Source organism: Propithecus coquereli, unplaced genomic scaffold (genome assembly GCF_000956105.1).
Source record: "Propithecus coquereli isolate 6110/MARCELLA unplaced genomic scaffold, Pcoq_1.0 Scaffold280, whole genome shotgun sequence".
Lineage (NCBI taxonomy): Eukaryota > Metazoa > Chordata > Mammalia > Primates > Indriidae > Propithecus > Propithecus coquereli.
The window spans coordinates 4,518,231-4,585,402 of record NW_012148397.1 but is presented as its reverse complement, the minus strand read 5'-3'; the positions used below and the strand labels follow the sequence as shown (position 1 = coordinate 4,585,402).

Genomic DNA, 67,172 nt, shown 5'->3' with positions numbered 1-67,172 from the left:
TTGCTGTGAGCTAGGCTGACGTCATGGCACTCACTCTAGCCCAGGCAACAAAGCGAGACTCTGTCTCAACAACAACAACAAAAAAGCAGACTCTTCCAGCGCTCCAGCACTCACTCACGAGTGTGGGGACCATTCTGTTTTCACTTCCTGTTGTCATAAACATATTGTTACAGAAAGGCTGGGAAACAGAAGGGGGAGAAACCCCTAGTTCCACCATGCCCACATCATCACCATCTTACTTTTGAGTGTTCCCTTCTAGAAGGCCTTTGTCAACAGGCAAGTATTTTTTACCATCTCAAAGCCGAAAGAAATCTGAACCTTTATCTCGTCTCTGGCTAGTGGCTGTCTCTCTCGTGGCCTCTGCAAACACGTATGACCCCACTGGAATAAGAGCCTTCCCCGGTCGGTCGCCTAAATAGTGCTTTGCTTTAGCCTGGTCTCCACGTGGGTCTGGGCTTCGATGCAGGAATCAGGTGAAGCGAACCCCTGGCTTGGATTTCTGGTCTCCATGGCTGTCTTGAGATAAGCGCGCTTGATCAATTATTAGATTACTGTAATCTGTTTTTGTTCAGCTATTAAACGGACATAAACGGTTTCCAGGAAAATGGTGCCTCACTGAAACAGCTAGAGGAGAGGGAGGAGAACGCAGGACATCCAAAGAGAACCAGTATCTTGCTTCCTTAAGCGCAGTGCCAAATGCAATCCGTCCATAAGGAGACACGCCACTGTGAACAGGACCATGATGATGCCAATCATCGAGCTCCACGGAAGGCCTGGCACCGTGCCCTGTGCACCAGGGTCAGCACTGGCGGAGCCTCAGAGTCTCACGGTGTAGGTGGGGGGCAGGGGGCACTTCCACACCCCCAGCCTGCTGTCACAGCCTCAGCGGTGCAGCGGCTCCTATAGGCACCTGCTGAACACACTCCACCCTTCCTGACTTGCGGTAAGAACCACAGTGGACTGGCTTCGGCCCGGGCTGTGAGTACACGTGTCCCATGAAGTCCCTGGAGCCCGGCCACGTGGCAGCCACCGGCCGAGGTACATAAAAGTAGGCCCCCTGAGGCTCAGAACCTGCCTCTCACACCAGGAGACACAACAAAGACCTTCACCTGCCTGTGCTGGAAGCTGACTAGCTCAGCACTCGTGTTCCTGGCAAACAGATCTGCTCGTCACTTTGGGCTGGGTGATGAGTGACCTTACCTGGAAATCAGGAAGGGATTTTTGGCTGTTTTAGTGCTATGAAACAATAGTTGTTCCAACGCATGAAAACATGTCAAGTAATAGGAAATATCACTGATGTCTTTTTAGATGTTGGTGTGTTCAGGTAGCTGTTCAGACATAGATTTACACCCATTTAACATGGATCTAGAGCAATGTACAGGCCAGTGGAATCAAATAAACCTATTACTGTATTTGGCAATGAATTTAGTTGAGTTTCCTGGCAGCCAGAGCAAAAAAGGAAAGCATCCTGGGTCATAAAATTCTTTTGATTTTGACAAATTCATCTGCTGAGTAATGCTTTTTCCAGATACCGAATTTACTAATGCATTTGTCTAGAAGGTCCTCACATGCAAAGATGCTGTTCATTGTAATGACAGGGTCTCTAACAAAGTTCTATAAAAGATACAAAGATGTTGAAACAGACATTTCTTTAAATGACTCTCCAAACATCTGAAGGCACACATTATATCAATCTGGTACAGGTATGTGGTTGGAGCTTGCTACCAGGTGAAGACAAGCTCTCCCTGATACATGGGACGTGACAGTTAATACGCCCGTGGGGGTGCCTCTCCCTCAAATGCTAGGTGTCTCAAGAGGACTTTTGACAAGAGCCGGGTCACAGACCACTCGTGCTTACGCTTGAATTCTCTGAAGAGGGCCTGAAGTGCCGACATTCTGATTTAATGACCAAAGTAGGCTCCACCAGCTGCAGTTACCAGGGGAGAATTGTCCCTCTGCCGTACACACTCAAGAGCCTGGCTTTACTCCCTCGGGCACAGAGAGCAGCAGCGGCTTAGCCATACGCAGGGGCTACTCCTGTGGGGCGTACTGCCCAGTGAGACTAAACTGTTAGGTCACAGATGAGGAGGGCAGCGTGGGCAGCTCCGGCCCACCCCCCATGCCGTGTGCAGACACAGCAGGCAGCACTGCCGCTGGCTCCAATGAGGCAGTGTCTATAAGGGAGAGCTTCGGAACCGGGCACGTGGCAGGAACGTTCTGGTTTCTAAATGTCTGGGCTGCTCTTGCTGACTGTACTGCTTTGTGGCCTGGCGCTGGTGATCTGAGGACAACACCCCACCGACGTCAAGTTCCCTGTGAGTCCAGAGTCTCATCTGTTGTCCTCGCTGTGGGACTCCCAGGGCTAGAACAGGGCCAGGCCCAGGAGAGATGCTCAGGGAATACTTGTTGTTGAAAACTGACAGTTCAGGGCTGAGGATGAGCTCCGCCCGCACAGGCTGCCTTCGAATTGCTCCTCCCTCCACGCCTGCCTGCAGCAGTTTGCCCGTCAGCCGCCGCACCTGCCCGCCCATCCGGGTCCCAGTCAGGCCCACCCTTCCTCCCACTGCCCTGTGCGCTCAGTGAAGGGAGCAAAGCAGTTTAAGGAAGACTGTCAGAAAAATTACCTGCTGCTGATTTATTTTGTAACTGTAAGGAGAAAAAGCTATAGGATCATTTACTGGTCTTTTGATCAAAAAAAATGTACAAGCCTGACTCTAAGCTGGGCAGCACCAGAGCGGAGACAGCACAATTCCTGACCACAGTGGCTTGCCGCATAACCCCGAGGCAAAGAAAAACCCACTCGACGATTCAGCTAACTCACACACAAACATGCTTTCTGTGCAGGAGCTTTGTGCAGAGAACGATGCAAACAAGAGCAATTCACAGACTCGGTCCTGAAAACTGTACGCCAGGGGAAAGATCGAGACAAGTGTCTAATCAACGAGGCAGCCAGGCAGCGGGGCCGGCTCCACGCCCGGCAAAGGTCCTCAGGACAGGGCGAGAGCACACTCACCTTGGGGACCTGCGTCTCAGAAGGCTGGGCCAATTTCTGGCAGGTAGGGAGGGGAAGGGAGGCTTCCCTGGAGGGGATCAGCGTCGGGAAAGCGGTGGCAGCCCCGCGGGGCGTGGGGGCTGTGAAGCACCGTGGTCTTCCATACTAAGCTGTGTGGACCGTACCGCGCTACCACTGCAGTCAGGCCTCGGGAGTGACTTCGTTACATCTTGTCCTGAAACCAGTGGCTTCCGAGGCGTTGGAAAGCCTTCTGATGGGCAGAGCGTGGAGGGCGCGTGAGGTGGGCTTCTCTCACACAGGGCTGCTCGGACGGAGCAAAGGGTGGGAGCCGCAGGGACGGCGGGGGCGCCTGTGGCAGTGTGGGATCCTGCATGCCACCGCCCACCCTCAGGCCACCCGTGCAGCACAACCCCAGCTGCCTTGGGTCCGAGTCCGAGGTGCCTGCTGGGACGTGCCTGCGGCATGGACGGGAGAAACTGTGGCCACAGCTCTGGGAGTCTGGGCTGGAAACCCATTCGGGACCAGGAAGCAGACACACAGCACAGAGCCATCTGAGTGCAGGCAAGGGCCGAGCTGCGTGCCGACAAGGCCAGAGAGGTCCAGGAGGGGACGCAGGTAGGTACGGGGGGAAGAGAAAAAGCACGATCGCCCCGCAGCCCCGCCAAGCACCAGCTCGGAGGTCTGAGGGGGCCTGAGCCCCGCGGGTTAGGAGGCCGGCTCCCGGCACCGGCGGCTGGAGAATCACAGCTCACGGCCTCACAGACGATTTCTGAATCGCCACTGGAGGCACGAGAAGGAACTTGTCTAACAATACGTACCAACGCACGAGTTAGGAAAACGTTTCTCTTTTCTAGCTATTAAGCGAACTTGAATATCTGGCTCTGTTATACAAACGGAGGCACACCTGTCAGGTGATGAATTATCGTCTGCTTGCTTTAAGTGACCTGTAGAGTCTGACGAGCGAAAGCCATTACATTGTGACCTGACTCACCTGCTGGAAAAACGTGGGTTTTTGTGATTGGTAGCCACAAGGCCTAGCTGAGTGTCTGGGTCTAAGACACCGATGAAGCACACTTGTCAGAGGATGCGCCGTGATCTCCTTGCTCCTGGTGAGGTGGCGTGTGAGATGAAGAAATACCCTCACCTTGGGAGCTAACCTGCTTGCTGTGGAAAACAGGATTCTTTGGCTATTGGAAGGCACGAGGCCAAGCGGAACACCTGGCTCTGAGACACACTCGGCAGCACACTTGTCAAGAGACGCAGCAGCCTCTGATTTCTTCTAGTGAATGGAAGCATTTGAGGACGTTTTTTAACACTATGAAGTAACATCTGTTAGGAAAACATTCTTCTTTGCCTGTTTTTAGCTATTTGGTGAACTTGAGTGTCTGCTCCTCAGTACCTGTCGAAAGTCCCATCATCATCTGATTTCTTTCAGTCAATTGAAGTGTTTGACAAGGAAACACCACGACATTATGACCTAACCCACTTGCTGTGAAAACTTGATTTTTTTCCCCCATTGGTAGCTATAAGGTCAAGTCGAATATCTCTGAGAAAACCAAGACAACGGGCGGGCAGAGAGGTGAGGAGAGCAGACGCAGACCTCATTTTCAAAAGGGGCGGCGGGGGATTCTGTGAAGCAGATCGAGATGGCCAAGCCAGGCAGTACCTAGAGAGCTGTGACGGACACGACGGCCTTGCGAGTACCGAGAAAGGAAGTGGTGAGGGCTGAGGTTGGAAGGCGGTGCTGACCGAGCTCCGGAGCTGTGTTTGTGTGGGTTACAGACTCGGAGATCAAAGTATAATCAACAGTCTGAGCTGCAGAAAGAGAACACTGGGTTCTAGCAAGGTACCTAAACTCACTGTCTTTGAGGACGAGACAGAAAAATGTGGCCTAAATATTGTGTCATTAAGTGCATTTATAAATACCGTATTTCATTATCCTAAAATGCACTTTTTTTTTTTTTTTTGCATTTTAAGGTCTGTGAAATCAGATATGTCTTACTGCTGCTTTCAACAAGCCCCATCATGACACAGCTGTCACTGGAGACAACAGTGGGCCCTCATTTTCTTCTTTAAAGCAATTTAAAAAATAAATACATAAAGTGCAAAATCATTATCATACCACTCAATGCATCATCACAAAGTGAATATGCCCATGTAACCACCACCTGCCCCAGGACACAGAACGTCACCAGTCCCCTGTGCCCTCCGGAGCACTCTGGAAAGAGCATGTTGCAGGCTAACACGGCACAGAAACCCACGACTTCCACAGTGCTGCGGCAGCTTCAGAAACAAGGGCCTCTGGCTGTGAAGAAGCTTTAGAAGTATTCCGACCCATTTATTTTGCTTATATTTTCTTCTTTATTATGGAGAAGAGTGACATGCGATAATAATCTATGTCTAATTAATTCTAGAGGATATTCCTTCAGTAAGGATTAAATAAAAGTTCTAAGTGATAAGAAAACATGCGTGATACTTTAAGGGGCAGTGCTTACTCTTTCCTAGTGGTGCATAAAATAATGGCGAATCTTACAACCAATGAGGTCTTACGTTTGATGAATTAGGGTGGCCGAGCCGCCTTGCCCAGAGTCAACGTGGAAAGATGTTTCCACCTCTCACGGGGCAAACATCAGTGCAGGCTCTAGCCTATGTCTTCATTAATTACTCAGATTTGAATGCACATAACACGTTGATGGAGAACACAGGAAACATCAGCTGAGAGGGATAGTTAGAGAATGACACAACTGGGACCCAGAAGGATGCTGGCAGACCGTGGCAGTGGGCCGGGTCTAAAAGATGCCTCTTGCTAAGAAATTTGTCCATTCGCTGGGCATTGGCCGAGCGCTTTCTGCGTGCCTGGCATGATGTGGAAACAACATGGTTTCTGCTCACAAATGACTAGCGAGGTCGTCTGACATTTTCATCCAAAGTTACACAAGTACAATACCGAGAGGCAGCTCATTAGTTGATGGTCGGCTTGCTATGAGTCAACATGACGCCAACAAAAACAACAAACTCTAAGCTGACCTTCAGATGCACTCACAAAAGTACCTGACCCAAAACCACGGAGACAATGTCACTAAACCCCGGTTCCGCTGGTCAGACTGCTCCTAGAACAGTCTGACCTCCACACCCTGGAAGGAATGATCGACTTCCCTTCCCAGAGCACCACTGTGGGTGACCACGTCCAAGAATCAATACTCCTTGTCTTCCGCAATCCTGAGTCCACAGCGACCTGTCAGGATTCATCGCTTTAGAGAAAATAACAAACTTGCAAAGGCACGTTCATTTAGTAAATGCTTGTCAGACTTTAAAAAAAGATGAAAAGAAAAGGGAAGAACTGCTCAGAGCCTGGAAAGCATCCAAAAAACCAAACCAAAACCCCGCCGGCATCGCCAGGGAGTCTGACAATCGCACCACCAGAGCAGGTGAGAAAGTCGAGGAAATTTACTGGGGAGGGGGTTGGAGGAAGACAACACGGTGGTCTTCAAACGTGAGAGGGCCATGATTGAGGGGGAGTGGATTGTCTGTGCGGCTCAGAGGGAAAGCTGAGCCTGCCGGTGCAGTTCCAGCGAGGTGGCAGCCGCCACCAACCGGAACGGTCCTGTGGCATCTCCTTTCTAAAGAAGCCAGAGTGGAAGGGGACTTGTTAACTTGTTAACAGGATATTAACGGGGGAGGCCTTTGGCCCTCTAGGGTGTCTTGCCATTTCCCTTCCGAGAAACAGTCCATGAGGCTTAATGCAGTTTTTCTCCACTGCAACTGTCGTAATGGTTATACTCGAAGATAGGTCCTATTTTGTGACCTCCGGGGAAGAAGGAAACACCTAAATTAGTTCACAGTTCACAGGAAAAAGAGATAAGGGACCATCTTCTGTTCCCCAACTCAGTGGGAGAATAGGACGGGTTAAGTTCTCCACGAAGATGACCTCACAAAACTGTGGCTTCCTTGGGTCTATTTCTGAACCACTGTGTCAGGCCAGGCTCTTGCTAAGAGCTGGGGCACAGCAGCAGAAGAGACAGGCTCCGCCGCATGGAGCACAGGCTAGTGTCTCTGCTGCCCTTGACTCAGCAACGATGCAGAAGGCTCCAGAACAAATCCCCCTCTAGCACACTGCCGAGAAACAGGAGGACCCAGGAGTTCAGTCAGCCCCAAGCGGACCAGGATGGGAGAGAAAGAACAACCATGGCTGTAAATCAACAGCCCCTCCGAGGCAAAGTCCTCGAATTTCTTACGTTTTTCAAGTTGTCCTAAGTCCCAACTCAAAAGTCACCTCGCGCAAGCACCTAGGGGCTGCGTATTGCACTTTACTAAGTTTAATTTATCATGGGTAATTCCTGATCATTTCCTGGGCCCTCGAGTTTAAGGCACCGAGATGGAATGTGCCGACAGGTGTCTTCCCTCAGTTTCCAACGTTAACTGACTAAGCGGGCTCCACTGTAACCCAACGCTAGGACCCACTGCAAGGCACGCCCGCCCTGGGCGAGCAGCTGCACTTCTCCAACGACAGGATGCAACTGGCCATTCGAGCAGCTGCATTCGGTTTGGACAGAGACGGACGTGGCCTTCCATCCTTTCAGGTTATTTGGCAAAATAAATGGATATTGCCCCAACCCTTGGTATGAGACAGCAGCACTGAATTACTGGATTGGGACAGGCTCCCTAGCAGATTTAGCACCTGGGCCTTCTCCAGAGACCTGAACCAACCACCACTCTCTTTGGGCTCAACGGTCGGCTCCCACTGGCCCAACGAAGGGCCAGAGCAAGCAGCTGTGCGCAGAGGACACTTGTGTCTCTGTGGGAGAAGAGGCAACAAATCCTCCTGGGCCTAGGGATCAACCTGCAGGCCGCACTGAGCCTTCTGCTTAAAAGCCACTCATGTCCGTCCCCGCCTACCGTGACACCTGTCATCTCTGGCTGGTGGTCAAGGCACTCCGCAGTCTGGAGCTGGTCAAAGCTGCCCACGCAGCTCTCCAGTGGCCAAATGCAGAGGGGATGCTGCCGCTATCCAAAAGCAAGCTCTAAGCTGGGCACTGCCGGATCTAATGACAGCATCAGTAAGATTACACAGTGGTCTGAGACGTGAAATGAGAGGTCTTTTTTATCAAATATTTTAAAGATGTTTGTACTACCCATTATAGAAGTTACATACAATCACATTTTTCTAAGAATTTTCTCTCCTTTAGAAACTCGTATTTGAATAAAAGGATGGCATTTTCAGACGTTTCAAAAAAGTCACTGTTCCTACCTGTCAACGTGACCTTATGAACCATTCTGCCACACCTTGGAATGCCGCTGCGACGCCTCGGATCAGATGCTCTGTGGAACGTCAAAGACAGCTGCTTGCTGTTGCTGCTTCAGCGAACGGCAATGTGAGAGAGAGCCAAGCGGGTTTGGACTGTTCTTTCCCATAATGCTAAGTATTATTATTGTTTAATACTTTTAAATAATTAGATAATAATTACAACTCACATTTATTGTCTGCTCACTACACACCAGGCACTAAGCCAATGCTCTATAGTAATAATCTATTTCTCAGTAACGTGTGAGCTAAGTCTATTATTATTCCCATTTTATGAATGAAGACACTTTAAAGCTTGGAAAGATTAAACAGTTGCCTGAGGCCAGGGAGCTAAAATGAAGATTTTTGGATAACCCCAAGCAGGGCCTGAGGCCACAGCCTTGCCATGCTGGGGGTTTGGAATAGGACCTTCCCCCTTGTCTGCTAATTTGGGGGATGGATAAAGACCCTCAAAATAGCTGCAGTAGACCTGTGTGGACCAACACTCCCTATACCATTGTTGTGGAAAAATACCCAGTCTATAGGTCTTCCCACTCGGAAGCAACACGGGCAACATCTGATTTAGCTCTTTGATATTTCATCCAAAGCACCTCAAGATTTCTAATCCCTACTTTAGCAGAGACTGGCAAATAAGGAGGGCTCAGCCCTTTTCCCCACGAATGCTGGGCTTTCCCAGAAGTTATTCAGTGCCTAGCGAAATAAGTTGAATGATTCTGAAATAATAATAAGAGAATGAAGGATCCTTGCAAAGGAGTGGGAACAAAACAGCCATGCGCTAGTGCTGGACTTTGTTTTACTCTAACAGAAACCGAGATACTAGATGAGACTTTCGGCTTCTGGAAAATGGGTAGGGGGTTGGCAGACAGGTAAGAAAGGGACAGGGAGTTGGAGGTGGAGGGGAAGAGGTACAGACTCATGGGAATAGTTTCAAGAGGGGGACATCAAGACCCAGGGAGTGAAGTGAAAGGGTGACATCACGTCCACAAAGTCATGTGGTGGTTGGCTCTTCTCGGGTGGAGGCAGTGCCCGAGGAGACGGATGAAAGGTGCTACTTTGTAGGGTTTAGGTCATTGGTTTGGCGACATTTATGAAGCCAGGTACCCAGAACTGTGATGAGTCCTGGGGAGACAAAGATGAACAGGATGTGGCCCTTCCTTTCCCAAACGCAGTCTAGAGAGAGACACAAACCCAGGCGATCACAGCAGCGTGACGAGTGCTGCAATTCCGGGATGCAGATGCTCACGGGAGCACAGGAGGAGCGCTCGGTTCTGCCTGGGGAGGCTGAAAAGCCTGCATTCTTTCAACGCCTGAGCCTGCCAGGCAGACAACGGAAGATATTTCGGACAGAGAAAACAGTTGGCGCAAAGCCGCAGGCGTGAGGTGGTTTGATATCCCCCACATGGCTAATTCAGACTTATTCAGACCTAGTTGGAGAGTCGGGAAGGATAAAAAATACCGCCTCATCTAGCACAACTTCAGTTTATATTCGGAAGTATTCCACCAAACGTTAAAACTGAAACATATATAATCAATCACTTTTCTACCCATAATAAAATGGGAGCCGAATTCTCCTTTTGGGGGACCTTAATATATAACAGGAATTAAAATACCTATAATTCTGCATTTTGATCCTGATTTGGTATATGAAAGCGTGTTTTTTAGGAGCCCGGAAACGGTGGCGTTGGCAGATGTTTACTTGCACGTGAGGGAGAAGAAAGAGGTTTTGCTTGGCCGGTATCTCAACGGCTGGAGATGCTCGAGGGCTGCCACAAGTATATCGAGCCACAGTTCTCAAGGTCCGGGCTTCTCTAGACGTCCTCTCTGCAGAATCCTAATTCACGGCTTAAACCTGGGGCCAGTTTTCTTTCATGTCAAATGCTTTAGCTGGAGGCAGCTCCCATTTCGGTCTGTCCTTTTAGGAAGGGAGTTGCTAGGCTGGGGAGGTTTAACCTGAACAGAGAGAAGAGAACGAAAAGACCAGGGCTGCACGGAGCCTGTCAAGTGTCCAGAGACCAATAACCTTCCTCACGTTACCAGAGGCAACTCTGAGACAGCAACGAACGTGCCTGCTGATCGTCCGGGCTTCTTGACATGGCAGTGTCTTCGTCTGGGCCGTGGTGGGGGCTGTCCTGTCCAATACGGATGCTTCGGGCTATCCCTGGCCTGTCCCTACTAGATGCCAGAAGCATCTCCCGGTTGTGACAACCAAAAATTTCTCTAGGTGTTGTCCCAGCTGAAAATTCCTGACCTCTATTAACTCCAGGCAGCAATGGCTCTAAAGACCCTCAGTCCTTTGAATTGCTTCCTGTAGCAAACCCTTCTCTCTTTAGTAGCGCCGCCGTGCAAAAAATAAAACCAACAAGGAGTAATCATAACAGACCTTGGAAGATACACAAATCCCTACATAAAGCAGCATTTTGTTACATCACATTGGCCCGGTTAGAACAGGCTCCCAATGGCACGCACTCAGATGCCTCGGAACGGCAGAGGGAGTCGGTGGACGTCACATTAGGCCCTGCAGCTGTTCAATTATCCGACGAATGTCACTGAGCATTTACAGTGTCCCAGACGTTGTTCCAGGTGAACAAAAGCCCAGCCCTCGGGGAGCTTATGTTCCAGTCAGAGCAAAGAAGTAAACAAAGAAATCATTAGAGTCCGTCATCAGTGCTATGGATTAAAAAAAAGGAAATTTCAGGTGCTATCTGGTCAGCAATCAATCAATCAAAGTATGTAAGAGGTTAGAGCTGCACTGTCCACTACGTAGCCACTGGCCACACGGAGCTATGAAGCCCACGGAATGTGACTTATTCAAGTTGAGATATGCTGACCACACCCGATTGCAGACTTCATATAAAAAAAGAGAATGTAAAATGTCAACTGTCTAATTTTTATGTTGATTATGTGTGGAAATGGGTTAAATGAAATCTGTGATAACAAAATTAATTTTGCTGGTTTCCCTGACTTGTTGAATGTGGCTGCTAGAAGATTTGCAATGACACACACGGCTCACCCTGTGTTTCTGTCGGGCTGCGCTGGTCAGGGGAACTGGCGGGAGGCAGGCGCTCCTTCAGCCGGAGAAAGAGCTCCCTCATGACCATGGGGCCCGAGGGTCCCCGCCCAGGGACGCACAACATCAGTGCTCTGCCATGGGAAGGGACTGGCCCATTCCACAAACAGCGAGGTGATGTGGCTCTGGGGGCGCACAAAGGGAGCAGGAAGGAGCTGAGGCTGAAAGGGCTGCAGGGACTGGTCCATGGAGGCAGGGACCTGGTGGCCAAGTCAAGGACTTGGGATTGCCCAGGAGCAATGGGACAGTAGTCGAGGGTTTGAATCCAGGGAACACCATGACCTGAGCTCGATTTTGGCAAGATGCCTCACTCTGGCTGCCATGTTGGGGGTGGACTGGCATGCCAGCAGGAACAGAAGCAGGCCCACTGTGTGGGTGGCAGCAGCCCTGTGGGACCCCTGTGCCATGGGCTGCTCCAGCTCACTGGGCAGGTTCCTTGGGAGAGGGTAGAAGGTGACGTCAGAGATGCTACTCTTCTCATGGCATATGTGAGTTTGTTAATTCTACTTACTTAAATGTCCTGATTATGTAGAAAACCTTTTCTCCGCAAAAGCAGACAAGTATTTTTTATTATCCAAATTGGGCCTTGGGCTTCTAAGCGTGGTCTTGTTTTGTAATGAAGTTCAACATAATCTGCCTCTCACAGAGCAGAGAGGGTATTACACTAGTTTCACTTTATTAACTGGTTTTCTATTTCCTTTGAATCACCACAAATTAAGTTTAAAAACATTTGGGAGGGCTGGGCACAGTGGCTCACACCTGTAATCCTAGCACTCTGGGAGGCCGACGTGGGAGGATCGCTTGAGCTCAGGAGTTCGAGACCAGCCTGAGCAAGAGTGAGATTCCATCTCTACTGAAAATAGAAAAATTAGCCAGGCGTCGTGGCGCATGCCTGTAGCCCCAGCTACTCGGGAGGCTGAGGCAGGAGGATCACTTGAGCCCAGGAGTTTGAGGTTGCTGTGAGCTAGGCTGACGCCACGGCACTCTACTCAGGGAAACAGAGTGAGACTCTGTCTCAAAGAAAAAAACCAAAACCAAAACAAAAAAAAACATTTGGGAGGAGGGGGTCATAGGTTTGACATTGTTTTGACCTCATTTAATTCTGTTACTTCATTCTGGACGGTGACTAACTCAGAATTTGGCTCTCCTCTCTCACCAGGCTTTCGCCCCTCGTTCCTGGCCCCATTTTCCATCCCAGCTCCCCAGGTTCACCACACCCCTACCCAGAGGATGTCGGCTGCACGGCAGCCACTCGGGCGCACTTGCTCTGGCATTTTCCAATTGTTCCCCTGTCTCCAGATTCCTACTCCTTCCGCAGCTCGCTGGTCATCTTTGCCACAGTGAGTCATCTGCTCTGAGTCATGCCTGGCTGTGATGCACAGGCCAGAAAATGTCCCAGAACGCACCTGGTGCCGAAAAGGATGTCACTGAAGAAGAGGGTCTGCGCCAGGCACGTGCTTTCTTAAGTGGATTCAGTAATTAAGAGAAAAAAATAACCCCTTCTCTCTCCTGTTTTTCTCTAATTTACCATCTCAGCCTTTGTTGGGAATTATTCCCACAGTGCAATGGGTCTTGGCTGTTCATTTCTGACTGTTAAGAGGCAGGCGAATGTTTCTAGAATAAGGCCAGAAAGCCCCTGAGGACAAAAGGAGGTTTTTCTTACGAGAGGTTCTTCCTCCGCTGTGCGACACTGACCTCACGCACGCTGCCCTTCCATCGCTTTCCTCTGGAGAGCTACAGAAACACCGTGTTACACGGGGACTGCCAAACCACGTGTGAGACAAGGAGAGGTGGGAACTGTCCCAGGGCAGAGGGGACTGGGCAGATGTGACAACTACGAGCAATGTGGTCCCCTGGATTGGGTCCTGGACAGGAAGAGGACAGTCACGCAAAACCGCGGTCTAGTACACAAGACGCTCAGTAGCGCTATCACTCGCTTGTCCACCCCACAGCCAAAGGCACGTCTGCGAGAGGACACATGGAGTCCGAGAGGCAGAGTGGCCAGGAGACACTGCTACTCTCTCCCAGGACAAAGAATAACAAAAACACCTACCATAAAAAGGACAAAGCACTGATGCAAGCTACAACAGGAATGAACTAAAAATGAATCTGGTTACAAAGGCCACATATTGTATGATTCTATTTATGTGAAATGTCCAGAACAGGCGAATCCATAGAGGCAGAAAGTGGATTAGTGGCTGTCAGGGGCTGGGGCGTTGGACAGAGTGACTGCTAATGGGGATGGGGTTTCTTTTATGGGATGATGGAAATGTTCTAAAATTAGATTATGGTGATGGTCGCCCCACTCAGTAAAGTTACTAAAAAATCACTGAATTGTTCACTTGAAATGGTGAATTGTATACTATGCAAAACATACCTCAATAAGCTGTTAAAAGAAAGAAGGCTGTTTAAACACTCTAAGCAGAGTGAGGGAGAGGAGGTCAGAGCCTCCTCTCATGGCTTGGGAGGCCGGAGCCCAGGAGATGAGGGTCTCCACGGAGCCAGGCAGCACACGCCAGCAGCAAGGCCAGGATGGGGACGGGGTCCCAAGCACCAGCCGCCTTTAACACTCAAGCGTTTCTTCGTCACCTGCTCTGAGCGGGCACCGGGCTTGGCCACAGGAAAGGAGGCATGAGCAAGACATGACTGAGGCCCTGCGGGAGCAGCTTCTGGACTACCCGGGGAGAACAGCGGTGAAGACAGCAAGAGACAGGCGCCTGCGCTGGGACGGCGGGCAGAACAAGCACCGCTGTGCGTGTTGGAGGGCTGGGGGGAGGGGGGAGGCAGCAAAGTGGAAAGGCAAAGGACCTGGGCCGCGCACTGGCACTGCCCTTGCATGCTGGGTGGTGGGAGCAAACTACTGCTCTCCACGCCTTGGTGTTCCCACCTGAGAAACGGACGTTGTGACAGTGGCCACCTCGTACTGCTTTTGCAAGGGCTACAGTGACAACCCCATAAGGCACTTGGCACATTGCTGGGCGTGGTGCAGGGTAAACCCAGTAAATACCAGCCACACCGCAGCAGCCTGGCATGAACTGCCCCTCTCGCTTTTTCCCCGTGAGTCCTCTGCGCTTGCCCCCGGTCAGGGCCAACCCTACCTAGCGAAGTTGAAGGACGTGCCTGCAAAAACCACCCACAAATGCAAGCACATTCCCCACACTCTTGCTTCAAATTTTACCATTACAGATTCACTTCTAAGCATCTTCCTTCCCAAGGTAACACTCCTGGGCAGGAGTATTGTCATCAGCTCTAACACGGGGGACAATTCAGCTGTCAGGTAGCAGCAGAAGGGGGTTCTGAAAAGGCGGGAGGGAGGAAGGACTGAAAGTAGGCATGGCAAGCACAGCCTGGGGCTAAGGGGTGATGACAACCGGGGACATGAAAAGGACATTCGGTGCTCTAGAAGGAGACACAAGAAACTGGCAGAACGCACAGGGGAGGGGACTTGGGGGGCAGAGAAAGGAGGGGCAGGAACTACACTCAACATCTTTCTGCATCATTTGAATTTGGTACCATCTGCATGAATTACCAAACATGAAAATAAATACAATAACATAAGAGGGGGGCATATTGGGTATCTGGGTGGGACAGAGCCAGCAACAGAGGGTCTCTGAAGGTGCAGGTACAAGTCACCAGGTCCGTCAGCTGGCGGCCTGCCCTGCTCTGACCCACCCCCACCTCCAAAGAAGAACTGTGACATCCCAGATGGCTCATTCTTGGTCAAAACCTGAGACTCTGGAACCCAGAACTCTCAACGCCTTAGCAAACCGCCCTTCAGAATCACGGCAAGGGAGGACACGGCTTCTGCCAGCGCTGGCAGCGAGAGGGCCAACGCCGGGGCATCCTATCCAGTGTCGCCACTTATTTCCCTGCTGGATGTCAGTGAGCTCTTCCTCCACGACAGGGACAAGGTAAGCAAAACGCCAAGGAAGGGGATCATCTCTCTGGGGCCCCTGCGGAGGCCATTAGAGAAATCCTGCATCCTAGCCTCAAGCAGCTGCGACGTCCCTGCCAGCAGGCACAGGGCTGGGTGGGGAGACCGCAGGCCTGGCAATCAAACGACCACCTTGGCACCGCCAGCTGCACAGCCCTGAGCAAGTCACTCGACTGCTCCGACCCTCCCTCTTCTCACCTGCGAAGCATGTAGATCGCCACTTTCTAAGGATCATGGATGCTTTCCATAAAAACATCTAAATCCCTGTCATCATCCCTAAAAATAACCCAGCACCTCCTGCCAATGTTTCCCTCTAAAATGTCAGTGCATCTTCAAGTTTGAAGGTGTTATGGGTTGAATTGTGTCCCCTCTGCCAAAAAGATATGTTGAGTCCTAAGCCCTGGAAATTGTGAGTGAACTTATTTGGAAATAGGGTCTATATGGATATAATTAGTTAGGATGAAGTCATAATGGAGTAGGGTGGCCCCTGAATCCAATCTGACTGGTGTCACTATAAGAAGAGGAGATCCAGAGACACAGGCACAGAGGAGAGATCATGTGAAAACAGGCACAGGGGAAGGCCGTGTGACCGACCGCAGAGGCAGAGGCTGGAGTTACGCAGCTGCGAGCAAGGGATACCACGGATCGCCAGCAACCATGAGAAGCCAGGAAGAGAGGCACAGTCTCCCTCTGAGTCCCCAAGAGGGAACCAATCCTGTGGACACCTTGATTTTGGACTTTGGGTCTCCAGAACCGTGAGAGAATAAGTTTCTGTTGTTGTAAGCCACCTTGTTTGTGGTACTTTGTCACAGCAGCTCTAGGAAATAAATACAGGTTACCTGGTTCTACTATCCATCTAGTGCTTGAATTCTCTTGCCCAGCGGTCAGCTTGCCAGCCTGTTCGTCTGTAGCAAAAGAAAACTAACTTAATATCTGCCAAAGCAGCAATTCCTCCCATCTTTGAAAAGGCCTGTCATAAACATCATTCATTCAGCAAACATTTATGGAGTACCTACTACATGGGAGACACTTGTTTTGTGCCCTGTTGATACAGTGGCAAATGGGAAACAGATAACAATAGTGTTCTCAAACAAATAAGGTCATTTGTGACATTGTAATGAAGAAAACAAAACACTGTAATATGACAGAGTGAGAGGAAAAAGGTACGTTACTTTGATTACTAGGGAAGGTCTCACGAAGGATGTGGTATTGGAGCAGTGACCTGAATGACAGGGAGCTGGCCGTGGGGAACTGTGGCAGGAGGAATAGCCAGTGCAAAGGCCCTGAGGCAGAGTGATCTCTGCATGCTCAAGGCATAGAAAGAAGGCGGCCTTTGTGAGTGAGAAAGCAGTAGCTGATGGAGCTAGAGAAGCAGGCCGGGCCAGCCAGCACCTGCACGGCCACCAGAGGAGCCCAGGGTAAGGAGTCTGAGCTTCATCCTGAGAGCACTGGGAAGCTGCTGGGGGGAGACATGACTTGATTCACAGTTTTTAAATGGTCACTGTGGCGTGATCAAGTTCTTAAAACTAAAGTCTTTATAACCTGTCCTTTGGTTCTTGGGCTGTACAGAGTGAGTTTAACGAGTGACAGCCCTGAACTTTCTGTCACCAGAGCTCCCAGGATTCTCTAGGCTCAACCAGGTCTAATTCTTTCGCCACTGTAACAGTTTCCAATGGATGTGCTTGATGTTTCCCTATGCCCTTCATTAAATGCGATGTCCAGAAAGGAACACAATGTTCTAAGCACGGAGTATACTGCAGCTTTCACCTTTTTCATTCCAGACCCTCGCTTCTGATGTGCCCCAGGTGGCTCTGGGTTTCAGTTCTGTTTTATGCCACTGACCTGCTGAAACATCTATCAGGCAACTTCCCCCTGGAAGTCCTTTTTGTGGTGCCCAGATCTAGAGAATGGGACGAAAGCCTGTTCTTCCCTAATGAGAACATCTATGCCCTGTTCAGGAAAAAAAAAAAAAGTGTCGCCATAACCCACACAATGCCACATATAAAAAAACGATTAGAATAAACAAAACTACTGGGTCACCTCCTTAGGTTTCACAACCACGGCATTTCTCTTCTGGGCGGGGGACAAGGAAAACTATGATAGCAAGTTTCCCTTGCCCTCTTGCATCACACATCTGAAGACACCTAGACTATTTGGAAACACAGAACGCTTGAGCAAAAGACGCTCTTTGCAATCATACTTCCTACTAGATTTCTCCAGGACCCGTAAACAAATCTGAGTCGACGAAGACTACTGCAAGCTTGGAGTGGGGGAAGCGGTGAGGGCGCAGCTGCGGGCAAGCCAGGATGACTCAGTGAGCCCTCGCGTCGGGGAGAGAAGGATGCTCTTCAAGGCACTGGGAAAGCCCCGGGGCCCTTGTGTGCAGGATAATCCGCTGGGACCCATCCGCATCCCGTTCTGCAGGGCAGTGTGGGCTAGCACACCCAGTGTCAGACAGCTGGGCTTAACCCTTCGCTTTGTCCCCCGTGGCTAAGTGCCCTGTGCAAGTCTCTCGGCCTCAGTTTCCTCACCTGTGACATGGGAATGATAACACCACCTATTACTCCCAGGTTTATCCTGAGGGTCAATTAAGAGTCTATGTGTGAACACACTTTGTATTCTTAGAACAGGATTTTTACTCCTCCCTTTGCAAATCTTTCCTGTTGCTGGTTGACTTTTCATGACTTCTTTTTTTTTTAAATCTCCCCAAGATGCTTTTGTGTTTCTTTTAACCTGATTATTTTCAATTTTCAGGAGAAGCCAGGGAGAAGGGGGGCAGGGAAGCATGCAGCATGATTCACTCCACCCTAAACCCTACCAGGGACTGTCCTCAAAGAAGCCCCCTCAGAGCCATTTGGGGTAACCATAAATCATTTTGCCTTTGAAGAAACAAAGTTATTGTGATCAAAAAGAGAACCACATCTAGGATCTGTGGATATTCTCCCTTTCTGGAATTCTGTAGCAAATTATTTAAGGTTTGTGATTTACTCACATCACTGAGTCTCTCCTCATTGCCCTTAGTTGTTACATCCCGGAAAATTAATAACCCAACCAAGCTTCGCATTAGCTGACACATCCCACACACAAGACAGACACTGCAGGAAACATCGGAATGTGACATGGGGAGGCTTAAAGATAAACCTGCCACCAAGAGTGCCTATGTACCAGTCCAAAGCCATCCCCATTTTTTTAATGGGAAAGGAAAATCTCATGAGTCAACTTTGTCATTGTGAGCCAATCTCAATACCCTTTCGTCACGCGCCTCAAAGGCAACCCTATTTCTGAACAAAGTGGAAATAAAAACAAGTGACAGCCAAAGGGAGACACTCTGAACAATGGGCGAGCATACACTTCCCGGCGGAAACGAGGGAAAGCTAGGTGCAATACAATCCTACAACCCGAGCCTTTTTCTTTTTCCTTTGCGCGACAGAGTTAGACGTCTGGGCTGCCCGGGGCTGCCTTGATCACATGAATCCGAAACATGGCATCAGGTCGCAGCCTGGCTAAAGCAGCCTGGCCCTGACAGCTGTCAGCCTGCCTCTGACACTGACTCACCGCAGCCACCACCTCCACGTCAGGGCGCCTCACCTGTGCCAGCTGGGAGGCCAGGCCCTGCTCACTCCGCAGGTTGGCACTCCTGCGAGCACTTGCCCAGGGAGGAGGAGCCGGCCCGTGCCCACTGCAAAGTCTTTTTCCTCTTCCCCTTTCCTCTCCCCAAACCCCATCGACCTGCAACCCTGGGAAGGGGGACCGTGCACGCAGCTGCGGGAAGACTATATCCTGTCCTGTCCAAGATCCTGGAAACCGCTTCAATCCCGCCGACCCAGCTGCCCGGACCTCAGCTCCTGAGGCTGCCTTCACGCCGCCGTCCCTCCCCAGCCTCCCGCGCCCGGGCCCTCCCGAGCAGGGGCGCCGGTGACAGCCCGGGGGACCTGAGGGGGCCGCCCGGCAGGGGGCCCTTCCCTCCCCGCACGCGCACCGACACGCGTCTCCCACCCGCCCCCTGCGCCCCTCCCCGCGTGCCTTTCCCAGCCTGGGGCTTCTCTGGAGAAGCCAGCTCCATCCCAAAGCCACCTGGGGACAGCATCTGGCGACATCTGCCACCCGGGACACCTCCCGCGGGCAGCGGCCCCCGGTTCCCCCCGCGCCGCGTCCCCGTCCCCTCGGCTCCGGGCAGGCGCGGACGCCGTGGACCCGCGTCCTGTCACCCCCAGCCCTCCCCGCCGCCCCCCGGCGCTCCCACCTGTCACCCCTGCGGACCCCCGAGCGCCCCGTCCAGGTCTCTCCCGGGCCCGCTCTCCCCTCGCGAGCCCGGCGAGCGAGCCCGAGGCCGCCCCACGGCCCCTCTCACCGCGGCGGCCGGGCAGCGGGCTGGAGCCGTCGGGCTCGGCGGCTGAGGCGTCTGCGCCGCTCGGGAGCAGCCGGGTCCTTCCGAGGCGCCGCGGCACGAGCTGTCAGTCAGCCGGACGCGCCCGCCCCCGGCCCCATCTGCGCAGGCGCGGCGCGGGCCCCGCCCCCTGGCCGAGGGCGTCACGTGACGAGGCGGTGCTTGCTCGCGGGAGGCTGCTCTGCCGGGTGCGAGTACACGGACGCTGCTGAGCTCCGGGTGTTCCCGCGCTTCGGGGGAGTCGGGGGGAGGGGGGCGAGGCAGGCTTTTCTACACAAGACGGGGTGGGCTACTTGATGATGGGGGACGGTGCGCACGCAGCCGGGAAACACGGTCTGGTCCCGGTTACCTCGCGGTCCTGGGTGTCCCACCTTTAAAGCAGGCGAGCCCCTTCCCGCCCGCAGTGTCCCAGAGCCACGGCGAAGTCGGTTCTGCGAGGGTACACAGACGGGCACGCTGAGCTCGGTTTATGTTTTGAAAGCGGGCGACTTAAAGCCTGGTAGGTGGCACTTCAGCGGCTCCAAAGTTCTAGGCCTGTCTGCATCTTTTCTGCAAACACAATAAACGCAATGTTCGGGCCATTTGTTTCTCCTACATCTCTTCAATTAAAAAAAAAAAGTAAAAAATAGAAGAGCCGCCTATGGAAGCTTTTTCAGTTCCAGAGGAAGTGTAGAGACATAAACTGACAGCCCCTCTCCAGTAATTTTGGAGTTTATGTCAAACTGGGTTCCAGTACCTAGGAAAGTGGGGGATCTGATTCAGGAGTGTGGGCTCTGACATTGCGCATCTTCTAAAGGCATTTGCACAGCTACATCGCAGCGCTTGGTGCTCCTGGTGGCTGCTTAAATGAAATATTAAAGCTTTGTCTTTAAAGAAATGCAGTGATATTTGAAGTAGGGCTGAATGTTGATTTTAGAAAACTGGGTTTTCTGAAGTCTTGAGATTTATGCAGGAGGAACTGGAGTTCTGCCACTTGAGAGAAAAACTGACATACGGAGTGATGATCACGTATCTGATCACAAGCAGAGCTGCTGGTCCCTGGAAAGATGACCTATTGAACTTACTTGACTTATTTGGAAAAGTTTAAGGGAACACTTGAAGAAAAAAGCTGGAGCTGCAGTTCCATGAGGATTATGGGGCCTTCAGTCCCATAGCTGCTTCTGGTCCTTTCCAGGTTTTCTTGACCAACTGGGTATGGCCATGATGTCTGAGAAGCTGGAACTCAGGGTGTTTCAGCTTGGTGTGACTTCAGGAAGGGGAGGCAGGTCCGGTAGCCTTCATTCCCTTATGTGGATGCTACATAAAATGCTGCTGGTCTCGGCAGGGTTCTGTTCTGAGTGCAGCAGAATACAAGTGCTGTCTTGCAGAATTTACGGGATGGAGCAGGATGGACGCTGCGGCTGGAGGAAATCCTCCCTTTGGCGAGTGAGCCTGTCACAATGCGCTGACTTGTGCAGTCCTGACCTGACCTTGGCAGCACCAACTGTTCAGGAAAGTTGAAAAAAATGTGAGCTTATTCAGAGTCAGATTCCGTTTTGAGGAAATGTCATTTCTCCCAAGCACTCATGCAGACCCTCTACCCACCTCATAAAAGGTCTGCTGGCCTTGCCAGAAGGTTGGAGAGAGGCAGAGGACATGGCCATTTTGAAAAAAGGGAAGAACGTGAGTTCTGCAAACCACAGACCAGTGAACTTGACATTGGGCCTGGAAAATATTCAGGACAGATGACTCACGAAAAAATATTTGTGGCCCCTCAGAAGAGGAAACACCAGTGACAAGGATCAAGCCATGCTAGGTTAACCTTATTTTCTGCTGTGGAATGTACAGACTGGTAAATCAAGGAAATATGGTGGAAATCGCGTGTTTGGACCTGCAAAATACGTTTACCAGGATTCTTTTCAGTTATAAGTGACAGAAACTCAATTCAAGCTGTTTTTTTTAAAACAAGGGAATATGTTGGCTTACATAAGTTTTGGGGTTGGCACAGCAGGATCCAGGGGTGCAAATGGTGTCATCAGAACTTGATCTCTCTCCCCCTCTGCGTTGGCTTCGTTCTCAGACTAGATTCTTTTTATAGGGTGGCCTCCAACGGCTCCAGGCTTATATTGTCTCAGTTTAGCAGCCCTGGTGGAAAAAAGGATTCTCTCTTTCAATACTTCTAACAAAGTTTCGGATTTGGTCTGAATGGACCAATGCTTCTCATGTGCTCATCCCCGTGAAGCAATCTCTGAGGCCAGGTTGTTGGAATAACTGTTTTGGCCAGATCTAGACAGGATGGAGGGTCAGCCCCACCCACACCACTTGGGTGGAGAGCAAGAGAAGGGTGGTTCCCCCAGGAAACTAAGGTGCTTTTGCCAGGAATGGGGGTTAGATTCTGGGCAGGCAAAGAAAAGCAACCGATATCTAGGACAAAGCACTCACTAACATGTCTCATAATATTGTATTATTATAAGTGGCATGAAAGGAAGGTGGGAGAAGTGATAAATTTATTGGATGACTAAATAAATATTAAAAAATACGTTGACCAGCCTAGGCAACATAGTGAGACTGTGTCTCTACAAAAAAATTAAAAAATTAGGCTGGGCATGGTGGCTTATCCTGTAACCCTAGCACTCTGGGTGGCCAAGGTGGGAGGATCACTTGAGCTCAGGAGTTCAAGACCAGGCTGAGCAAGAGTGAGACCCGGTGTCTACAAAAAATAGAAAAATTAGCTGGTGTGCACCTGTAATTCCACCTACTTGGGAGGCTGAGGCAGGAGAATTGCTTGAGCCCAGGAGTTTGAGGTTGCAGTGAGCTATGATGACACCACTGCACTCTAGCCCAGGCAACAGAGTGAGAACCTATCTCGAAAACAAAAAAACCCACAAATTTATTATCTTACAATTCTGGAGGTCAAGTTCCAAAATTGAGGTGTCAGCAGGGCTGTGTTCCTTCTAGTGGCTCTAGAGAATTGTTTCCTTGCCTCCATTCCCTGGCTGGTGGCCCCTTCCTTCCCCTCCACCCCATCCCATCTTCAAAGTGATTCTCTTTTACTCTGGAATAGTTCTTCAGCTTGTCCTTTAAGACATTGCTATTTACTTAGAGTACAGGCCGCTTGTTTTGTAGGATGTCTCTCAATTTAGATGTTTCTGATTGTTCCTTTATTATTAGAGTCACATTTTGGCAGCAGTGCTCCATGTGTCCTCGGTGCATCATAGCAGGCACGTTGTCAGTTTGTCTCGTCACTGGTGACCTTATGTTTGATGGTGATACAGTTCTTCATTGTAAAGGTACCTTTTCCCCCTTTGCATCCTCAAGATACTTTGAAACTATTTAAATAGCCTATGTCCCAGTGAACTTTCACCCGATGGTCTAGCATCGGTTACTGATGATGCTCTGGTGGTTGCCAAATGTTGAGTTTTCTAATTCTGTTGCTCCACGTACATTTATTAGCTGACACTCCCCCGTATGTATCCTGGCCTTTCTCCAGTCTGTTCTCCACCAAGCAGCTAGAGTGACCTTTAAAAACCAAAAATGTGATCCAGCCCTTCAGTGGCTTCCCTGTGCCCCTCGGATGAGGCCAGCACCCTTCACCTGGTCACAAGGACCCTGCATGACCTGTCTCCTTCCAACCTCTTGTGGTTTAAGTTTGCATTTCCCTGATAACTAAGGAAAATGAGCACTTTTTCATGTTTTGGATATCGTCTTTTGTAAAGTATGTTCGAGTGTTTTTCCAGTTGTTCTATTGGGTTGCCTTACTTATTTTAAATTACATTTTTATGTACTTAAAAACTTTTTTATGTACTTAAAGATGAATACATGCTCATGGCTAAAAAATTTAACAAGTTACAGACCTATTTCTTGCATATTTTCCCAGGGATATTCTATGCACATATAAACATAGATATCCCTCATCTGTTCTTTCTTATACAAATACACAGTTTTATATAACAGACTTAATATACCTTGAAAACCGTTTGTAATCAATTCATAAAAATCTGTCTCATTCTCTTTTTACAATTGCACAGCTCAGTATTCCATTTGTGAGTACAGAATACATGACTGTATTTCACACATTGATGGGCATAAAGGGTGATGCCAGTCTTTTGTTTCTACAAACTTGCCACTGCAAATGCTCAGATACAAACATCTTTGTGCACATGGGTGAGTCTCTACACAGGGCTGGGTCAAAGGGTATGTGCACTTGAATATTTGTGATTCGTCTTCTAACTGGGTCTGCAGAGAGCTGAACAAATCTACAGTCGTACCAACCTGGTTTGCCTTGCCAGCACAGGGTACCTGTATCACCAAAATTGTGATCTTTGCCAGTCTACTAGGCAAAAAATGGTATCTCCTTCAACTTTAAATTTGCACTCACTCCTTTTACTTTGAATGAGGCTGAGCATCTTTTCATATATTTGAATGGAGTCTCCACTTTAAATGGGCTATTTCCTGGGATGAGTGCTTAGCTGGAAACTAGCTCCTGAAGGTTTGGTTTTTGTGTGAGGGGGAAACAAAATCAACCCGGGAGATGCGTGTTCTGTGTGCCTGCACGAGCGTGAAACGTTAGAGCTTTTCTGCTCTTCAGCCCTCAGCGAAATCAGGGAGAGGCAAAAAACTCTGTGTTGAACCACAGTCTTAAAACAGGAAGAAACCTTAAAATCAAGTCTAATCTCATATTTTAGAGATTTTTTTTTTTTTAAAGCTGAGGCTCAGCGAGGGAAATGACTTACAGAAGACCACATATCAGTTCTGTTGAGAAAGAGATGGAGATTCTTGATAAGAGTTGAACTGTTTTTGTCAACTGCTACCATCCCCGTGAAATATTTTAAAGAATGATTTTACTGTGCGGTTTCCTTTAGCAAAGGTGTATATTTTTAAAGTTACAGCAAACAAGCTATACTAGCAACTAAAAACATAGACAACATAAACAAGTGTAAAAGAAAATAAAATTTCAGGACCCTCTAAATTTATTATGCTAAGGGGAAGTTAAGCCCGAGAGACTGAGTCATGTAGCATGTTTGCAACTTCTGCCTCTTAGACTGTAGATTAACTTTCTTCCTCATTATTTTTGTTCCATAGGAGAGACTAGACCTCCTCGCCTTCCAATTACTGATCTTTGTCATAGATTAACTGCCTCCTTTATTGTCCTGTACCTAACTCACTCAAACCAGATGGTGCAAAAGACCCCTCCGCTGTTACATCAGTGTGGAATGTTAAATATACCTTTCTCGAAAGAAAAAGACCGCCTCGACTAATTAGATCGTTGTAACTATGCATTAAGCCTTATATAGAAAGATGTTGAAATTCTGTTAAACTGCCCTAAACTTTGCATGAACAATCCCAAACTTCTACACTTGGGAACACTGACTTCCATTCTTTGGACTCTCTGCTTCCCAGGTGGCTGTCCTCAAACTTTGCATTCCAAGAAACTCTCTTTAAACTAGATTCTGACCCTTTTGATTATCTTAGGTTGACACAAGTGTAGGGAATGAGGAGATTTAAGGGGTAAGGATCCCTCCACTCTTCATGTTTTAGAATGGAGGTAGTGCCACTTGCAGACTTTGAAGTGGGTCAAAAACAATATTGGGGCCGGGCGCAGTGGCTCACGCCTGTAATCCTAGCACTCTGGGAGGCCGAGGTGGGCGGATTGTTTCAGCTCAGGAGTTCGAAACCAGCCTGAGCAAGAGCGAGACCCCGTCTCTACTAAAAATAGAAAGAAATTAATCGGACAACTGAAAATATATAGAAAAAATTAGCCGGGCATGGTGGCGTATGCCTGTAGTCCCAGCTACTCGGGAGGCTGAGGGAGGAGGATTGCTTGAGCCCAGGAGTTTGAGGTTGCTGTGAGCTAGGCTGACGCCACGGCACTCTACTCCGGGCAACACAGTGAGACTTTGTTTCGAAAACAAACAAACAAACAAAAAAAACCAATATTGGGTGTGTAGCGGAAGAAAAAATATCCCTTTCCCCCTACATGTTTTAAGTTCTTGGCTGGAACCCCTGTAACAGAGACAGATTAACAAGAAGAAAACAAACAGAAGTTTATTAACATGTACATCTCACATATGAGTGGGAGAAACTCAGGGAAGAGTAACTGAAAAAGGTGCCTTAGAATTCAGGTTTACATAGTGTTTCCCACAAAGAACAACAAATTTGTAGAGAAATGACAGGACAAAGGAAAGCAGAGAAGGTTTATAAATGGAGGGAAACTTAATAGAGTAAGGTGGTTTGCAGATTCCTCTGGGCTAATAAGAGCCTAGCTTCTCCACAAAAGGAGAATCTATACCCTGCCTTTAGGCAGAAAAGGGGGAGGGTAAAGACAGCGTTTCCTACATTTGCTTCTTAATTGCCTTCAGCTCAAAATAATTTTTATGTCGAAGAGGTGTATTTTGGGGTAACGCTTTCTGGTTTCCTTTAGGTGTCTTCAGTGAACAAGTAGGCATTATCTAGCATACACTTCTGGGTTATCTGGTTTAGTGGGGTCCTCTTTTGTCTTTGAGCTATCTATATCTCTAGAGGTTGTAGAGGATTGATACCAATGCAAATGATTTTTGCCTACAGGCATTAGACATACAAATGCATCTTCTCTGGTAGAAGTTCAATTAACTTTCCCCTTCCCACTGTGGAGAAAGGCAGTTTTGCATTTATTAAGCAAATTCATCTCAGCATTCCAGACTGCCTGTATGTATTTGCCTTTTGGATTCATCTCTGAACCAACTGTGGCATCACACATACGCCCTCGTTAATTAAGTTAAATCTTTGACACATGTTCCTTTTATATTTGTATGACACTCGTGATTTTACCTTTTTACAAAAAGATATGCTTTTAACATTGCTCATAGCAAGTGCACCCCAAGTATAGTGGCCACTGGCAGTCTCGGTGTTATCCAGAGACAACCATCCTTTCTTTGAGCATATGCGAAAAGAATTGACGGTTGACTGGGGGCCTAGCTCCTTAAGGAATTGAAGATTCCAGGAGATAGGAGGCCCAACGTGGGTTGACTCAATGCACAGCACCAATCTGAATATACAGATGTTCAAGACACGGTCAGTAAATTTTAAACTTTTAAAGCTGGACTTTTGATAATTTAATGCACACCTTACTTCCAAAAGTCTAGCTGGAAAAAGAGTTTCTGGGAGCGAGGACGGTAAAACGTGAGAAGGTGGTTTGCAGATGTGAGTCTGAGCGATGCCTCAGCTCTCACGGCTTTCACCAATCTTACAAAAAACGCGCAGTGAGTACTTACCGCTTTAACAACAAACATAATCGAGCACCTACTCCCCAGCCCTGGAGAAACTGTCCCAATACGATAGGGAATGCAAAGAAATAAAATACATGTTTCTACTTTGGAAAAACTTAGTACTTGGAACCTGGAAGGGACCGCAGCGATGCTGTAGCGTCCAAGTCCTGAGGGGGCCGGAGGCTGAGCGGACCCCAGGAGTCAGGCGTCCAATCCCAGGTCCAGGGCGGTTGCTTTGTGGCTCCGTCATTTCCACTCCCGCTCCCTTATTTTTCCATTTTCTCAGTTCTCATTCCTGCGCACCGTACAGGCCACAGTGAAGCTGGTTCAGAGAGGCCGCTGCAAGCCCGGGTCCACGCAGCCTGCAGAACTCTCGACCTGGTTCGACAGCCTAACGGCGCGGCTTGGACCCTGCGGCAGCCCGTAGGCCCCATTCTTTCTCTTCCGGAGTTCAGCTGGATGGATCTCTTTATTGAAGCCAGGGAGGCTTGACTAAGAGATGCCTTTTCGCAAGGAACTACCAGTCTGAAAGGGCCTCCGTCCAGAGGAATTCTGGCCTCCGCGTCCCCTCAAACCGCCCCAAGCGCCCTTCTCCGAGGCAGGGAGCAGCGCGGCCGGAACTGCGCAGGCGCGGCTCCGCTGACCTCGCGGGGTTCACTTCCGGGGGTCGCACGCCCCGCTCCCTGGCCAGAGCTCTGGGCTCCGGCGTCAGCTCCGCGGCCGCCTCCCTCCTACCGGCTCGGCGGGACCGAGGGGACCGAGCCGAGCCGCGGGGCCCGCTCCGGCCCGGCCATGAGCGCGGCCGCATGATGCTTCCCTGCCTCTGCTGCTGCAGTCGCCGCCGCCGCCGCCGTCGCCCGGGAGGAGCCGCAGCGCCGGGCGACCCCGCCCGGGCCTCGGGTGAGTGCAGCGGGCTGGGCCGGGCCGGCTGCCCACGCCCGGGTCTCCCGACCACTCCCAGCCCCGGGCCTGCTCTTCCCCCAGCCCCGCTGCTCCCTCTCCTCCACCCCTCGCGCGCCTGCGACCTTCTGGAGTTCCTCGGGGCACCTCTGTGCCCGCACCTGACTTCCCTTCCAGGTGTCTCCTTGTCGCTCCTTCTTTGATCTCTCAGGGTAGGGCCCGAATTGCAGCTCTAGCCTTTGCCTGACCTTGGTCGTGACACTCAGCTCTTCGAGCCACAGTTTTCCCACCCTGTGGCTAATGAGGGGGTGGCGGTTATAGAGCGGCTATAAACCCTTCCGTGAGCTGCAAAGAGTGTTTTTATAGGCATGTATTACAAATGAGCTTTCTTGCACGTCGCGTTGTGGCTTCTCCAATGCTCCTGTTTTCCCCTCCCCTGTAAGTTTTTAACTTTTTTATTTCTTGCCGGTCTTCCTGGTTATAGTCCCACCTGCCCCACGTCAGTGATCTTTGCCTGAAAGGGCATCTGGGACAGTCAGGTCAGCCTTGAGGGCAGTAAAGCTCGTCTCTCCTCAGGTGTCGTTGCTTCCAGAACTAAGTCCATTTTTGCTGTTGGGTAGACTCACTTTAGTAGCTTATGATTAGCCAGTTTATTGCGGCAGTTAAATTTGGAGTGTAAGAAGAACTGTTGCTGCTGCTACCTGCCTGGTAGCTTCTTTCAGCTAGGCTGTGTACAGTGCGGTCCAAGTGGACGTTACGGCGTTTTGTTTGCAGCCTGCTCAGTGTATGTTCTTAAAAGCACGTGCGTTTATTTTCTCTGCTCCTGTGACTGTCTCAAATGGTCTAGAGATTTAGGTCATCACCTATTTCTTCATAAACTCTTCACCTCACAGATGAAGAATCTCAGCTTTTTGATGTCGCTTTACAGCTTTTACTTACCCAAAGTCACCTTTTAAAAAGTCACCTTGTTAAATTTGCTCATTAGGAAGTCAGAACTCGGTTAAAGTGAAAGGCCTTTGGGATATTTGAAATATGGACTGGGACAGAGGTATTAACTACACTGCATTTCTTGAACATTCTGGAAAATAGGAAGGTTAGGGTTATTGAAATTATTTGGATTTTGTACTTTGGAGTTAGACGGGTTGGTTCACATTGGCTTCTGAGTTGAGTCGAAGGAGAACAAGACTATCTGAGAAGGTAGTTTCCTAAAGGAGTCACTAAGTAACAATTGAAACCGTTACCAGTGGCTCAGAGCTTGCCTTCCTTGACAAATTAATGAATTGGAACTTTACAGCTGTGCTAATCAATGTACTGTAAAAACAGAAATCCTCTTCAAGAACGGAAAAGTAGCATGTATAGAATGGCTCTGTTAGTGAGAAAGTATCAAAATGTACTTTATGTAAGAACAGTCTTGCCCCAGTGTGGTGGCACGTGCCTGTGTTCCCAGCTACTCGGGAGGCTGAGGCAGGAGGATCGCTTGAGCCCAGGAGTCTGAGGTTGCTGTGAGCTATGATGATGCCATGGCACTCTAGCCTAGGCAAAAACAATCTTGATTCAGTCAAAAGGGTGAACATACTTTCACATTCTTACTGAAACTGTTGTCTGCTGGCTGGGACTCTTTGGTGATGTAAGTAATTTTGTTAGTTTGAGAAATCGGGACTAGAAATAAGTTCATGTACAAAGTTAATGTTTGGGAGGCATTGAGAAGTAGTTTTCCCGACTGATTGACTATACAAGATAATTTTCCTAAAGCAGCCTTTTGGGGTATGTTTCTTTAAAATAATGTTTTAGTCACAAAAGACTACATGTCTGTTTTGTCAAAAAAAAAAAAAAATTCAAACGCTAGAGCAGAGCATAAAGTGTAAAGCCCACACTCTCATTGTCACTGGAAATTGTTGTTCTCAAAGCTAGTCTCCAGGGCCAGTGTTAACCGTTTGCTGTGTGACCCTTCCGTTGTAACGTAAGGAGAGTTTAGCATGACCGTGGGAGTCAGCCACCTATGAAGTTTAGAGGGTGCAGGCCCCAGTGCACACAAGACCGCCCTCACTTCTGACACCAACTGCAAGATTTTTTTTTGGGTGGGGCGGAGTTCCTGAAACCATCCTCATGTTCAGTACTTCACCGGAACGACTCACAGAACTCACTGAAAGCTCTTATGTTCACAGTTATGGTTTATTACAGAGAAAGACTACAAATTAAAATTGGCCAAGGGAAGAAGCTCATCGGGTGGAGTCCAGGGAAGTACCAAATGGGGAAGTTTCTGTTGTCCTCTCCCTGTGGAGTCAGAACACGTTACTTTCCTGGCATTGACGTGTGACAGTATGCACGGAGCATTGTCAGCCAGGGATGCTCACCTGAGCCGTGGTGTTCAATTTTTATTGGGGCCTCATTACTTAGGCTTGATTGACTGACTGCCCACGTGGGTGGTCTCAGTTTCCAGGTAGACTGATACTGTGTGAGCCAAAGCCTCCACTCTAAAATCACATTGTTGGTCTTCCTGATGCAGCCACACCCCACCCTAAATCATATTGTTAGCGGAGGACAAAGGCCAGACTTCTTTCTGGTTAAGGTTAAATTCTTTACTACACGGCATCCTTCCTTCTTTCCTAGTCCCCTTCCTACTTGGCAGTACTGTATACTTGTTTGCTTTGCCATTGATGAGTGAGTATCCCTTCTAGATCATGGAGGAGACAAAGGCCGCAGGGAGAGCTCTCTCAACCTCAGTTCCCTTCTGACTAAAACGTCCCTGAATATTCTTCCCCTTGCCTTGGAGGAAGGAAGCCCCTCCTTTCCTGATGTTAACTCTTGTGTCTGCTTTGGTGTTTCTGTTACGGGACTGAATTATCACTTACTATATCTTGCCTCCTTGATTGTTTTTTCTTTTGCTGGCTTCTTTGCCTCTCTACAAACATTTGCCTATCTTGCCAATTTTAGCCCTGCTTGCTACTAAGTTCCATTCCATACTTGAAAAATATTTCGGTAGAATCCTATTAATCCTCTAATAAAATCCAGACTCCTTATGGGGCCCAGATAATGCCTTATTTTGGTATAGCACCTTATAGTTTTGAAAACCTCGTATTCTCCAGTGCTTTGTCCGTAGGTCGTAGTGCTTGAAAACTGATGAATGAATAATTTGGCTAGGCAGAGAGAGAGAGAGAGGGAGTTCTAGTTGGAAGAAACAGCAGGAGCAAAAGCACAGGAGTGTGAAAGGCGAGGAGTCTAGGGGAATCGAAACGAGCACTGCGTGGAAGAGAGTGGTGAGAATTGAGCATGGAATCCCATGGGCAACCCTAGAAGGTTTTGGACCAGGTTAATTTGTGACCTGTCCTGTGATTTCGGATGGTAACTCCTGCAGCCATGGAGAGGGTCGTTGGAACCTGGTGACCCTTGAGGTTAGAGTTCTGCAGAGGTACGGGCTAGAGAGGAGGGCTACCTGAACTTGGGTTGTGGGAAAGGAGAGAGGAGAACAGTCACAGTTGTAAGGGGGACGTGTGATCAGCGTACGTAAGTGAAGAAGGGGGAGTTCTGTGTCTAGAAGTTTAAAGCTGCTCAGTAAATCCTGGTCGCACGAGGAATGTTACTGATTTAGAAACAGAGGCTAGCTCTGTGTCAAGCTGGAGGTTTGGTTCGCTGGGAAGGAGTGCAGTGCATTGGGAGCACCCAGTGAGGAGGGGCAGGCAGCTGGAGAAGCTTCCAGTCTCTCTTGAGACAGGCTTTTACAGTTCACTGAAATGTTTTGAATTCTTGGATTCCATAATTCCCAAATTCAATTTACTCATTACAGAATGCACTGTCTAAAACTGAGTGCTCTGGGAGCCAGTGCATGTTAATGGAAGAACATGGGCTTTAGAGTCAAAACAGCCCTGACTCCGCCTTTATTGGCTGTGGATTTGAGCAAGTTACTTAACTCTCTGAAGACTCAGTTCTGAGCATGAGCTGGTAACAGTGCCTGGCTTTCAGGGTGGTGGTGGGATTAACTGTGATCGTGTGTACAAAGCTCCTGATGTTCAGTAAATTGTCTTTCCTTTCACTCTCAAATGTGTTACCCTGTCATTAACTTGTAACTGAGAGCTAAATATATTATTAGCATGTCAAATTTTCATAGTATTTTGAATGCTGGTGAATCTGATGTTATAAAAGTTCATTTCATGCTAAACAGAGAAACCCTACGTAGGAAGATGTAGGAAGAGGCTGGGCCCAGGCTCAGCTATTCCCTGGGACAGGACATTTAAAGAGGTTTGGAACTCCAGGGTTCTTTTTATTTCTGGATTTAGAATTCTTGAGGGTTTAGTTACCATGCTGGGATTTTTAAAAATATCTACCCCATTTGACTGTTCCGGTTGTGGCTCTAGTGCAGGGATGAAAGTGAAATCTTTGGTACACATGGAAGCGTTCCTTGGCGGCAGCCTCAGCCAGGCCCCGCGCTGTCGGTGAGATGCCACGCACGTGCTTCCTGGACCTGAGGTCGAGGCTTCCCTGTGAGTGGGGATCTCTCTTTCCATTCGCCTCTCCCTTTCTCCCCCTAACCCTTTTACGTTTCTCTTCCACTGCTTTTCTCCAGGGCTCCACAGCACCTTCTGACCCCTCCCATGGCAGACGTTACTACCCCGTGGTCCTCTCGTACTTCCTTTCGTGTGCCCGTGGGCTTCAGTTCCACTTCCTCTTGTGTCCCTCAGGCATCCTCCCTGCTTTGCTCACTCATTCACTCGACAAATGTTTGTGGAGTGTGCTAGGGGTGCTGGGGATGTTACCGGACCGTCCCCTTGAGGCAATGACAAAAGAACAAGACAGCCAGCCAGAGAGGGTAGGAAGCGTGGTCAGCAGGCCCGGGTGTGGTGGGGCTTTAGGGACCACGCAGTGTGTGGGAGGGCGGTGTTGGATTTTAGTCTAACTGAAAAGGCAGCCATTGATGGATGCAGGGAGGGGAGTGACATGTTCTGATTCTTATCAGTAAAAGGCCATGCTGGGTGCCGAATGGGGGACAGGATTGTTGGGTGAGTAGAGGCATGAGGGTAGAAAGGTCTGGTTAGTGGGTGATCCCAGCACTCCCCAGGTGAGCGCTCCCCAGGTGAGTGCTCATGTACCTTGCTCTGGGCAGGGTGGGGAGGGGAAGAAATGGTCAGATTTCCGATGGGTTTTGGAGGTTCAGCCGCAGGACTGACTGAGGGGTTGGGTGTGGGGAGGTGGGGGAAAGAGATAAATGGAGGGCGGGTCTTTGTTTTTTGACCTCAGCAACTAGATGGTATGGTATTGCTTATTGAGATGGGGGAAGAATGGGGTCCGAACAGTTTTGGGGGAGGTTCTGCTTTGGCCCGTCTGCATCGGAGTTGTTGAGTAGCCAGTTAGATATACGTACTCACTGATGCGTTAGCAGTTGGGAGTTTTCCAGATACAGGTTTTTTATTTTTTTCCCCCTGAACTTCCTGGGACTGAGATCCCATAAGCTCGTTTCTGAAGCGCATGCAGATGGAGGGGAAACCCAGGACTAGACCTGGCTACTCCCAGCACTTAGATGTCTCTGGAGAAGTATCTAGTAAGAGACTGAGTTGTGGCTAGTGAGAAAGAGAGATGCAGCGTTGTGTGTCCCCGCTGCCGACTACCACTCTCAGGAGAGGGGCCTTCCCTCTGCCGTGTCCCTGGTTCCTTGTTTGCTGGGTGTGTTCTCTCAGTTTGCCATCTTTTTGATCTGCAGTGTCCAAGTGCTACTTTGGAGTGAGTGAGTGAGTGATTGACAGAGTCTCACTCTGTCGCCTGGGCTAGAGTGCCGTGGCGTCATCATAGCTCACAGCAACCTCAAACTCCTGGGCTCAAGCGAGCCTCCTGCCTCAGCCTCCTGAGTAGCTGGGACTGTAGGCATGCGCCACCATTCCTGGCTAATTTTTTAATTTTATTTCGGAGTATTATGTGGAATTTTTCTATTTTTAGTAGAGATGGGGTCTAGCTCTTGCTCAGGCTGGTCTCGAACTCCTAGGATTGCTCAAGCGATCCTTCCACCGAGCCTCCCAGAGTGCTAGGATTACAGGCATGAGCTACCGTGCCTGGCCGGTGATTAAATATTTTTATATAAAAGGCCTTTCTAGAAAGGTTAAGTAAGGTTACTCTTCACAGAATGGATAATCTGCTAGCATACTGTTGAGACTTAACTTCAGTTGGGCTAATATTCCGGTTTTTTTTTCCTTAAAACTTAATATTCTGTTCTTTACAGTCAGTAATTTGAGAAGAAAATCTTGGTTTTATGTGGCACGCTAAATATTTCATGAAGGCACGTGGACGGAGGGAACGCCGGGGAACATAATCACAGCAGACCGCGGCGGATGGTCTGAGTGCGCGTTCCTTCAGCAGGTGGAGCGAGGGCGTCGTGCTCTGCAGTGTTCCCCACCCTGATTCAGGTTCCCTCTGCCCCCAGGCTGGAGACATACCTGGGCTGTAGGTGCTTCACCTTCTCTTTCCAGCCCGCTTTGGGGTGTAGCAACCTGTTCCACACGGCCACACTCAGATCTCACTGTCACCCGAATGGTGCTGCCTCTGAAGTCTTACAGGTCCCCGTGACCCCAGCCTCAGTCCCACCTTTTCAGTCCTCTTAGTCTGTCGGGGTGCAGTGACATGTCCTTCGCCTGTCCTGCCAGTCTTCTCTTCCCCTTTTCCTTGCGGACTCTGAGGTCAGCCACTGCCGCGCAGGTCTTGCCTCTGCTGAGCTCCAGCCTGTGTGAGCCTTTGGGGTGCCCGGCGGGGCTTTTGGACGAGAGGGCTACCCATTCCCGTCACTATTAGACACCAGGTTCCCGTTGTCTGGGCCGCGGGGTCACGGTTCAGCCCTCTCTTGGCTGGGCTCCCCTCCTGCGCTTCCTCTTCTGGGTCCTTCCGGGTCTTCCCTCCTACGCTTCTCGCATCCTCAGCCCCACCTCGTCTTTGCTGAGAAACAGTCTTGTCGCGTATGGACTGTCGTAGCGTCTGTTCATCTCCACGTTTCTCTGTAGCTGCCCCTTTTTCCTCGGGAAGATGGGCCAGCTGCTTTGTCAGCTGTCCCCCGACCCCAGTCGCGCTGGCGGCCTCCTTGATCACCTGCCCTGATCACCTGGCTGAGGCTGTGTTGGTCCGGTTTCTCCACAGTAAAGCTAGTCCCCCGTTCCACGCTCTTTGGAAGGACGTCTCTGCACAGCCACGCTAAGGAGTGCGGATATGTGCCACCTCCCTGGGGCAGAAGGTCTGCGTAAATGACTCGGAATTCTTCAGCACAGGAGATTGGTATATGCTCTCATATTTATTTATTTATATCAGTATGGACTCGTAGATATTTATTTTTTACTCTGGGTTATAATGCAGTACTGTTTTATTTTGTTGCTCAAATCGTTCCAGCTTTGGCCATCGAGAGCTCTTGCAGTTGGTTCCTACGCCCCTTTGACACGCCCTGTCCGTGTGTGTGTGTGTGTGTGTGTGTGTGTGTGTGTGTGTGTGTGTGTGTGTTGAACACTTCCTTTCTGGCCGTACAGGGTGCTCCAGGCTCATCTTGTGTATCTCCTGCCTCAGCCCTGGTTCCTTTTATTTCGGTGGAGAATGGTGTTAAAAACCAAGAGCTGGGTGTTAGGTGTGCTGGTGGCTACCTGGGTGTGGCCCCTAGGCCCTCTCCGCGGACAGAGCCGGTAAATGTACGTGTGCGTGCTAACCCGTGTATACACAGGCATCCACAAGTATTTCTCTGTGGACTGTGTTTATATTAAACTAAATGTGAGTTCGTGCTCACGTCTCCACCTCTAGTGCGTGCCCGCGTGGTCGCTGCAGCGTCCTCCCTGCTTGTCTGGACCCTCCCGCTCCCACCGTCTGCCACCCATTACTGAACTGTTCAGCTCCAGAGTGTGAGGGTAATGGTTTCAGAACTGTTTATCACACCCCGTGGGAACAACTTAACTAAAATGCCGAGCTAACGGCTCCTTTTGCCTTTGTTCTTAGAGATTCCACTCACTGCCCCAGTTTCTTTGGTCAGCTCCTTTCCCTGGCCTCTGCAGTAAGTTTTCTCATGTTTCTCATACGGTCGTCTTCTGTCACAGTCTGCATTTCGTCCTGAGATCCTTGACCTCCTAAATGATTTTTAATAAATCGCATGTATTAACGTTCACTGTGTTACAAGGTTCTATGAGTTTGGGCGCGTTCATAATGCCAGGTAGCCACCGTCACATACCACGGAGCAGAATAGTTACGCTGCCCTGAAACCAGTGCCCTGAGCTTTGCCACCCCCAGCCCTGGCAGCCACTCATCCGTGTCCCGTCTCTGTAGTTTGCCTTTTTCAAAATGTCATGTAATTGGGATCATACAGCGTGTAGCCTCATCACTGGCTTCTTTTACTTAACAATGTGCTTTTAGGATTCATCCATGTTGTTTGTTGATAGCTCATTTCTCTTTATTGCCAAATTGTAAGGGTGAACCACAGTTTACCCCTTCACCTATTGAAGGACACGTGTTTAGTGCATGCGAATAAAGCTGCTTTGAACATTCCTGTGCGGGGTAGGAGTGTGACTGCTAGACTGTGCGGCAGGACTATGTTTAGCTTTATAAAGCTGCCAAAGTGGCTGTACTGTTCTGCATTCCCACCAAAATGAGTGAGAGTTTTGGTTCAGCATCTTTGCCAGCAGTTGGTGCTGGTCAGTTTGTTTGTTTTTTAAAGAGATGGGAGTCTTGCTGTATTGCCCAAGCTGGCCTCAAACTCCTGGGCTCAAGAAATCCTCCCACCTCTGCCTCCCAAGTAGCAGCCCTAATGGCATATGACGCTGAGTGTCTTTCCGTTGGCGTATTTTCCATCTGTGTAATCTTGTTAGTGAGGTGTCTGCTCAGATCTTTTGCCTATTTTTAAAATTGTTTTTGTTTTCTTATTGTTGAGTTTTAAAAGTTCTTTATGTATTCCAGATATGAGTTCTTTATCAGATATATGATTTACGAATATTTTCTCCCAGTCTGTGGCTTGTCTTTTCATCGCTTAACAGTTTTCTTTCTCTTTGACCTTTTTCCTTGCCTTCTCTGCGGCTTCATTGCCTGGGTGTGCACTCCTGCACCTTCATTCCTTAAAAACAGAAACCTGCACTGAACCTGTGTTGCTCTTGTAGTTACAAGAAAAGTTCAAATACTTACAAAATTAGAAAGAAATGGGAACGAGTGTGTTGGGGCCTCTTAGTTTACATGCTGTTAGTCTAATAGCTTAACTGGCTTAACTAGGCATATTAGTCTTCATTCTGATTCTGTTAAATCCATTTTGGGGGCTATCCTAGGCTTTTTAAGTGTGGCATGGTCATACCAAAATGCACCCTGGTGGGACTGGCATGAAGTCACAGGGCTACTCATTGTCATCTTGGGTGGTACTTAAATCCCATGGGTCCAAAGGAGCAAATCTGTAAAATGGAGAGACCAAGAATTTCTTAAGGATTGCCGTAAATATTAAGTGAGATAATACATGAGAGGGGAAATTAAACAAAGGATTTTCCTCCTCTTTCCCTTTAGCTACAGACGTGCATCATTTAACTGCGGTTTAAAAAGTTTGCTTCTCTAATGTTCTCAGCACTCAGTCTCCCAGGCTCTTTGCCGAAACTGCCAGTAAAGGTCTGAGATTATCCTGTTGGCCTCTCCTGCTGCTTCGTCTGGGTGGTTGACAGCTCCAGCCTTCCTGGCTCGCTCCCCCCTCCTTCCCTTAATGCCCTGGCCAGATTCCTTTAATGTCTGTCCCCCAGGGTCTCTGCCCTCCCTTGGGTGTGCTCATCCCTTCCCACTTCGCCTGTCAGCTCTGCACTGGGGCCTCTCGTCCTGGGTCAGCTCTGCTTACCCTACAGGTACCTCAAAATTCGGTGAATCTCAATCTCGGCACTGTCCGGGTCTGCAGCTCCCACGTTGCCGAAGAGTGTCAACCCCGGGGCAGACGTGCTTCCCAGGGCTCCTGTTTGTCACCACGTTGCTTCTCTCAGCGGCCCCAGCGTCTTCAGGCCCTGCTCCCCTGGTAGCCCCAGCCCGGTCAGCTCTGCTCTGTGTGATGGGAGGCAGTCAGCTCCTGGGCACCAGCCCTCCTCCTGCCAGTCTCATCTCATTTTGTTGCCACTTACCTTTTACCTCCTTTTTTTTCCCCCTTTTTGAGACAGAGCGCAGTTACCAGGCTGGAGTGCAGTGACACGATCATAGCTCACTGCAGCCTTGATCTCCTGGGCTCAAGCCTCCTGAGTAGCTGGGACCACAGGCATGTGCCACTGTTCCCAGCTAAGTTTTATTTTATTTCATTTTATTTTTAAATTTAATTTTCATAAATTAATGAATTAATTGAAAAGGGGTCAGCACACCCAGAGTGCAATGGATACGCCTCGCCCTGGGAAAACCACCTTCGTGATCATGGTATCTCCCCTGCCAGGTTTAAGTATCCCGGCTAAATTTCTCTTTCTTTCTTTCTTTTTTTTTTTTACTTTAAAACAAAGTTGAGAATTTTTTTCGTTTTTTTAGAGAGTTTCACTATGTTGCCCAGGCTGGTCCTGAACTCCTGACTTCAAGCAATCCTTCTGCCTTGGCCTCCTGCATAGCTGGGATTGCAGGCCCAAGCCATCGTGCTGGGCGCACCAATTACCTTTTAAACCATCTGTTTATTTACCTAAGGTTCGGTGCTTCCCATTCTAGCAGAGTGAAGTCCAGAATTCCAGACTCCTTGGAGTGGCAGTCACAGTACTGTTTTAGAGGACCCCAGCCCTCTAGCACGCTGTATCTCCTCTCCTGCCCCTGGGCACTGTCTCAGACCACTGTTCTCCCTTATTGCCCATACCTTGCTGGTCCGGCCACGGCCCACCCATGCTGTCATCTTTATTGACACTTCCCTGGTTCCTCCAGACAGAATTAGCTGTTGTCATCCCTCTCACTTATCACACTTTTCTCCTGATTTGGGGACAGCACTTAGCACATTGTTTACAAGGCTTGATTCCCACTTGGCTGGTTGGTGAGCTCCTGTGGCTGAAGCCGGGCTGTGGGCCTGGCGGAGAGTGTGCGCTTGGACACCCCGTGTCTGCATTAGATCTCTCACAGCAGGGTTTGATTTTGCTTTGTGTAATTCTTCTGTGCTCGAAACAGAGATGCGCTTATTTCTGTTTTTTATGGGTCCTCAGAGGGTGTATAAACAGTAAAGCAATGACGACTTTAAACAGCGTTTTAATATAAACATGAATATCAGACTCTGGAGTAGACATTTTTAGTATTGCAATAATAAAAATAATTATTAAATACATCTTGATTCTTTTTTGTAGTAACTGATCACCAAAGAATACTATACTTTTTGTTTACTTATGTGTTTTCAGTGTGTTTATGAGAAATACATCTGTTTATAGTCAGGGAAAACAGTCAGGAGAAGATCTTCCAAAAGTTGCTTGAAGTTAAGATAAAAGTAAATCCAAGACAGGGTCTTGACTCACAAATGCAGTTTACACAGGAAGAAAGCTGTCTTAGCAGCTAGCTAGGACTTGCCTTTTGCTGCATCCTTTCACTTTCATACCTGTGTGTACCTGTGTTGGGTATTTTTTTTCCCTACTCAAATTTTTATTGAGGCATAATTGATATACAATGAATTGCACAATTTTAAGTATATAGTTCATTGGGTTTTTAAAGACAGCTCATTGAATTTTGTTTTGACAAATGCATATCCCTGTGTAACCTACTTCCCTCTCAAGATCTGGGCATGGCCACCAACTCAGAACGTAATCTTGGGCCTCTCCTCAGTCGTTTTCCCTGTACTCAAACCCCTCTTCCGATTTCTTTCAAAATAAGTCAGTTTGCCTGGTTTAGAGTGTCGTACGGGTGGACCCACACTGTATAAAGTCTTCTGTATCTGCCTTCTTTCACTTAGTGTATTTTTGAGGTTTATCCATGTTGGTGCTCGTATCAGTAATATTTTCCTCTTTGCGCAGAAGTATGCCATTGTATGAATGTGCCACTGTTTATTTATCTCCTATTGATGGGTATTTGAGTTGTTTCTAGTTTGGAGATATTATGAATAAAGCTACTATGAACAGTTTTATACAAGTTTTTGTGTTCATATTTTTTTTCTTGGTTAAATATCTAGAAGTGGAATCATTGAGTCATCGGGTAGGTGTTTGTTTAACTTTGAGAAAGTGCCAGACCGCTTTCCAAAGTGGTTGTTGTATTGGTTACTTTTTAAAATGTATAAAAGTAATAGGGCTTTAGTCTCATTCTAGAAATTCTGCCGTGGACCTGCAGCTGGCATTCCTGTGTTTTGCAAAGCAGTTTTAGATTCTATAACTTTGCTAAGATAAGCTCATTGGAAAATAGTTCAAAATATTATTAAGCATTTAAAATTGTTGGCAATTGCGTAGATATTTGAATAAAGTTATTGTTTATAAATATTGTACTTAAAAAGTCACCTCCATTAGTTTAAGCAGCTTGGGATTCCTGGCCACACCTGTTACTAAAAAGCTCAGAAGGAGCCCAGAGCTGGGAGTATGTCGGGGAACCATTGGTGTCTCAGTGTTTGCTGAAGGCCTGGGATGGAAGATTGTCCAGCGAGCCTGGAGGGATCTCACGGTGGCTGCACGGCACACTTGAGGCAGGAGACAGTGAGGGCCTCTGGGTTATCGGGAGGCGCCCAGAATATGTTTGACGGCAGAAGCCAGGGAAACTCTCCCTGCCCACCTCTTGATCCCCCCAGGCCCCGTCCCCTGTGCCCTCCCGCCGCCAGCCTGCTGGTGCGTAGTCAGCCTCTCGGTTTCACACAACACACAGCAGCGGAGGGTTTACGTAAGCAGAAAAACTCTGGAAGGATGTCGCATACAAACAACCGGACAGGCCATCAGGTGCCGTGGAGCCAGCCAGCCAGACGGCAGCCAGAGTTCCGCCGTCGGGAGGTCGCTGTGCCCGCCTTGCTCTCCCGGAGCCCCTTTGCCAGCGCTCTGCTGTGTGGAAGGTGGCGCCCTGGCCTGACCCTCTCGTTTCATTTTATATTCTCTCCTTAGGGCTTCCTCCTCGTCCTGTAGTTCTCCTTTAAGGAGATTTCTACACTCACTTGTCCAGTACAGTTTTTAAAATGCTAACATTGTGTTTTTATTTTTTAATAGGAAGTTCTCAGAAGGTTCCTCTTTTTGTTTCACAGATACCATCTTTTCTCTTATTTTTCAGAATATTAGAGTTGTGTGCTTTGTTGAAGTTTCTCCATGCATTGCGTCTCTTCTGAATTCCTTCCCCCCCTCCCCCCATTTCTTTCTTGGGCCCTGTCTTTCATGAGACATGTTGGGCTTGCTTCATTTTTATGGCAGAGCTGTGACAAGCATTTAGAACCTCTGGTAGGGTGTCCCTTGGTGGCCCTGGCCTTGGGGAAGTGTGGCAGCAAATCTGACCTTTTTGATGGGCTTCCCCTGCATCTTGATGCCTTTAGACCTTTCTCTTGGGCCATGTTAGTACTTCAAGAGAGGATTTCTCTACTCTCCCACCTGCCGGGGTTCTGGAAGCCACGTGGGAGAAGAGCGCTGGGCGTCTCTGCTGTCAGCGGGAGCCCTCGCTTGGCTGCAGCGTCTTCCTTCCGGTGCTCGCTGTCTCTCCCTCTTGCAGCAGGGCCTGCAGTTCCGTCCAGCACCTCCTGCCTCTCGGGCTGTGTCCCAACGTTTCTGGAATTCCTTTAACGTGCCTAGTAAACGAGTTTATTGATGGCGGAGCTGCAGGCCAGCCAGATTTGGTCTGGATTATCCCCGGGATCTTTCTGGAGGTATTCGGGCTTATGGATTTGTATTAACAGTGAGGCTGAAAGAGCAGAAGGGCAGAATGGACACATTTAAAATAAATTACTTAATTTCCAGGATTGTCAGTCAGTCTCAGAAGAGCAAAACTTAGTAGAGCAATGATTTCATAGTTAAGAATAGTTCTGAATGGTAGAACTTTATGTGTGAAATGTTCTGTTGCTTATGTATTCTCTAAAAATCAATCATATGCTAAGATGTATTATGTACTTTTCTGTCATAAATAACTTTTCTAATGAGATTTTGCTATCTTTCAGATCCTATCACATAGGACAGCATGCACCTTAAGATCCTGAAGAAAAGGCACAAAATGTTCAAGTGATGTTTAGAAATAATCTGTGAGGTAAGAGCGTATAATCTTTAATCAGGTGTTTAATCAATGTTTCCATTCTCACAGCTGAGACGAACTTGCATAGTTTCGAAAATACAGCGTGCGCGTGGTAAAACACGAGAGCAGCGGCAAAAAGGTCGATGGCGACAAGTAAATCTTTTCACCTGCTGTGTGTGGTTTGCTTATCGCACGTGCTTATTGAAAGCACGGTGCGTCTTTAGGGGCGCGTCTTTGGGGGCACGTCTTTGGGGGAGCGTCCCATGAACTGAACTGGGAAGTTACTGGCCAGTGTGACGAGATGAGGGGAACACCCAAGTGTCAAGGCAGTGGAAAGGTTTTTCTTGTGTGCTTGTCCCCTTAACCAATGAAGATCTGTGGTGTTGCTTTGAGTGTTCTGGGAAACAGGACTTTATTTAACATGAAGATAAAGAGGGTGGGTTGAAAAATGTAGAGGGAATGACATTGGCCATTAAAGGAGAAGAGTGATGATGCGACGTCAGTCTGACAGTCGGTGCTTAGTGCTTTCAGATCCTTCCAGAAACGAGCTTTGCGAGTGTGGGGTCAGTAGTGATGTGTTTAGTGCAGGGTGAGACCGCGTCCTCACTGCTGGCGAGCACGCACACGTCAGTATCGCAGCTCAGATTGCCTGCCGTTTGCTCCCCTGTTCCCAGTATTTTTAGGTTAGGCTCAAGTGAAGGGATGGTTTCTTCATTTCCTCCCTCCTTCCTGTCGCATTAGTGAAGTGTAGATACAGTGACGCAGCAGATGCCCTGCACTTTTTACTGCGGAGAGCTCGGTCTGTCCAGGCTGACTTTGCTGCGTTCATTGACTGCTTTCTTGAAAATAAGTGATTTCTGGATCTCAGACTATTTTCCTATTGACTTCTAGTGGGTCTTACAGATTTGTCACAAAAGCACTTGTGCATTGTACATCACTAGTGTGCACTTCTAGGAATGTCCTGCCATGACCAGGGTTTGGTGTCTCTGTGGATACTCTCCTTACACCGGTGTACCTGCCCTCTGCACCCCCGGGGTGAAGGCACGTCTCCGTGGCAATTCTCACCACGACCTGGACCAGGAAGGCCGAGCTGAACTGGCTCAGGTGCTGGCGTGGTGCCTTTAGAAAACTCGCAGGACCTTGCTTTCTGTGCAGAACTCAGACTGCGCAAATGCGCTCTCACAGGACTGTAGCTTGTTAACTTACTGCTTAGTAAGCAAGCACCCCTTTCTCATAGAACGCGTCCTACTTGAGAAGTAACCATAAATGAAGTGGTTCTGGTCAGAGGAATTTTCCAGCTTAAGGCCTTGACGTACTTGGGCCCACAGTTGTGATTCACTAAGAAACTTGTGTAGAAATTACTAGGAGGCTGTTTGAATCTGAGTGAAGGACCACTGTGTTGTGTCTTTGTGTTGCATCTGCCTTTGAACAAGCCCGTCCTTGCTGTGCGCCAGGCAGTAGGCAGGCACAGAGCGGGAGCACGGGGCGGAGACCCAGAGCCTCCCTAGCAGGGCTGACCCCAGGCCGGTGGATGTGCCAAACTTCTCCAAGGTGGAAAGTGGTGAGTAACCGGACGGAGAGCTGATGAGTGTGCCCGAGAATTCGGGGGAGGCAGAGCAACCTCCAGATACTTTCTTGGCTCCCTGACAGCACCAGGCTTTCCAAGTGTTATAGGCAGAAGCAGTTTCAGCCTCAGTCTGCAGATAGTCACATCTGATGTTTACAGGCCCCTTTTCCAAGTGCTTCTCAGAGGATGGAGAACTCCCTTTTCAGTGGGGCTCATGCAGAGGTGATAGATTCCGCACAGGTGTTTGCAGGAGCTGAGCACACGGATCTGGAAGAGTTCAATAAATGCTAGCTGAAAGAACGCTGGGTGAGGGCCTGTCCAAATTCTTTTGCTCTTTAATTTCTTCTATTTCAGTTAAACATTTTTAAAGCCAATGTTGTCTGATTTAAGAGTAGGGCTATTTTACTGACTTTGGAAAACAATTTCATTTTTCTCTTGTACCTATCAGCATTTTTGTATTGAGAGGGAATTCTGCAAAGTATCGAGGGTACGAACTCTCGTCAGCAAGTTCATTTATGAATGTTTTCATAATCGCCATGTTCCAGTTACATTTAAGGAAGAAAAATGTCACGCCCAAGTTTGAAAAACTGCAGTTAATCAGTTGAGAGCATTCTTATCACTCCTCCTTTTTCACACTCAAAAAGCCACGTTCTCCGCACCCCATGTCTGTCTAATAGACGAGCAGAGCTTCTGGTCAGTTATTGACATGCTTGTCCGTGTTTTCTCTCCTGTGAGAAAGGTAAGACACAGTCGACCCTGACTCCTCTCCCTCGCTCTCTGTTGTCACGAGCATCACCGCTCTTCTATCAGACACCGAGAAGAGAAGGTGGTAAATCTAAAGAAGCCGTCAAAACAGTTACCAGGGGCCGGGCGCGGTGGCTCACGCCTGTAATCCTAGCACTCTGGGAGGCCGAGGCGGGAGGATTGTTTGAGCTCAGGAGTTCGAGACCAGCCTGAGCAAGAGCGAGACGCCGTCTCTCCCCAAAATAGAAAGAAATTAATTGGACAGCTAAAAATATATAGAAAAAATTAGCCGGGCATGGTGGCGCATGTCTGTAGTCCCAGCTACTCGGCAGGCTGAGGCAGAAGGATTCTTGAGCCCAGGAGTCTGAGGTTGCTGTGAGCTAGGCTGATGCCACGGCACTCACTCTAGCCTGGGCAACAAAGTGAGACTCTGTCTCAGAACAAAACAAAACAAAACAAAAAATAACAGTTACCAGGAAAAATGCAACGTTTTCTTTAGTTTCTTTGGACCCTGTATGTTCTTGGAACTCAGATGGTATAGGAAATAGGGGAAAGGTACCAAAAGAATAGCTTAAAAAAGAATGGATTAATGAAGGAGACTTTAAAAAGATTAAAATCGAGGTGAAGCGGCATTCTAGAAAGAGAGGGTAGAGTCAAGAAAAGTAGAGATTAAAGCGGGAGCCTGCTGCAGAAACACGGTCACCGAGAAGTGCGGGTGGGAGCTGGGAGCTAGCGCGTGCGAGCGGTGTAGAAGTGAGTGGAGACCACCTGTCCGCTCGCCGTTCCTTCCTTGCGCCGCTCGGTACGTCTGTGCTTGGGAGCAATGTGAGGTGAGCTGCTGGCCAGAGTGCAGTCGGGGGCTCGGTGGAGTGGGTGCAGCGGTGGCACGGCGGGGTCCCTGTACCCCGCAAGAGCCTGGGTGCTGGGACTTTGCATCCAGCCGTGCTTCTCGCTGTCCTGGTTTGCGTGTGGCTGTGGCCGGCCACAAGTGACAAGGTTTGTGTGGGCATAGCCTGTGCTGTGGGACTTCCTGGGTGGTAGACGGTGAAACAGTCATCAGGTGAAAGGTTTAAAAATTCAGATCTTAACTAGGCAAGTTTTCATGTTCTTTTCTGCCGAGTGTATTTAGGCTGACGTTGTAAAATGGCCAGCGGCAAACCGTAGCCCTCAAATTTGAGGTGTCTCGTGAGCGTGTGTGCGAGCGTGCGTGTTCCCCGTGAGCCTCACCAGCTCTGTGTCGACCCCTCCCTAGGGTGCGTCGGGGAAATCATGCAGCCATCAGGACACAGGCTCCGGGACGTTGAGCATCATCCTCTCCTGACTGAAAACGACAATTATGACTCTTCATCCTCCTCCTCTTCCTCCGAGGCCGACATGGCAGACAGGGTCTGGTTCATCCGTGACGGCTGTGGCATGATCTGCGCCGTCATGACGTGGCTTCTGGTCGTCTATGCAGACTTTGTGGTGACGTTTGTCATGCTGCTGCCTTCCAAAGACTTCTGGTACTCCGTGGTCAACGGGGTCATCTTCAACTGCCTGGCCGTGCTCGCCCTGTCGTCCCACCTGAGGACCATGCTCACCGACCCCGTGAGTGCTCCCCACGCCGCCATAGACTGGCCATGGGCCTCTTGTCATATGACCGCAGGTTTCTGTTAATTCCTGGATTCAGGCTGGTAGCATTTTTCAAGGCAGAGAGGGAGGATTCCGTCATTCCTGCTGTCACCAGGTGTGGGGCTGTTACTTCGGTGGAAGCCAGGCAATGTAGACTGTAGGTACAGTGCACCCAGAGGGAAGTGACAGGTGTGTGGAAACCAGGAAGGTGTGTTGGGCTCATCTCTGGAGCACATTCCCTTTAGGCCAAGAGTGGAGGTAGGTCAGACCTACCGCAGGGCGCTGCTCTTAGTTCCCTCTGTATCGAGGCCCACCTGGTTCGGCTTCCACAGCGGGTTTAAGGCTGCTTCTCTGAGTTCTGAGACATCTCCTGGTTAGGGAAGGGCATTGGGGCCGATTGCACAGACCCTTGCAGCTCAGCCATCAGTCACTGCCAGACAGTTCCAGCCTCCCCGCAGAGCTTGGAGGAGATGCCCGGGGGCCGCAGGTGTGCACAGCCCGGTGTTAGTGGTCCATATGGGGTTTTATTGGAAAAAAGTTCTTTTCACTGCTTTAAAACAATGGTTTTAAACCACTGGTACAGGGGCTCCTGATGTATGAATTTAAACTCCAACCATAGCTTTACATGTAAGATTGGGACTCTTTTTTGAGAATGAACTGATACTGATCAGCCTCATGTAATGTGGTTTATCGGTGGATTTATCTAACTTATGTGATGTCTGAATTTGTCACGTGGGGTTTTGACATACGTTATTTACTTTGTCTCCTATTTGACTAGTAGAGGTCTTAGGCAGTCTGTCCCTGGGAATGGGACAGTATTATAGACCCCACCCGGTGGGCAGTTGGAGGGCGGTACCTTGGGGACAGATTTGGAAGCAAAGTCTGCCATTGGTTCTGTAGTCCGATCTGATCGTGGAGTTTTTGACCATAACCAAGCCTCTTCCCCAATGGGTTTGTGCCTTCAGAGATTTTTTGAGGGTCATCTCATTTCCTTTTACACAGCAAAAGGATTCCTCTCCTGCCAAGCCCTGCGCCTGATCCCCGGGTGTCTCCATCCTCTCTCCTTCCTTGCCTGCAGCAGAAATACCTCGCAGTCAGGTGCTTAGATTGTGCCGAGGGACAGGGACAGGGACAGGGTCCAGATCGGTGATTTCTACTAGAATATCTCACTGTTGGAAAAGCCCAGTTACTATTGACCATCTTCCTGGACAGTGAGAGCTGGGCCGGTCCATCCTTCACGGGCAGTTGTGTGGTGAGACCACGTCCATGCAGAGCTGCTTGCTTGCGAGAGGAGGGTCAGCCAAGCCAAGGCTTCTCTTGGCAGAGTCTGTTTCTGCTAATAGGTGCACTTGGCCCTTCCTCCTCTGCATTTGGGCTCTCCAGCCTCTGAGCAGACCAGCTGCTGTCCCCCCCGCTTTCCTCCTGGGGTAGGGGGAAAGGCCCCCGAACTTCCCGGACGCCCTGAGAGCTGAGGGAGGCGAGGAGGTGGAGTAGAAGGTGTGCAGGGCGCCGCCGCTGCCCCTGGTGTGGGCGCGTTTCTGTTGCTTGTCCAACCCCACAGAGGACCTTGAATGAGGCGCCTCAAGGGAGGGGGCACAGGGTAGAGGGAAGCTTGACATCTTGGATGTCAGGGTTGTTTCTACTGAGGTTTAATCCACATGCCACAGAATCCGCCCTTGTAAAGTGCGTGGTTCAGTGGTTTTAGTACGTTCACAGCGTTGCGCAGCCATCCCCACAGTCAGTTTCAGGACATTTTTATCACCTCAGAAGGAAACCTCACACCCTTACCGTCACCCCCCAGTGCCCACGGCCCTAGTCTGCTTTTGCCTATTCTGGACGTTTCATGTGAATGGCATCATGTAACACGTGGCCGTTTGTGTCTAGCCTCTTGCACCGAGCGTGTTTTTCAGGTTCCCACTGTACGTGTAGCAGTACTTACTCCTTTCCGTGGCTGAGTGGTGTCCATGGTGTGGACAGACCACATTTTGTTCGTGGCCATCATCAGTAGGGCGTTGCGCCGTTTCCCCTTCTTGGCTGTTGTGAATAATGCTGCTCTGAACGTTTGCGTGTAAGTTTTTGTCCGGATGGATGTTTCATTTCTCTCGGGTCCATGCCCAGGACTGGAGTCGCTGGGACACATGGCACTCGGTGTGAAGCTTTGTGGAACTGCCCCGCTGTTCTCCAGAGTGGCCGCACCACTTTACATTCCCACGGGCAGCGTCCACGTCTTTGTCAACACTTGTTATTGTCCATCCTTTGTGCCGTGGTATCTCATTGTGGTTTTTATCTGCATTTCCCTAACAACTAATGATGCTGAACATCACTTCATGTGCTTATTGGCCATTTGTGTGTTGTCTTTGGAGGAATGTCTGAGTTCTTTGTCCATTTGGATGTCACTGTTTCAGCCACGCCATGTGTTAGGATTCTGGTGGCAAGTTAAAGAAACCACGGGGCGTCGGCATATAAAACTGAGAACCCAAGGGCAGGGGTGCCTCTGGCCCCCTGGCAGGCTGGGGGTGGGATGTGGAAGCTGTCAGGAAGGTGCACTCAGCGTCCTGGCTGTCGCTGCCACCTCGTGAGGAAGGGTAGCTCCACAGACCGGATGCAGCTGGAGTCGGTAAGCTCCAGACCCACGGCTCTGAAGGAGAGACTGTGCGTGGCCCAGCAGGGTCAGACGTCCCCTCTCCGTCCCCTCAGTGGGGAGTTGCTTTCTTTCTGCAGATCAGGTCTTGACCATGCCAGGGTCCAGTCCGGACTGAACTAGAACCATCACACTGCCCCTGGGTGGGGCAGTTGAGGACGTGGGGCACGCTCTCCAGTGGGACGTCATGTCATTTTCCTAAACCAACAGGACCAGGGAGTCCTCGCTGGGGTTGGCTTGCGTTTGCTTTGTTATTTGAGGAAAGTCATTGGCACTTTGAGCGAGAGGGCGATGGGGTCCATGGCATTTTCTGGATGGTAACGAGTCCCACCGTGGGAAGATGAGACTGACTAATCCTAACCTTTGGAAACACGGGGAGAACTTATAATTGTGGAAGGGCACTGAGTGAGAGAGGAAAGGCCAGCCGCTACCCCAGAGCCCGCAGTCTTAAATGCCGCCCCACTGTATGTGCCCGAGCCTCCGGCGCAGACGCTTGCGAGAGCCTCACGAAGGGCGCCCTCCGCACAGCTGCTGCTCCTGGCCGGGTGCTCTGCCAGAAGGGTCCTGTCGTTGCCCCTCACGGCAGTGCTAAGAAGGCGGGGTGTCCACGTGAGAACGTGAGGCCTGGCAGCTAGTGAGAGGCGAGCTGGAATTGGAACCAGATTGTCTCCAAAGCCCCCACTTTTTTGATTAACTTCTTACAGAACGTGTCAAACGTGCTCAGTAGACAGAAAAGACCGCACGGTAACGGCCCCAGTCACCACCTCAGGGTCTGTCTGGTGTCAGCCGAGTCCTTGCCCACGCTCTTCCCCCCAGGTGATTTGATTAAATCTCACTCATGTTTCCTTTGTAAATATTTGTATCTTTTTAAAGGGCTCTTTTAAAAAAATATAATCTCAGTATCAATAGCTCATGTAAAGCAATTTAATGTTTAATATCATCTATCCAGTTAGAGTTCAAATTTTCATTTTTTTGTTTGAATCAGGACCCAGATAAAGATCCAATGCGATTGGTTTATGTATCTCTTAGTATGTCTTTTAATTAATCCCTGTGGCTCCTGCCATTTCTCTTTTTACTTGGGATTTTTTAAATTGAAGAAACGCGGCCCTTTGTCCTGGCACTGGAGTTTGCAGTTTACAGTCGTGTCCTGGGTTTTAATGGGCTCCGCATCCCCACTGTTTCCTGTAAATTAGTAGGTAGATCTGCTCATGCTACAGACGCTCATTCTCAACTGCCCCTTGGTTAGGTCCTGGGGTTCCGGAATGCCGGGGCGGTCAACAAGGAAGGGGATGCAAAAAGAAAGTGCAGAAAGCTCGCTCTGCAGAGCTGACTTCCTGGAGTCTGAGGCCGTGGAGAGCACTTGCCCTGCTGGGGTGGCGGGGGAGGTGGGACGTGTGCAGGGGCAGCTGGAGGCAGCCATCAGGGCACTTGCACAGGCGTCCCGTGGCCTGGTGCCTGCGGCCGGTCCCATGGGTGATGGGGTGGGAAACATGCAGGATACGTTTAGAAAACACCTCCCCTTGAAAGTGGTTAAAACGTGAACTCGAGGTTACCTGGAGGGCTGGTTTTGGTGAAAGGACGCACGGCCCCCATGAATACAGAGCAAATGGGCAGCCCCCTGCGGCCCTCTCGGTGGGCATTTCCTGGCAAGGCCCTCCGTATGGTGTGACCTCGTGCAGGGGCCGCCCCTCCTGCGTGGTGTTTCTGCTTCTGCTGAGCCACGCCTCTCGAGGCTCAGAGTGCAAATGTCGGTAACAGAGTGCAGGCTCAGGTGCGTGGGCTGGAAGCCCCGCCGAGGCCGTGCCCTTGAAGAGCTGTGTTGTCTGCCCAGGCTTCTGAGCAGAACCGAGGAACTCCTGGAACCAGAAAGTGCCTGAAATCCCATGCAGGATCTCAAGTCCTTAAGGATCACCTCATGAGTGCTTGGCTACCCCTTGGAAACATCTTTCCTCAGTTAACAGATCGTAAGTGATCAAAAAACGGATAGCACTGGGGTGTCTGCCTTCCAGATTGCATTGTGCCATATCGCACCACATTTGCTTTTACTGTGGAAAAGTACATGCATATCTCAAAAATTAAGGTGTTTGCAGTTTTAAAGTTTGGCCCATTTCCTCTTATGGAGGAAATTTGTGACAGCACCTGGGGTGTACATGCAACATGATGGGATTTTATAAAATCGTAATCAGCATTGAGACTCCTGGCTTCATGGAGGGAAGTCGGGTTAAAGACTCCAAATCGTGGTATGTAAGTTCAGTAAAGCGCTCTCCTTGTTCTGATTTAGATTTTTAAAGACAAAATTTAAACCCTTAACGTTTTGAAGTTTAAGGAGGCAGTTTTAGTGTTGGGAAACACTAGGATCTTGTCCTTGTTTGGAGGAAGTCGACTGTGGTGGGGTCCGGGAGGGGACACTCAGGCCTGCCTTGCAGACCCCTCCCGCCCCCTCTTGCCCGTCGCCTCAGGGGCCTCCCTGCCTGCTGCTGCCTGAAGCCAGCTCTGCCTCGTGGGGCTTTGAGCCCAGCGGGCTGTGTCTCCGCGGCATACTCACCCGCTGCGCTTCCTAAAACGTGATGTCACAGAGGTTCAGGCCTGTGGCTTTAAGGAGCTCCAGCCTCCACCTCCGGGATCTCCCAGGGCCTTCCTTTGGCCCCCACCCCTCCATCTTCTGGTGCCTGCAGAGTCACTGCACCCCTGGACTCCAGATGTCTCTGCAGGTCTCCGTCCAGACTCGAGCATTTCCATGGGAAGTACAGGCCCTGGGCTTCGGAGCAGGCTAGAACTTGTTCCCTTCCTCGAGGCATTAGCAGCCCCCAGGCAGGTCTGCCTGCCTTACTCCACCCTGCCATAGCTTCCAGAATAACCTCCCACAAGCACGGGTTCCATTACGTATCTCCAATGCACAAAGAACAAAATCTTCCCTGTTGCGGCCAGCGTGGGCCTCACTGCCCTGCGTCTGGTCTCAAGTCGACATGGCACTGCATGGGACGACTCTTGGCCTGCGTGCTCTGCCCCGAGCCGCCAGCTCGTGGCCGCCTAATGCGTCTCTCTGCTGCTTCCTGTCGACCATCCTTGTCCGGCTCCTCCTGCACTTGGGGCACTGGAAAATGCACGGTCACACCTTCGGACGCTGCTCCCAAGGGGCTGCCTTGTGCCAGACACAAATCGAGTCAGGTGGTCTGGGCCGCAGGTGCCAGGTTTGTGAACACTCTTGAGAAGGTTGGCAAAGAGACAAATGTATCGTAAAACTTCAACAACCGAGATAAAGGCCTTTTGAGATTGCTTTGTTCACTGTTCCCCTCCTGCCCTGGTAGGAAAACCCCTGTGGGACTTATCAGTTAAGCCCTCCCCTTTAGAAGGGTGAGAGGGAAATGGTGTGGACAGAAACGCCCTGGCCTGCTGGGGACAGTGCCCTTGTGTGCGGCCATACCTTGCCTCTGTTGGGTCCCGCAGTAAGCTGGGGAACAGGTGATCCAGCAGTTTATGAAAAGGATAATAAGGTATTTATTTTTTGTTTATTTAATACATATATTATTTCTTGTGGAAAATAAAACTTCTGGTCCTGTCCAATCAATAGTTATTTTTCATATGCCTTAAGTGGTAGCCACAGCATTATAAACTATTTGATGACCTATAAAATCTACGATGAATTCTTCTTAGCTTTTCCTTCTCTCCAACTGAAATACATTCTTCCTGTACTGCAGGGGGCAGTGCCCAAAGGAAACGCTACGAAGGAATACATGGAGAGCCTGCAGCTGAAGCCGGGGGAGGTGATCTATAAGTGTCCCAAGTGCTGCTGCATCAAGCCCGAGCGCGCCCACCACTGCAGGTACCACAGCCCCGCCCCAGCAGGAGGCGCGGTCCGGGCAGCATCGTGTGGCCCGAGGGTGTCACTCTCCTTCCTGGGTAGAGAGCTGAGGCCCAGGGCCAGTGCCAGCTAAGTGCCCTGGAGTCTTGCCCAGAGTTGGGAAACAGGACAGAATTTGGGATCCCTTCCTACCTTAGGAGACTTGCAGGCGATAGCCAGAGGAAGTGACGGGGCACCTGCTTCTGTTGCGGTGGCATGGCGGCCACAGGCTGCATATGTGTGCTCAGCATCTCTTGGGCGCATCCCATGTGGAGTCCAGTAGGACGGCTTAGAATCTTCCCCTCACTCCTGCTCCTGGTTTCTTCCAGCATGATAAATAGAGGGGCTATTGTGTGTTAGCTTTTGTCCATACCAGGTGTGGTGTTGCAGTGTAGACGCCAGGTTCTCTTGGACATGCTCTCAAACACCAATTATTATATTTTTAAAAAAGCATAGTCTAATTATTCATATGCCCTTTGACTATCTGGCTCACTTATTAATAGCATTTCTGACTCTCTCCTCACACTCCCCTGCTGGTCCTGGTTGCATTTTGTCCACTTCCCCCAGCTCTGCTGACTCCTGACTTTCAGACAGTGTGTTTGCTCCTTGGCGGGGCGCGGTGGCTCACGCCTATAATCCTAGCACTCTGGGAGGCCAAAGTGGGAGGATCGCTTGAGCTCAGGAGTTCAAGACCAGCGTGTTTGCTCCTGGTGGGGCTGGGCGTTGCTTGTAGGTGTTGGAGTTTGACAGTCTGGGTATATTTCTCCAGTCCTTGAAATGGTCGTCACCCATCTCTGCACTGTCAAACTGATAGGGCGTGGTTGTGCCTTTCTCCTAGTAGGTCATGATTTGCCAGGACACATGGGTGAGGATGAGCGGGAGGAAGCAGCTATAAAGGGGGTTCTGAGTACTTTACGACTATAGTGAAGGTGTTAAAAGGTTCTTATCCACCTAGTGTGGCTGGAAAGTAAAAAAAGCAGGAAATGGTATAGGACAGCAGACTGGCGGCTGTCTTGGGCCGGGCGTGGGAATGGGGAGTGACTGCCTGTGGGCATAAGGTTTCTTTGTGGACGATGGAATGTTCTAAAATTAGATGGTGATGGTCTCTCAACTCTGCAAATATAATAAAAATCATTGAGCAGTACGTTTTTAAAATGGGTGGATTTTATGGTATGTAAATTATACTTCAGTAGATCTGTTTAAAAAGATGAAATGGGAATGTTTTGGAAGTTGGGTGCAGCAGGAGTCAGGCAGAGAATCTGAGTCAGGGAACAAAAGGCGGTGCTCTCGTAGAAAGTCTACCTGGAGCTAAGAAATCTGCAGCCATGGATGTTTCGCTTGATGTAATTAAATGGCGCAAGCTATTTCTAACAGAATAATTGACAGCAAATTAGTTATTTAAAATTGGATAGGCCAAGCGCGGTGTGTCACGCCTGTAATCCCAGTACACTGGGAGGCCCAGGTGGGAGGATCACATGAGCTCAGGAGTTCAAGACCAACTGAGCAAGATCGAGATTCCATCTCTACTAAAAATAGAAAAATTAGCTGGGTGTGGTGGTGCATACCTGTAGTCCCAGCTACTTGGGAGGCTGAGGCAAGAGGATCTCTTGAGCCCAGAAGTTTGAGGTTGTAGTGAGCTATGATGATGCCACAGCACTCTACCTAGGGCGACAGGGCGAGACTGTCAAAAAGAAAAAAAAAAAGAAAAGTTGGATATATGGTATATTTTGAGGAAAAATAAATTAAAACTGTAAAAACATGATTTTATGCATGGGTATATATATATATAGATAGATGATTTGAGATGAATAATTTGAAGATACCAAGAATTTTTCTTTCTTTGAAGGCAAAAGTTCAAATCTTTTTTATTGCGATAGAATCTGTAAGCTTGCCAGATTGGGAACATTACTGATAGGTGTGCATGCTCCAGTTCCACTGAGAGAATCTGAAACTCGTGACATACGGCTAACTGTAACTTTTGCCCTGAACCTGTTAGTCCATTTTACTTAGGAAATAAGATATTTAAATTAATTAAAATGATAAACTTTAAAGGAGTATAGTGAGTATGTATTATAGATGTTTTTTAACATGCTGTATTATTACAGAATATTCATTCTAATTTTCCTCCACCTTGGTTGTGTTTGATTGTTACTCTGGTTTCCTCAGCATGGAACACTGAAAATCAAACTCTCCTTTTCAGTATTTGCAAAAGATGTATTCGGAAAATGGATCATCACTGCCCATGGGTGAATAATTGTGTAGGAGAAAAGAATCAGAGATTTTTTGTGCTCTTCACTGTAAGTAAAAATATTTTTATAGTGACTTATATTGAGTTAGAAATTCTTTAACTAGAATCTTATCTGGAGCAGGGAAATTTATTCTAACACCAGACCAGTTTCTTTCCAACCGTTTCTCCAGGATTCAAATTGTAGCACTGTGCTGTCACCAGTAGGAAGGAATCCCAATAGAGTAACTTGCGTTGCTGGTGTTATTTTAGGTGTTCACTGTGGTTTAATTCTCTGTCAGATGCCTTAAATCGCCATTGTCAATAGGATCTTCCTAAAGTATGTTAGAGCTTATTTCTCTGTTGTGTATACTTCTATAAAATTATTTTACTTGGTCTGATATGGTCTTGGGTAGGCAAATATCGACAACTGCAATTTATTCCTTCCCTCATTTTTTTTCTGAAAAATAATATGGAAGTGTGTATGTAATATTTCATCAGCCTTTGCTCCTAGAAAGATTTAATTGTTTAAAAGTTACTAACCAGTTTCCTCTCATTCTAGATGTACATAGCTCTGTCCTCAGTCCATGCTCTGATTCTCTGTGGATTTCAGTTCATTTCCTGCGTCCGAGGGCAGTGGACTGGTGAGCTCCGGTTTTGTCTGTCAGTCCTGGAAGTGCATGCTGTTGGGTTAAAAGGGGAGAAGGTTAAAGGAAGAATCTATTTTCCAATTTTGAAGGAAATCTTTGCAGTTAATTCAGGAATTAATTGAATTTTTAAAGAAAAGAATATGGTGAAATTCTAACCCTGCCATTTTGCTAGTTTAGTTTCTATTTTGCAGATTTTTTGAGATTGGAGGGAAATTAGTATTTTTTTTTTTTTTTGAGACAGAGTCTCACTGTGTTGCCTAGGGTAGAGTGCTGTGGCGTCAGCCTAGCTCACAGCAACCTCAAACTGTTGGGCTCAAGCGATCCTCCTGCCTCAGCCTCCCAGGTAGCTGGGACTACAGGCATATGCCACCATGCCCAGCTAATTTCTTTCTATTTTTAGTAGAGACGGGGTCTTGCTCTTGCTCAGGCTGGTCTCAAACTCCTGAGCTCAAGCAGTCTCCCGCCTCGGCCTCCCAGAGTGCTAGAATTATAGGCGTGAGCCAGCGTGCCCGGCCAGGAAACTAGTATTGTTTCCACCAAACCTTGTGTGTGTTTTCTGGTTAGCTAGCTCTCCACTGTTCACAGCAATCCCTGGCATTACTTAATATGAGTGAATGCAAGCAAGTGTAAAAACAGGCATTAATTGTCTAGCCATAGTTATGCAGTTAGGTCCCGATAGGTTTGTGCCACCCCACGGGACAGATGGGGAGTGGCCTCCTGTGAGGACTGCTCACAAGTGTAGATACACTTGACTCTTCTTGTCTGGCTTGAGTTGCATTTTAATAAGCAATTTAATACACAAATACAACGTCAATAGAAACCTTAGGCGATACAGAATCTTTTGAAACTACTGGCCAGGAAACGGTGGTGTGAGTTTTTGTTGGAAGGGCCGTCCTCCTCTGCTTCTTGGAGAGCATGAATGTGCCTGTATCCAGAGAGGACACGTTCATTCCTCCGCGGAAGCCGGCTGAGGGCTGCACTGGAGGGCTCCGCTCTGAGCCACGCACCCTGCCATCCTGCAGTCTGGGATGTCGTGATGCTCTGATGTCCAGTTCTAACCAGCTTTTTCTTGTTCACACAGAATGCAGTGATTTTTCACCTCCAATAACTGTAATCCTGTTGATCTTCCTGTGCCTTGAGGGTCTTCTGTTTTTCACTTTCACCGCTGTTATGTTTGGCACCCAGATCCACTCCATATGCAATGATGAGACGGTATGCCGTACTCTCAGTTGTGTTTGCCTATGACTCAGCCAAAGCTTGAGTAAATGGGAAATCCTAACGTCAGTAACAGGTGCATGTGTGTGAACTGGGGAGATTAATCGGACAGTCCCGATAAGCTCTGACAGGTTCCCTGTATTTGTTATTCCTTGATGTACACAGTGCATGATTTGAGTACCAGTTTGATTGGAGAGTCAACAGAGCCGGGCAAATTCCTGGCCCCCTGGTGCAGCTCAGGGAATTGAATGCTGCCTTTATGCGCTTGCGCTGCAGCACGAAAGCACGCACTCAGTAAATACTTGTATCCAGTAATAAGTGAATAAAATGCTGGTGCCCTGGCTTGGAGGCCTGTCATGGGTGCCTGGTTGGCTGCCCAGATCAGGGCACAGCCCGGCCGTCTCCGCAGCCTCCCCGTGCACACGGAGGAGCCGGGAAGGAGAGCCCGCGCTGTACTTGAACACAGCGGGCTTCTGGAGTTCGGCGGCGTCCCCCGTTTTAACCACTTGGCGTAACCTGTGTCTGTTGAGGTTCCTAGAGCTGCCACTACTTGGTGTTCTTTCTGCTTCCAGGAGATTGAGAGACTGAAGAGTGAGAAGCCCACGTGGGAGCGGAGGCTTCGGTGGGAAGGGATGAAGTCTGTCTTTGGGGGGCCCCCTTCGCTCCTCTGGATGAACCCCTTCGTCGGCTTCCGATTTAGGCGCCTGCCGATGAGACCCAGAAAAGGAGGCCCGGAGTTCTCAGTGTGAGCCCCCATCAGGCTGAGCTTCTGACGGACTTTGAGTTATTTATTCGGGGCCTGAAAGGGTATCCACAGCTCATCAGTGACCAGCAGGCAGGTGGAACCTACACGAGCCAGTTGCTGGCAGCGAGCAGAGTTCTCTATACTTACAGACGGCGGGTTTTCCAGGCTGGACGAGGCTGTCCTCAGTGTTCACCTGTACGTACCACTAACGAAAGGTGTGTGGCCACGTGACGAAGCCAAATGTCATTACCTTCCTGCACAGTTAGGATTTTTGTTAAGAATACTTTGCATTTTCGAAGAAGCTGTTTGGGAGATTACATGGGTTATTAAAATCCTGTTATAAGCTGCTCTTTTCAACCATGAAGGAAAAAAGTCAATCCAGTGAACCAGAATTCTCCAACCGGTCACTCCAGGGAGTTCCTGTCGACCCTGATTCATTAGTGCATTCCCGCGGTCCCAGCAGGGGCGTTTACATAGAAAGACATTTTGGTCTCGATTAGCTCTGACGCTTTGCACTGAAGTTGCAAGAGATCTGTGCACTGAACAGTGAGGTGGCTTCCGGGACACTCCCCTTGCCCGGAAGAGGCATCCTCTGACCCTTTCAGCGAGTCTGTCTGTGCGCGTGTCTGTGCGTGTGTGGGCCGTGTGCATGTGTGTCAAACTGGCAGTGTTGTTTGGACGACGTGACGTGTGTCGGCCGTGTACAGCAAACCGGTATTTTTAGAAGCCGAGTTTCAGGGAAGAGGGAGAGCTGCTGCGGGGCCTCCCCGCGGGGTTACTATGAATGTATCGCACTGGGGACTATCTCGATCCAAAGAACAATCATTCCTGTGCGCGCCTTTGTTGCCCTCCTGTTTTAATTTTATTTTAAAAATCTTGGGTGCATTAGGGCCTTGGAACTGATGTTTTTTTTTGTTGTTGTTGTTCCAGCCAAATTAGCAGTGTGGAAATGGCACCTCGGTAAGAGAAGAGCGAAGTCTCGTGGTGGCCTAATACGCAGTGCAGCTCGGTGTTGCTGGTGGGTGTGGGGCGGGCGGGCACGCCAGCCTGGCAGCGCAGGAGAGGCGGGCGTTGGCTGGGAAGGCGAGGGGACCACAAAGGCGGCCAGCCCCCAGCAGGGGTGACTCCACATGCCTCGTCACAGGCAACGCTGACTCCGCGAAGTCAGGATGGCAGCAGCCTGTCGGGATTGTGTGTCAGCATTTGTGCTTCTCCACCCACAGCTCAAGTGGTAAAATAGGATCCTTGGTGCGGAGCTTAAAATTTTGCCAGAAAGCAAACAGCTCCCCTCCTTGGGGACTTGCCTTAAACTTGCCTGGTTTGTACATTTTTTGCCGGTCGCATCAGGAAACAATCTGTGACAAAATCTGGGGGTCTTCCTTGAAGAAAGTGGGTGTTTCCCTCCTGGGAGCTTCTTGCCTTCTGCTCGCCTGCGAGCTGTCCTGTTTTGTATTCGGTTACGCTCAGCCCTGTCTCCATCAGGGCTCTGCCCCTGCTCACGCACAACCGCAAAGGGACCTAAGACGCAATCCTGGCCCAGGGAACAAACCTGCAGGATGCCCCGACAGGGACTGAGTCACTGCAGGGGACGGACTGTGTCACAGCCAGAGGGACAAAACACAGTGCGGGTGATCCAGGAGACGGAGTTTCCAGAGATTGTTTTGCATATTCATTTGCACATCTGTTGTCTGGGTTGGACATGTGTATCCGGCTTCAATGTGAGGCTTTTAATATGTATATCCTGTTTATCAATAAAAAGCAAATTATTGAAGTGGTTGAATCCTGTGAGACTTGGCAAGTGTGTGAAATCAAGTATACTTGACTTTTCGACCTCTTCTTTCAATGTAACTTTTATATGAAATAAAGTAACCAGTTGACAGTTCTCAAACAGTCTCCTAAGCCCTGGTGGTTCTTCCTGGACGTCAGTGTGTTCGCGTTTTCGGCGGTGGTTCTTTCTGCGGTTCGTGGCCCAGCCTGGGCTGTTCCGGTCAGTCCTCTGCAGCGTCCAGACCTCCAGGTGCCTCCATGCCCGTGACGAATGCCCTGCCTCTCCAGATCCCATCGTCCCTTCAATGTTTTACTCTAAGTTGACTCACGTTGGTTTTACATAGCTTTGTCCCAAAGAGTCCTGCAATCATTTTTTTTAGTGCATGTTGAAATAACAATTTTAATAATCTTTCTGTAGTCCAGAATGTCGGGTACCTATAACTCGATTTTAATTCATTCAACAAATTTGTATAGTATCTGTGCTGTGAGGGACCCAAAGTGCCCTCCTGGCAAGATTGGGCCAGATGGGCAGGTCAGGGCATGCCACGCACACTGTCACATGGCGCAGGGTGGCATTCCAGACGCAGAAACAAAGGGCCCTGGAGCTCGGAGGTGTGTGCCTGAGCCGGGTCGCAGCAGGCGGCAGTCCCAGGCCTGTGTCGGGGGCGCTGCAGAATCTTCCGCGGTGTTGCTTGTGCTGCTCTTATTGGGATGCTACGTCGGGTCGTTATGATGATGTTTGCCTTTAAATGTATGATGAAAATATCGCCCAAATAGGCAGTGACTAAACCCTGTCTTCTGTTGTATGTGAATTTGGTTTGGCTATGTGAGTAGAGAGAAATAGCTCGAAGGACAGCCTGGAAACAGCACATAAAAAGCCGGATGCCCGTAAAATCTGGTAGTGGAAGGGTGAGCTCCTGACACTGTCTACAAAGCCATGCTGTTCCTTCCCCACCGGCTAGTGAGGCAAAGACAGCCGAGACCAGGCGAGGGAAGCGGTGATGTTGCAGACCCGGGCGGCTTCCGGAGCCGAAAGCTGGGTGTCTGAGCCGGGAGGGGGCGAAGGGCGCTGTGGCCAGGCAGCTCCCTGAAAGGTCCAGGAAGTTTCGGAAGAAGGTTCTAGACACAACGTGTCTGCAGTCCAGAGAGTGCCGGTTTCCTGGAGTTCCTGTCAACTGGGATTCACTGCCTCTTCCCACCCAGTATACACACGTCATCGCACAGTTCGGGTTATTGCGACCGGCTGTTTTGCTGCTAAACCAAGGAGGGTCCTGTAATTTGTTGTACGGTTTTCCACTTTTCCCAGGCAGAGGTGACGCGGCCTCGTCACAGCCCCCGCCGAGAGCCTCCCCCCGCCCCAACCTCTGCGCCGGTGGCGCCCGCACCACTGCCCCGGCCCCTGCCGAGCAGGCCTGGCTTCTCCAGGGGCACTGGGTTCATTCACTCCGTACCTTCTGGATTCTTCTCGTGGCACAACACACTCGCTGGTAGTTGCTGGAGGAGGGTGCGTTAAGTGTTTAGGTTTGCAAGATTGGGGTCTGTCTGAAATGCCACATCCTGCCTCGCCTGTGGTTGCCGGCTCAGCTGGACCGTGGGTTCCAGGTGGAGTACGTGTCACTCGGCATGCGGAAGACACCACCCCACCGTCTCCCACCTCCCAGAGCAGCCACCGGGAGGAGCCACGCTCTTCCAGCTCCTGTTGACGTGACAGCTTTTTTTTTTTTTTTTTTTTTTTTATTAAATCTCAAGCAGCCTTTATCGTCTTCATCTTAGTCCTCAGTTTCTCAGAGTTAACGGCGATGTGACTTGGTGCCTTAGTTCCCCCGTCCCGGTGCCAGGGCCTGGCCGCCCTTTCTGTCCAGCTGTGGCCAATGTCCTGTGTCCCATCTTTGGGAATCCCGTCCCCCCGTTTTCTTTCTTTTCTAACCAACGAGTTGCACACTGGACCACCTAGACCCGTCCTCCGGTTTTCCTTCCTTGTCTGTTTTCTGGAAACATCTTACCGCTGTCCTCTAGCTCTTCTACTGGGTATTTTTTCAAGCTGTGATGGTGTCATTGTAATTTGCAAGAGCCTTTCACTGGCCCCTGGTTTTCTTCTAGTGCTGCAGCGTGCTCCCTCCCTCAGCATGCCGGGGTTTTGCTGTGTGTTTCCCTTCGACTCCCGGATTAGCTCTGTTTTCTCCCAGCCTCTGTCCCACCTGGTTTTCCTGCACGCTCTCTGGCTGTCCTGTCGGAAGCTGTCCCGGATGTCCTGGTGCAGACACCGGCAGCCGCCTGGCAGGGCTGTGGGGGGCCAGCTTTCCCACGAGGAGGGCCCTGCGGTGCCGCAGCAGGGGCGGGAGACAGGCTCTGGCTTTCTCGGGGCAGGTGGAGAAGGGCCCAGAGGCCTCACTGGCCAGTGAGCAGACTGGCCTGTGCCCTGCTCTGTGCCTGGTTCCTCGAATCCAGAATGTTCCAGGAATAAACTGCCCCCTCCCTTGGGGCCGAGGAGGAGTACCTGGGCGTCCATCCTGCTCTCTGGAGACCTCTTTCCAACGCACTTTCGTGTCCAGAACGGCTTCAGGTCTTTGGCTCTCCCCACGTGCCGGAGGTGGGGGGGCAGGTGGCCTATGCGCCCATTTCATAGGTGGGAAGATGAGGCCACAATTCCCTGACAATGCCCGGGAGGCTGGAGCCTGGGCCGCATTTCCGTACAGTGTATCAGCCTGTCTTCAGACACTTGTGACAGCCCTTGTTTATCGCGAACCTCCTGTGTCTGTCCTGTGCCAGGATTTAACGTGCGTGATTTCCCTTAACTCTGCTGTCACCGTTTCACAGGTGGGGAAGCCAGGCTCAGAGAGGTTGCTCAGGGACCCGTAGGCAGCAAACGGCGATGTTAGGGTTAATGTTACCAGCGTTAGCTATTTAATGATAATGGTGATATCAATGACGTGAGAAGCCGACTAACGGAAGGGGCTTCCCTCCCACTCACCTGAGCGCCCAGAGGCACGGAGCTCCGTGAGGACCAAGCGACGTCTCCGCAGAGTCCTGCCCATCACCCTTGGCTTGGCTTGGTGCCGGCCCTGGAGGACGAGTCCTGCAGGACGAGAAAGGTTGGCTCCTGAGTGCGCGTCTGCACAGTGACCACCAGAGGGTGCCACGAGACAGCAAATGCCCACACACCGCTCAGGCCACAGGAACATTCCTCCACCCCCAGCTCATCTGTCCTCAATAGATGCTAACACAGAAATTAGATGCGTCATCATATATAGTGATCTGTGCTATGACGGCAAAGAGCAGCAGGGAGAGGACGTACCAGGGCGGACATCCTAGAGGAGGAGCAGGCAGGACAGGGCCCGAGGGAGGTAGGGTGCTGCACAACAGTAGGAGCAAAGGTCCTGGGGCGGCGAGTTTAGTCTCTGACATCAGTGTGGAGCTAGAGCTGGGTAACACCACAGAATGCTGGGCGCCAAGAGCTGCGGGATTCGTCCCGCTGAGCCCACCGGACTCGGGAAGGTGCTGAGCGGAGAGGGTACAAAGGATCCCTGGGCTCAGTGGGGCGGAGACTCCTCTCAACCAGATTCCTCAAAGGATGGGCTGGCTGTTGACCTCAAAGCCCGGGAGCGAAGCAGACAGGTTCCTGAAGAGAGCGACGTCCAAGACATTTCCCTCTGGGGCGGGCTGTGAGGGGCGCTCAGGTGGGCGTGCTGAGGACAGGAGGGGTCTGCACATGGCCCATCTCTGGTCTCTGTTTGGGTGAAGCCTGGCCATCTGCAGGCCCAGGGAACAGTTGCTCTCTGGGTGGCCTGGAAGGCTGGCTGTGGCCCTGCCCCGCGGAGTTTCGGGACACCCCCACCCTCGGTGCTGTCAGCGCCGTTAAGCCCCTGCTCTGACAAGCCAGGGCCCCTCCCCCAGCAAAGCTTGGAGGAGGGGCTAGGCCTGTGGCTGGGCCCCAGGGGGACAAGTGGCCGGGCAGAGCATGTGCTGGGTAAGGTGGCCCGAGTCCTGCGGGGCCGAGAGGAGCAGGCAAGGCTCTTCCTGCACCTCCTCCCCTCCCCGGATCCGGTGTGATGAGTGGGGGCTGGGGGCGCCCCCCACAACACACACCCTGCCCTTCCCGCCCTGAGCTCTGGCCCAGTTAGAGCACCACAGCTCACCAGGAAGCCTCGGTAGCCACCCGTGCACCTTGGTGTGAACAAGCTTGTGACTTTCCCAGGACGCTGGTTCTCTAAGTGTGTCCCCTCCTGGACCAGCGGCCTCAGCCTCACCAGGAACTTGTTAGAAATGGAAATTCTCGGGCCCTCCCTGGGCCTCCTAAATCAGATACTCTGACAGCCGGGCCCAGGGATCTGCATTCTAAGAATGCACTCCAGGGGGAGACCACTGCCCAGGAACGCAGGATTGGAAGGTCGGGGGTCTCCGCGAGTGGAGGGGAGCGGCTTTTAGAGCGCAGCGCAGCCAGAAACCGCCACATCCGTTGTACCCCTGCTGTCCAGGCTCCCAGCACTGCTCGGCAGCTGTGGGACTCGGGGCAGGCGTCTGCGGGACACAGTAACAGCTCCTGTCTCGTGCAGCTGCGGGAGCAGCAGAAACGGACCCGTGAAGGGCCGAGGGGGTGCTTGGCACGTAGCAGGCACCCGAACGGCAGTGACTATTACGGGATGGCCGGGGGACGGGTTCTGTGGCCCGGGCGGGACTGCAGGCCAGACCCGCGAGCAGGAGGTGAGTTCCCCGCCCACCCTGTTTACCCTGAGCTTGTTTTTTCTGGATAACATGGTGTTCACAGTTGAGATGGTCTTACAGTTTTTTTGTGGGTTTTTTTTTTTTTTAAACCAAATAAAAGCTTAACCAACTAAACAAAACCAAGTCCATTTATAACAAAGTCCGCCAGGGTAAACATTTACAATCTCCCCAGAAAGCGTTTCGGCCATGGCAGAGGGCCTGCGGGATTTTAAAAGGCTGCAGCTCTTGTCTTTTAAAAGCACTAACATCTTCATGTTTGTCCTGTGCCTTTTTCTCAGCGTGGAGGTACTTTTCCATCTGGCCTCCTTTTTCCCAGGGAAGCCCGCGGAGGTGAGTGGCAGCTGCCTCCCAGGTGCCGGGACCAGACGTGGACGCTCCACCCCGGGTCATCTTGGGCTGAGGCTGCAAGCCGGTGGCCGTGACCCAGATCTGCCCCCAATGGTGGTGATGAAATACCTCTGTCAGCTGCTAAGATCTACAAGTCAGGAGGTTTCACCTAGAAATTCAGATCCACCACGTCCCCGGGCACCAGCTGCTCTGGCCACACCGGCTGCAGCCGGGGGCGTACCCGTGCACGTGCGCCCGGGACGGCATCTGAGTGTGTCCTTTAGAAAAACAATTTATTGTGGAGAAATCCATATAACAAAACTATTTTAAAGTGAACAAGTCAATGCACCTAGTACAGTATGTCTGCAAACGCCACCCTATCTAGTTGCAAAACACACTCACCAGCCCGAAAAGAAACCCCGTCCCGTTAGCGGTCCCTCCCCAGTCCTCGCTCTCCTGGGCCCCAGCCCCGGCGACCGCTGACCTGCCCTCTGTGAGCTGGCCTGTCCTGGACACTTGGTGTAAATGGGCTCACACGGCTACTGTCCTCTGGTGTGTGGCTTCCGCCACACGGCACGTCTTCAAGGCCTATCCGCGTCGCGGCACCTGTCACATTTCATTCCTTTTCACGGCCGCGTAATACTCCACCGTGCGTTTGCGGCTGTGGCTGCGTCTCCACCACGCTGTCTATTGTGCAGCAGCCTCCGTGGCAGAGCAGGCCTCGACCCCTTCCCTCCCCGCCAGCCTCACGGGCTCGCCGTCCCCACGGCCACTCAGGCTGGCGACAGACACCCTCCGCGGGACCGACGGCCACCCTGTGCTTGCTTCCCTCGCCGCGCGCTGTGTCCCATTAGAAAAATACAGTTTTCACTTTCACTTTGAAATAACTTCAGACGTACAACAAAGTTGTTGATATGGCGCAGGGATTCCCCAGACATCCCCATGCATCTTCCCCAAGCGTCCACGCCCACCTCGCCACACACAGTTGCTGGGGGACCCAGCAGCCACCCGGCTCACCCGCAGCCTCTCCCAGATCTTGCCGTCGTCCTGCGGGGCCCTCCTGGCCCGGACGCAGTCCGGGTCCCACGCTGCGTTAAATTGTCACGTCTCCTTGGACTCCTCAATCAGCGACAGTCCCTCAGGCTCCCCTTGTCTTCCCTGACTAGTACTGCCCACTTATCTTGCAGAACGTCCCTTGGTTTGGGCTCGTCCCATGCTTCCTTCGGAACAGACGGAGGTTCTGCTGTGTCTGTGTTACGGGCCCCTCTGGGCTCACTTCCAGGGGGAGCGGCTCCCTGGGAGGGAAGTGGCAGGGGAGGGGCCGGGGGGGGTCAGGCACACCTCCGTCCTCCTGCCGAGAGTGGGGGCTTCGTGGGGGCCCCAGGAAAGAGCTGAGTGACAGGCACCACGTGCAGGGCTGGGGCCCGTCCACCAGAGAACACAGCATGGCACGCTGCTCCCTGTCCTGGCTTGTCACAGCCCCCAGGCCCATCCTTCCCTGGAGGCTGAGGTCAGAGCAGCCCCTGCACCCCCATGAGGCTGGGGTTCCTGAGTAGCTGGCAGGGCTGGGGGGCCCATTGCCAGGGCCGTGGGCTCTGAGCCCAGGCTTCAGGGTGTTGCTGGAAAAAAACAAACTCCGTAAAATAAGGAGGTCTATTCTGAGCCAACATGAGGGACCACGGCCAGGGGATACATAAACCAAGAAGACTTGAGCAGGCGGTCCCGAGGCGGTCAGATTACAGTGTGGTTTTGTACACTTCAGGGAGACAGGAATTGCAGGTAAAATCCTAAATCAATACATGGAAGGTGTATCGGTTCAGCCTGAAAAGGTGGGACGTCTTGAAGCTGGGCTGACAAGTCACGGGTAGATTCAGAGATTCTTTAATTGGCAACTGGCAGAGAGACTGAGGCTTTGTCTAAAAATCTGGGGTCCGGAGGGAGGAGCCAAGATGGCGGATGGGACAAGCCGCCAGTCAGAGTGTCTCTGCAAAAAGACAGATTTGAAAAGAAAGAGAAAAAAATAAACTAGCAGAGAAACATAGATCGGGTGACGGTCAGAGGGAAGGGTGCCTGAAACTATAGGAGACTCCACGGGAAGACGTTGCAGAGGAGAACTGGAAGGAGAAAGGTCCCGAGAGGCTTGGAGACCAGCAACAGGGGTAGGTGGAGCGGTTAGCTTCCCCCTCCCTGGCATCTCGGACTGCTGGTGGCTCCTGAGCGGCTGGAGAGACCTGCCCACACCAGCCCAGAGACGGCTGCCGCCAGCGAGCAGTGGCCTCTAGCGGACTCAGCGCCGGGCTCCCAGCCCCCTCGGGCACCTCCCAGGCGCAGACCCCAGCCCATTGGCAGATGCCATAGTGCTCCATTCTCTCCTTCCCGTGCGTGCCCAGAGAGACAATTTAGCCACCACACGGAGGCATCTCCAAGGAACGGGACCTTTCCTTTTGGGGCCCTACAGCAGACTGTGGGGCACTCAGACTGCGAGCTCCCTACCCGCCAGCCCTCCCAGGTGCTACTTGCCTGGGGACTCCAGGAGAGTGGGGCAAATCCCGAGGTGGAGTGAAATCAATCCAGCTTGGGCACCCTGTAGGTGATTCAAGACCAGCGCCTCTCCCCCTGGCAGGGAAAGGGATTGATCTCCAGGGTCCATGGGACAGGCCTGCAGACCAGACCCCGTACACCCAGGTCAGCATCACACTGCCCTGGGGCACGGAGGAGAGATCTGTGAAAGAGCCTACTGAGGAGTGTGTGCCTTCAGGGGCAGATCAGCGAGCCTGAGCGGCAGCCCTCCTCCCAAAAGAGGGCTGTGCACCCAGCTCAGGCTGTGATCCTGGGTAGGGAACCTCCCGGCCCACGTCACAGCCAGGGGAGATCCATCGACCTGAGGCCCCGCTTGCTGGCAGAGGCCTGGGAGAGGCCACGGAGAGGGGAAGAGTGGAGGGGAGCAACACCTGCTCCAGAGTGGGGGTCTCGGACAGCCCCACCCCCCCACGCAGACTTTTCAGCCCAGTGGAGCCATTTCAGCCCCTCCCGGCAGCTCTGCACAGAAACAAAGAACAGACCTTTGACGCCTGCTAACAGCAGCTGTGGAGCCTGAGGGAGGCTTATCCAACCCAGCGCCACCCAGACTCACTCCTGGTCCTGCCCCCACTGAGGTGGAGAATAAGGACACACCTGGAAATCCCAGGGCCCCACCCACCACCCGAGGCACAA

At 50.4% G+C, this 67,172-nt stretch overlaps 2 protein-coding genes across 4 annotated transcripts in view; one reads left to right on the top strand and one right to left on the bottom strand.

Moving 5' to 3' along the window:
* The window catches only part of KIAA0513 (KIAA0513 ortholog), a 42,342-nt gene extending 22,595 nt beyond the window's left edge, over positions 1-19,747 (bottom strand). Inside the window, exons 1-2 of one of the 3 annotated variants that reach the window (XM_012648190.1) lie at positions 19,668-19,693; positions 16,156-16,221 (exon numbers count right to left, since the gene is read on the bottom strand). The gene's annotated coding sequence lies outside the window, so the exon portion shown is untranslated. Of the gene's footprint in view, positions 1-16,155; positions 16,222-19,559 lie in introns of all 3 variants that reach the window. The other 2 variants (XM_012648188.1, XM_012648189.1) reach the window with 2 other exon arrangements.
* Positions 19,748-27,561: 7,814 nt separating this feature from the next.
* ZDHHC7 (zinc finger, DHHC-type containing 7) lies at positions 27,562-59,022 on the top strand. Its single transcript, XM_012648223.1, has 8 exons — positions 27,562-27,826; positions 41,835-41,920; positions 45,469-45,803; positions 52,167-52,291; positions 54,510-54,606; positions 55,096-55,177; positions 56,265-56,395; positions 56,971-59,022. Exons 3-8 carry the CDS (start codon positions 45,486-45,488, stop codon positions 57,145-57,147), a joined length of 930 nt encoding a protein of 309 aa, XP_012503677.1. The 5' UTR covers positions 27,562-27,826; positions 41,835-41,920; positions 45,469-45,485; the 3' UTR covers positions 57,148-59,022.
* The last annotated feature ends 8,150 nt before the right edge of the window (positions 59,023-67,172 follow it).

Excerpts from the sequence above, each read along its gene's own strand:
- ZDHHC7 (XM_012648223.1), top strand. The coding sequence starts at position 45,486 with ATGCAGCCATCAGGACACAGGCTCCGGGACGTTGAGCATCATCCTCTC. Across the intron at positions 54,607-55,095 it reads GATTTTTTGTGCTCTTCACT|ATGTACATAGCTCTGTCCTC; the intron begins GTAAGTAAAAAT and ends CTCTCATTCTAG. Across the intron at positions 55,178-56,264 it reads CGTCCGAGGGCAGTGGACTG|AATGCAGTGATTTTTCACCT; the intron begins GTGAGCTCCGGT and ends TTGTTCACACAG.